Source organism: Citrus sinensis, chromosome 8 (assembly GCF_022201045.2).
Source record: "Citrus sinensis cultivar Valencia sweet orange chromosome 8, DVS_A1.0, whole genome shotgun sequence".
In the NCBI taxonomy this organism is placed as follows: Eukaryota; Viridiplantae; Streptophyta; class Magnoliopsida; order Sapindales; family Rutaceae; genus Citrus; species Citrus sinensis.
The window spans coordinates 25,593,977-25,666,065 of NC_068563.1; the positions used below are offsets into that span (position 1 = coordinate 25,593,977).

Below are 72,089 nucleotides of genomic sequence, written 5' to 3' on the forward strand. Positions count from 1 at the left end.
CTCTAGTTTTACTTAAGGATATACTAATAATCTAAAGGCCAAAAAAATTGTGCCAAGTTAAAGGGCCATATGTCTGTCCCAATTACTAAATAGAACAAAAATATTAATAGTAACATTCTAAATGTACACAAAATAAGAAAATAACTGTATGTAATTTTTCTAAAAACTTCAATGGGCGATAGAGCTCATACCTACCCGCCTCTCTTCAAATTCAAACTTTTAATATTAAGAGCAGGCCGAACCGAACATGTTTAAAAAAGTCTAGGCCGGTTCAATTTTTTTTTTTCTTTTTGTTTCAGTTCGGTTTTAAATTTTCAGAAAAATCGATAAATATTAACTGAGAATCAAACAGAATTTCAGATTTCGTTCTGGGTCAAATTTCTAGAATTGGTACTGAACTGGCCGGTAAACAGAATTTCCATGGAAAAAAAATTGATATCATTTATTGTAATAAATAATACCACATAGCATGATATAAGAAGACATTAAAAATAATTTTATGTCATAAAATTATTAGATTATGTAAGAAAATAAAAATATACTTATATTTGAAAAACCAATAAACTAATTCGGTTCAATTCATACTCTACTTTGGTTTTTTTCAATTTACTTCAATTCTCTATTGAACCAAATTCAACTGATGCCAACCCTCTGTGTGTGTGTGGAAAATTTAATTCCTTTACTAGAAGCTATGTGTGTGTGTGTATTATATCCAAAATTAAAATTCAAGATAGATTTACGGTGTCATAAATCAATTTACAAAATTATAGAAGTCAAATTACGACGCGTAAATCTGGCGGGACTTTAATTCTCGATCGAAATCTTTTTCGATGTGTATAATATCGATGTATTATTTTGAAAGACTTTGATATGGTGGGCAGGTCTCTCTTTTTATTAAAAACAATGGCCCGCGTGTCAAGCTCTCATAAAGAGAGCTGTGAAATAATGTTTGATCGTTGTATTTTGTTGAAATAACCTTTCGTGGGGTAAGTGGAAATAGATCTCCTAAAGGAGGAATTCTTTTTGGTCAAAACCAAATTTAAAATAAAATCGTTGAGGAAAAATGCTATTATTTCTCAACAAATGTTACTAATTTGATTAAAATCGTCTACTAAGTTTTTAAAAATATTGTGCCATGTACACTGGTTTGTAAAATTTACAACCTAATATTATTTAATAATTCCCACCATTAGGAATTGTCCCTTTCTAATATAAATGATTAGTCAATCATATAATATATAAGAATTCTAAAATACGTCGGATGTAATATAACTAAGTAAAGCATGTATGGCATTTGTGATTTACATGGTAATTTTTTAAAATAAATGCACACATGTCATCACATCATTGCTTATTGTATAACTAACATGATATCTCTAATATATTTAATAATATATTATAAATACTCAATGGATGAGTTTTAAAATAAATGAGTCATTTTCCTACAATATTATTCCCTCCGGGTTGGGTTGGATTTTTCAATTTTGTATCACTTAATTATTTAGCAACGAACTGAATTCCTCCTAAACAAGTCAATGAGTCACATGTCATGTTTCATTTTCATCTTTATTTTTTTGTAATAATTTTTGCGCGGAATCAAATTTGTAACAGTACTGCACCAATTAATATCCCATCAAATGTTCTGGACTCTCTCCATGGTCGCGTATAAATATAACCATGAAGGATTAGAGTCCCATGTAACATAAGCCTCATATATAGAATCCTTGAAATTATATTCTAAGTCATGGCTCTTAATCTGCTATCTTCACTACCTGCGGCATGCAATTTCACCAGATTATCATTACCATTATCAAGCAAAGTTAATGGCTTTGTTCCTCCTATTACTCGAGTCCAATATCCCATGGCTGCATCCACTACTACTATTAAGCCTGTCGATCAAACCATTATTAGGCGATCTGCCGATTACGGGCCAACCATTTGGAGTTTTGATTATATTCAATCACTTGACAGTAAATATAAAGTACATAATTAATGAACTAGTTTAATTTGTCTGCAGTTAGTTTAAATATATATGTGACTAATTAAGTAACATTATTTGATTTGATTTACCATGCAGGGAGAATCGTATGCCAGACAATTGGAAAAGCTGAAGGAACAAGTAAGCGCGATGCTACAGCAGGATAATAAAGTGGTGGATTTAGATCCTTTACATCAACTTGAGCTCATCGATAATCTGCACAGACTTGGAGTATCTTATCACTTTGAGGATGAAATAAAAAGAACTTTGGATAGGATACACAACAAGAATACTAATAAAAGTTTATATGCCAGAGCACTCAAATTTAGAATCCTAAGGCAATATGGTTACGAAAACCCTGTAAAAGGTACGCATTCACGCAATTTCGTGCAATGATACTTAGACAAAAAAATAATGCCGGTTTACTTAATTGAAAAACAAAAGTAAATAGCTGGCATCGATTTATCACTGTTTCCGAATGTGCTTACGTCTCCTTAGCATTTTTCTAAAAATTTACATTCTTTATTCATCGATCTTGAAAGACATTCATTTTAGTTCTTTGAGCTCGATTATTTACTAATTTATACGAATGATTGAAATGCATGCATGCACATGTATGTACATGTACTTGTAGAAACTTTTTCACGTTTCATGGATGAGAAGGAGAGCTTTAAGTTATCAAGCCACAGTGACGAATGCAAAGGAATGTTAGCTCTGCATGAAGCTGCATACCTCCTGGTAGAAGAAGAAAGCAGTATCTTTCGTGACGCTATAAGGTTCACCACCGCATATCTCAAAGAATGGGTGGCCAAGCATGATATTGACAAAAATGATGATGAATATCTTTGTACATTAGTGAAACATGCTTTGGAACTTCCACTACATTGGAGGATGCGAAGATTGGCGGCAAGGTGGTTCATCGATGTATACGAAAGTGGACCAGACATGAACCCTATCTTGCTCGAGCTTGCTAAAGTTGACTATAATATTGTGCAAGCAATACACCAAGAGGATCTCAAATATGTGTCAAGGTAAGAATTAAGATATATAATCTCATTGGATTCCTTCTCATAAAGTACGGACTCGCCTTCTATAATATTATAAAAAGCATTTATATCGTTGAAAAGTTCATTTACAGTCTCTTGACAGTGTTGTAAAAAAGCAGACAACCACACTTAACAAAGATTAAGTCTAACTGAGCATGCATATATGTACGCTAATATATTTTATTCTAATTATAATGTGTGGTCAGGTGGTGGAAGAAAACAGGACTTGGGGAGAAGTTGAATTTTGCAAGAGACAGAGTAGTGGAGAATTTCTTCTGGACAGTGGGGGATATATTCGAACCTCAGTTTGGATATTGTAGAAGGATGTCTGCAATGGTTAATTGTCTTTTAACATCAATCGATGATGTTTATGATGTCTATGGGACCTTGGACGAACTTGAGCTATTCACTGATGCAGTTGAGAGGTTTACTTTTATTATTTTTTTATACCTTATGAATTTATGGAACATGAGATGGTGTTGCTTTCCATTATAAGTTGAATACGTCGCCATGAATTTATATATTATAAACATGATCACAAACAATAATTAATATTTTCTATATTGATTGCAATAATGAATATATTAGATGGGACGCCACTGCAACAGAGCAACTTCCGTACTATATGAAGCTGTGCTTTCATGCTCTCTATAATTCCGTAAATGAAATGGGTTTTATTGCTCTTAGAGATCAAGAAGTTGGCATGATCATTCCGTATCTTAAGAAAGCGGTAACAAAAAATTAAACATTTTATTCTTATTAACTTAGTTTATACTTTTTTATTTGATATTATCTTATATCATATTTAATTAATTCGTTATATAAATATATAAAATCAGTGGGCAGATCAATGCAAATCATATTTAGTGGAGGCAAAGTGGTACAACAGCGGCTACATACCAACTCTTCAAGAATATATGGAAAACGCTTGGATTTCAGTAACAGCACCTGTAATGCTAATCCATGCGTATGCTTTTACAGCAAATCCAATAACAAAGGAGGCCTTGGAATTCTTGCAGGATTCTCCCGATATAATTCGTATTTCATCAATGATTGTACGACTTGAAGACGATTTGGGAACATCATCGGTACAATTAATTAATTTTTAATATTAATTGTGTTATGGAAAATATCTCATATCCGCTGAGAACACAATTATATTCTTATTATTAGTCCGGGACCTGTTCTTAGCAATATAGGAAATTCTCCATAACAAATCGTAATACTCACGATCTGATTATTAGATAATTGATTAATTGTTAATGTTGTTTATAATAGTTGCTAATTTAATTAATTATTAGGATGAGCTGAAGAGGGGAGATGTTCCCAAATCAATTCAATGTTACATGCATGAAACTAGAGTTTCAGAGGATGAGGCTCGTGAACATATACGAGATTTGATTGCCGAGACATGGATGAAGATGAACAGTGCTCGATTCGGAAACCCACCTTACTTGCCCGATGTTTTTATTGGGATTGCAATGAATTTGGTGAGGATGTCTCAATGCATGTACCTATATGGAGATGGACACGGTGTACAAGAAAATACCAAGGATCGTGTATTGTCTTTATTTATTGATCCCATTCCTTAATTACGTAAATTTCTCATAATAAGGATTTACAGTCGTGTACTAGATCTCCCAAATAAACATGCAGTTGCGTACTATAAGACTCATGACTGTGGTCACCAAATCGTTCCTCCTCATAATAAATAAATAAATAAATATTATTTGGGTCTCTTATCTCGTTGTCATTTTTGTCAGTAATATTTTGTTATTATAATTATTAATCTTTAATTAAATTAACATAATATATGTATGATACAATACCCATGTGAATTATCATACTGTTAAATTCATGTTATTTACGTATACAGTATTGAAAATTATTAGATTTATGTTAGATTATAATTTAATAAAATTGAATACTTAAACTATTAGATATAAGAAAGAACATATATATATTTATTGGGAAAATTTACTCATTTTATATTATAAAGGTAAAATAGTCATATAAAACTTAGGTTAAAATAACTTGAATAGTTAAAGATGGTCAAAGAAACCCGAGTAAGAAAAAAGATATTAGAAAGATTTTATTTATTAATCGTCAAATTTGTATTGTTAATTTATATTTATAAAAAAATAGGGAAATTGTCCACCGACCACTTATTCTTTCAATTTTTTTTTCAAAAATACACATATCTTTTTTTTTTGTTGATTTCCACTAAAAGTTATATTTTCTTGCACTTTTCCACTTATGTTTACATTCCGTTATAACCTTGTTGATGTCATAGAGGTAAAATTGTCATTTTAGCTGCATAACAAAAATCAACGTCATTTAAACGCGGTAGAACAAGGGAAAAAAAGGTAAAAATATTCCAAATTATTTTGTTTAACTTATTATCTAATGTCTAAATAGCAAAGAAAAATTGAAGTAATTTATATTTTTTCATTTAATTAGGGTGAAATAGTAATTTTACATTAAGGAGGGGTAAAATAGTTATTTTATTAATATTCTTGTAACTTCTCTCATGAAGTTTAGATGGCAGTGGATAAATAATACATTTCGTAACTTTGGGTGAAAATCAATTAAAAAAAGAAAGATATGCGCATTTTTTAAAAAGTCTAAAAAAATAGGTGGTCGGTGGATAATTGCCCAAAAAAATCATGCATATATATAAGATTGCTGTAATTTTACACAAATAGTGAGGTAGAATTATCCCCACCCAACTCATGGTCATAAAATATGAGTAATATTTGTAATTATAATAGCACGTACGTAAAAATGATGTCCACGTTCGAATCATCTAATCAAGCAGTATTTTGTTGGGCCATCATTGTTAATTGACAATCGCTATCCGCTCTTGATTTCTTTCACAAATGCTTTTGATCACTTCTTATCTAGGAATAAGTAAACAATATGGTAATTTGAAAGAATCATTTTTCCTCTAATTGTTGCGGTCCGTTTAATGATCAATTCACGAAGAGTTTTGCTATTTGTTATTGAAATATTGACTAATGACATAGGAGATTGCCCGCATTCTCTCATAATATCTATAATCAGTAATTTATTGACTTTCTCTCCAATGAAATGACATCACTGTTTTCATTATTCAATGTTTCAATCTCATACTCTTTAATTGATATTTCACATTACTTTTGATTAGTCGTTGGTTATTTTTCCCTAAAATTATGTTATAATCTACTAACAAGTTATAATTATGAGTTTACCGTAATTTATATAATATAATTATGGAATTGTGTGAAAATTTATCATGCAGGCAGCTGCTAATAGGGTTGGCAAAAAAGCCGCTCGAGCAGGCTCGTGGCCTTAAAGCCCGACTCGCATGGATTGGGCCTGGATATAGGCTTGAAGAATGTAAAGCCCACATAGATGGGGCTTGGATAATGGTCTAGGAAAAAATTCAATCTTTTTAATTTTAAAAAAAAATTAAGTAAAAAATCAAAATACTAAATTAATATATTTCTTATATTAGTATTTGTGATTTATTATATTGTGTTACTAATATTTTGTATATTGGACTATTATTCTATTATGTATTAGATAATTATCTTTAATTTAAATATTTTTTTCTTTATAAAAATTATTTTATAATTAATTAAAAAGCCTAGGCCCGGCCTAAGCTCAGCTTGTCCAAATTTTCAGGGGCTTTTGAAAGGTGTAGGCTTCGTTTCAATAATATGGGCTTAGAAAAGCCCAACTCAAGCTTACAAATTGCCAACCCTAGCTAGTAAGTTACATATAATATAACTTAAAACAACCTAAAAGACTCATGATTAAGAAATGACAGCATATAAAACAAGTAAAAGATCATGAATAACTATTTTTGAATTTGTTGTAAGTTATATGTGATATAACTTAACAAGACCCTATCATGCATAGCTTGAATATTTATGCTTAATATGCACATAAGAGATATCTATACCATGCTCCAAAATCAATATTTTATCATTATTATTTAGTTTAACAATAACTTAATTTTCTTTTCTTCATTATGTGAGTAGGGTTCAAATCTGTGATCTGTTATTTTAAAAGTAATTTTTTTTAAAAGAAAAATGAGAACTTATTGATATGATGTTGTTTTTAGAAAAATGAAATTGTTTTGCTTCATGTGGACGTGGGACTTTGGGGTCTAGTCACAACTTTTATACTTCAATTCCTTAATTTGTTTTTTAATTACCGGACGTTAATATTGTTATATAAGAAACTCAATTTTTGTGAACTTTTACTATTATATTGTTGTTGTCAGTGTTGATGTTCTGTTTGTTAAAAACACTATCATTTATCATTCAATTTAAAATTATAACATTGGAGATGTAACGGATAATTGAAGCAAAAATACGAAAGGAAGTAATAAAAATAAGAAACATTAACGACCTTAGAATCATTCTCCTGCTTATTATTATTTTGTAAAAGCAATTCATATATTGATAAGGAATTTGGGGGGGGGGGGGGGGGGAGTAATTTATTATCTAATTCAATGTAACACGAAATACTAAAAAAATTAAAAATTTGATGAGTAGGTGGCAAATCGACCTCCTAAAATAGGAACTTTTATTGAAAAAAAAAACTAACCTTAACCTTAACTTTACATTTCCATCCGATAATAATTGATGAAAAAAAAGCCATTAACACTTCATTAGATGTTTATTTTCAAACCTTTTTTTGGGTATAATTCGAAAATTTTATTAGAAAAGATAGAAGATTACAAATAGAAGAGTTGCATCACCAGTTAAGAATAAATTATCCTAATTAATTATACACCTCAAATGGTTGCACCGATAAACATAAATAGACCAAAGAAGTTTAAAAGAGGAACTCTAAAAAAAAACAATAATCATTATAATTGTTAGGTACCCCCTATCAAATACATGATTGGACTTGGATAAAATATGTTCACGCAGTGATTTCATCATTATTAATAAAAAGAAATTATTATTGATGATAATATTGAATTTAATATATACCATAAAAATTACATTCGTATAACTTAAAAATGTTTTATTTAGTAGTTTATAGTATTCGATTGAAATTAATCAGAACATTTATTTTTAAACTAAAAAACTCACTTTTTTAATTTACCAAACTGAATGACCGACTAATGTACATAAAAATAAGGGAAATTATCTACCGTCCATTCGTTTTTTCACCGTTCTAAAAAAAACACAATTCTTTTTTTTTTTTTTTGGCAACGCTCCACCTAAAATTAACATTTCTTTTCATTAATCCACTCTCGTTATAACACCGTTAGAACTTTACTGACATCATAAGGATAAAATTATCATTTCACAACGATACAGTTGTGGACAAGTGCAAAATAATATAACTTCAAGTAGAGTTTAGAAAAAAAAAACTTAAGAATTTTGTATTTTTGAAACAATACAAAAAATAGGTGGTCGGTGGATAATTTATCTTTTATATTTGAGAGTAAAAAGTCATTTATACAATATTCATTTAGTTTTCTTAACGGTATCCAGATGAAAGTGGACAAGTGAAAAGAAATGTAACTTTAAATAAATTTCAACAAAAAAAAATATGTATTTTTAAAAAGTTAAAAAAAAAATGATAGACGGTGAATAATTTCCGTTCTTATAAAATGAAATCAATGAATTGGATAATGATTTTAAATGAATCATAACTGGGCTTGAGGCCTAGGTTCTTAGAGCTTGATTCTTCGAGTCCAATGTACAAAAACGGGCCGGGTTATTAATACAACAAGCCGGCCGTTTTACCCCAACCCATTTATTTTGGTGGCTATGCAAAATTATTAGTGAGTGAGGTTTTCATTCCTATCCAAAACTTTTATTTTACTTTAAAAAAATATACAATTTTAAAATATTCAAATAAAAATATATGACACTACAACTATATTATATTATTATTTAATGATAAATTTATAGATTTTCATTGATCACCATTGTCCCTACTAAGGTTCGTGTAAGAAGAAGAATAAGAAAAGGAAGAAAAAAAAAATAGAGAAACTTTTATATTTTTATTGTTCCATCATTTTTAATTATTATCTAGTTTTGTTAAATTTCTTTTGTGTACATTTATCTGTGGCTAATTCATGTTTGTAGGATTATAATATCTAATGAATAATAAATTTTTTAATTTTTCTTTAATGAGGATTAAATTTCAAACTCTTTAAAGTAGACTTATTTAAAATTACTCTTCATTTTTTTTTTCAAAACCAACTGGAGACCATGCCCTAATTAGTCCAATACTTGACTCCACCAGTGATTGTCATTATTCTTCCCACTGGGCATAATAATACTACCAACCCATTTATTTAAAAAAAAAAATTCTATGGTTGCAACTTGCAAAGATAGGAGTTTTCTGGAAACAAATAGAGGAAATATATTATCACAACGAAATAAATTATTACGAAATTCAAATCAACTGGGTTTGGCCTGAGGCCAAATGTAAAACCAATTATTATTATTATTTTTTCCTGTAAGACAACGAACTATAGGGATTTGCTGCATTTTTTAACTTGAAAAGCATGGCTCGCAAAGGATAAAAAAAAGAAAAAAAAATCATTGATGTAGGGGTAATGTGTTGATATGTTTATATATTTAAGATATAAAGTTTGTATTAGAAATAATGTATCATCAATTAATAATTGTCATATATTTGAAAACAATTGAATTTTTATACCTTTATTAGTGAGATAATTTAACAGTACCAATTTATAGATGACATGTCAGATACCACTTCATTACAAATTTGGTATCTAAATTCCAACCCTTGAAAATAAATTACATAGACAACAATCCATTAGCCACGTGGCTTCCGAGAGTGAAATTGTTTTATATTGTGCGCAAAATGGCCATTTGTTTTTATCTATTGCCACCTACTCGCAATTACGGAATCAGTATGCACCAAATAGTTCACAAAGATAAACACACACAAATTTAACGTGGTTCAATAATAATGCATATGTCTACGAAGATAAGAGAAAATAATAATTTTATTAATAATTAATAGAGTATAAATTTAAATAATAAAAATCTAATTTCTTAAATATTCAAGTACATCCAATACTCTTAAGTACTATTAAAGAAAATAATCGGGTAAAAGTTTATTTAGTCCTTATATTTTAAGATTAGCCTCCGTTTAATTCTTTTATTTTTAAAAATGTCTTGAAACATCACTGCCGTTAAAGTATTGATATCCCTACCGTTACTTTTTATTTCTTTTTGGCTTACTTTTATAATATTACCCTTCTATAATAATTTTTTTGTTTGGACATTAATAAAAAGAAAATAATTAAATTACTAATTTAACCCTAGAAAATAAAAAAATTATATTAACTTTTTTGCAAGCACCATTTGCACACTTGGTAGTTTGCATACAATTTTTGGCAATTAAAAATTTAATATAATTTTTATTTTTGGGGTTAAATTGGTAATTTAATTATTTTCTTTTGATTAATGTCCAAACAAAAACATTATTATAAAAGGGTAATATTGTAAAGGTAAGCCAAAAGAAATAAAAAGTAACAATTTAATTTTTGACAATTAAAAATTAATATAATGTTTTTAAATTTTTTAAGATTAAATTGGTAATTTAATTATTTTCTTTTTATTAATGTCCAAACAAAAAAATTATTATAAAAGGGTTATATTGTAAAAATAAGCCAAAAGAAATAAAAAGTAATGGTAAGAGTATCAATACTTTAACGGCAGAGATATTTCAAGATATTTTTAAAAATATAGAGACTAAATGAATAATAATCTTAAAATACAAGAATTAAATAAGTTTTTACCCAAAATAATCTTCCAAAGACAAATTCTCTCACATCTATCAAATGTACATACTGAGCACCCTTTCACAAGCATTTTTAAGCGGTCATTCGCATCGCACGTCCTACAACTCTCTTTGCATTTTCTTAGAGAACTTATCACATAAGCTCTCGCACTCCACATTTTGGGCTGGTCTCAAATGGCAAATTACTTTTCTAGCCAAAGCTTACCATCCATGCAATGGCAAAAAGTCCTTAAAAATGGTTCAATGACTTTCAAATTCTTCAAATTTAATAGCGTTGGTGCCAAAATTCAAAAGTTGCATGCTAGCCGCGTTGCTATGCATTGCTCAATATTTTGCTTTTTCTGCACTTGGGAATCTACATCAGAAAACTTTTTTTTTTCGTTTCCATAAATAATTGTTATGAGGAATTTGGAAAAATAAAGCAGCGAAAATTTTATTATCAAATTCTATTTTAACGCGAAATACTAAAATCATTATTTTTTGTTATTATCTTTTCCACTCAGCATGATGATACCACCAACCCATTTATTTGAAAAAACAACAATGCTATATTAAGCAAGCATTGTATTACACTTAGGAAACTTTGGGTTGCAAACAGAGTTTTAATAGGAGTTTTCTTCAAGCAAAAAGAGGAAAATCACAGATTTATTCATGAATTGATCACAAACGCATTGCTCAACATTTTGCTTTTTGTGGACTTAGAAATCTACATCACAGACTTTCTTTTTTTTTGGATTGGTTTGCATAAATAATTGTTGTACAATGAGGAATTTGGAAAATAAATTAGTGGAAAAAAATTATTATCAAATTCTTATTTAACATGAAATACTAAAAATATTACTTTTTGTTAATATTATCTTTTCCACTAAGCCTAATGACACCACCAACCCATTTATTTAAAAAAAAATTCTATATATATTAAGTAAGCATTTTATCACTATTTGAAAAAACAATAATGCTATTTGAGTAAGCATTGTATCACTACTTTAGGGTTGCAAACAGAGTTTTAACAGGAGTTTTCTTGAAGGAAAACGACAGATTCATTTATGAGTTGATCAAAAAGCCATATCAATTGCATTTTTGTTTGAGGCTAAATGTAAAAGAAATATTAAGAGAGCCCAAGATTTTGTATAAATAGCCATGACATAATTGAGGACTTGAAGAATCTCATGTAATAGTTCCATTTTCCTAATAATTTGAGCAATTAATATAGATCTCATGTATACACTCCTTGAAAAATTCTTAATTATGGCCCTTATCTGCTTTCTTCACTACCGGCGACATGCTATTTCACAAGATTATCAATATCATTACCAAGCAACAGTAATGTCTTTGTTCCTCCTGAATTGTTACTCGAGTCCAGTACCGCATGGCTGCATCCACCACTATTAAGTTTGCTGCTGATCAAACGATTATTAGGCGATCTGCCAATTACTAGCCATCTATTTGGGGTTCTGATTATAATTTGTCACTTGAGAGTAAATATAAGGCGTCAAGGATCCACCAAAAAGGGCAAAAAAAAAAAAAAAAAAGAAGACAAAAGAGGAAGAAGAAAAAAGGAAAGACAATGAAGAAAAATGGGTGCCGACATTGACATTTTGATTTGGTGATGACAAAATGAAATGGAGGTGGTTGAGTTAAGTGGTTGTCAAACCTAACTTGTGGAATTTGTTAGCCAACAATTGGCTATATAAAGGGAGCCATGCAAATGAGTTTTGCATCCCATTTTGAGTGCATCCGAGAGCTTATAAAAGAGAGAAAAATAAGTTTCTCTTTATAAATATTTGTTTTCAATATTTATATATGAGAGTGTGGGTGTAATAAATTGGGTTTTGAGTAGTGAGGAATTTATCTCAAATTACTTGTAATTCTTCCTATATAGTGAAAAATTATCCTTTTGTCTTCTCCCGTGGATGTAAGCTAAAAACCGAACCACATAATTTTCTTGTGTCCTCTTTGTGCTTGTTCTTTATTTTCTTTCAATTTCACTTTAGCTGCGTGTCTGCTTCACTCATTAATTTCCTAACAGTGGTATCAGAGCTATTGGTTGTATTTTTAGAGTTGGGTACTATTCATGTATACGACATTGTTCACATATACGGTATTGTTCACGAGAAACGATGGAAGCGATCCAAGAATTTTACAGTTCAAAGCAGGGAATAGTGGTGTGAAAAAAGCAACTGTGCGGTTTTGTACATGTCTAGGAAAGTTCTGTCACAAAGGCGATAAGAGCTTAAGGAGTCTGAGTTTTAAGTGAGACCATTGTGACCCCTCCAGTCTTTCCTGAGAACTTTCTTGGTGTATATTCTCACACATACTCATAACTATTCAGGGTGGTACACTAGCTTATGTGTGGTATTTATCAACAAAATTGTGGCAAAGTATGAAATTGAGAAGCTCAACGGGAATAATTTTTCGTTGTGGAAAATGAAGATAAAAGTTATATTGAGGAAAAATAATTGCTTGGCAGCAATTAGAGATAGACCTATGGAGATATCTGATGACAAGTGGAATGAGATAGATGGCAATTCTATTTCTGATCTACACTTGGCACTTGCGGATGGAGTATTATCCAGTATGGCGGAGAAAAATACAGTGAAGGAAATATAGGATACTCTCACAAAATTGTACGAGGCCAAGTCACTACATAACAAAATCTTCTTGAAGAGGAAACTTTATACTCTTCGAATGGCAGAATCTACAATAATGACCGACCACATCAACACCTTGAAGACTTTATTTTCACAACTCACAACATTGGGATATAATATAGAGGAAAATGAACGTGCAGAGTTTCTACTTCAAAGTCTACCAGATTCGTATGATCAACTCATTATCAACCTGACGAACAATAATCCAGCGGACAGTTTAGTTTTCGACGATGTTGCAGCCTCCGTATTAAATAAGGAGAGCATGCGGAAAAATAAGAAAAACAGACAAGCAAGTTCGCAGTAAGCGGAGGCGCTATCAGTGACGAGAAGGAGATCAACGGAACGTGGCCCCAGTGGGAGTCAAAATCATGGTAGATCAAAATCCAGAAGTAAGAAGAATGTTAAATGCTATAACTGTGGCAAGAAAGAGCACATCAAGAAAGAGTATTGGAGTAACCATAAGAGAAAAAAAGGGCAAAGAACCTGAGTCATCAAATGCTCAGGGGTGTGTAGCAAGTACCTCAGATGATGGCGAAATTCTCTACAGCGAGGCAACAACTATTTCAGAAGGCAGAAAACAATTGTATGATGTTTTGCTTATAGACTCAGGAGCTACCTAGCATATGACCTCTCGGAGAGAATAGTTCCACACATATGAACTTATCTCAGAAGGATCTGTATATATGGGAGATGATCATGCCTTGGAGATCACTGGTATTGGTACTATCAAAATAAAAATGTTTGATGATATAATTCGCACAATTGGGGAGGTACAACATGTCAATGGCCTGAAAAAAATCTATTGTCTTTAGGACAAATGGATAATCATGGGTATAAAACTCATGTTGAGAATAGAATTATGAACATTGTTAAATGTGCGCTTGTATTGATGAAGGCAGAAAAGATCGGTGCTAATCTATTCATGCTTAAAGGAGAAACACTACATGAGGCTGATGTGTGTGTCGCGTCAAATGGAGCAGAATCAACGATGATGTGGCATCTCAAACTTGGCCACATGTCAGAACAAGGTTTGAAAATTCTCTCTGAGTGAAAATTGCTTCCAGGGCTCAAATCGGTAAGTTTATCATTTTGCGAGCATTGTGTTACAAGTGTTGTGTAAATTTTAATGTACTCGCAAGCGCACGAATCTATTGTAGTATAGATCTATGGTGACGAGTGTCGATCCCATGAGGAGGTTGATTTTAATTGTGTAGAATTAATTTTGTAAATGGATGATTGGATTTACGGTGGAAATGATTTGGAATATGCTAAATCAATATGGTGCTAAGGGCTTATCGTGCCAAATAATAATAACCTTATACTAGAGAGCCGGTGTAACCAAGGCGGTATCTAGACAAGACTATTATTATTTGTCGACGAGAAGTCAAAACATCCACAAAAATTAGAGGGGAAGAGAAAATAAATTTACCAAATTAAGCCCATTACACATGTTGAGACTTCACCTTCAACCCAAGCTTGAAAGAAAATTAGCCACTCATAGTTGAACTAGGGGCAAAATGGAAATTTATTAAAATACGAAGAAAATACAAGATGGAGAGGGAATTACAGAAAATGGATCCCAAAAATGGATTCAGAGCTATCAAATTAAGGGGGAGAGGCCCTCTTTTTATAGATACATGGAGTAAATCATGGCCATCGGATTAAAAACAGTTTGGACGCTCAGGATTGCGCCACGTCATCAGTCAACAGTCCACGGTTTGACCACGCGGATGAACAGTAACACGGTTTGACCCGACTTTGAACAGTAACGCGGTTTGACCCGGATGAACAGTAACGCGGTTTGGTTGAAAATAATCCTGTGTGATACATGCACCGTTCGCGAGATTTTTCGTCCACTGATATGCTGCCACGTCACCATCAACAGTACATAAGAATTTTAGTCCAACAGGATCGTGACACCTCATCAGTCAATGCCACATCATCGGTCAATGCCACGTCATCATCCGTCTATGTGAACAGTGTCGTGAACAGTAACGTATACAGTACCGTACACGTGAATAGTACCGTACATGTGAATAGTGCTATTTTTCCTTTTATGCTCCTCCTAAGGTTTTTGACCGTCCTGAGTTCAAAAGTGATGTCCGTTTTGCCGTCTGATTTCTCCTTTATTGTGAAATGACTATAATACCCCTAAAATACATAAAATACTTAATTAAAATAAAACACATGTAATTAAATCACAAGAAGGTTAAATACATAAAAGTAAGGGTTGTTAGTAAGACTTGAAATGTAAAATGACGGTTTTCTCCTTTATAAATATGCATTTTCTAACACTCAACACACCCCCCAACCAGCTTATTGCTAGTCCCTAGCAAATAAAGCGAAAACAAAATTCAAATTCAAAATGAAATTTTTTTTTTTTTTAGAAACACCCGTGTTTATTCAATCAGATTAATGATAGCAATCAAATAAAAGTATAAGCATTATCTCCAGTCTAAAACAACATCACACCCACATCAACCATCCACATGAATTAGCCCAGTAGACTTTGTTATAGCTACTTTCAAGAATGACATGTCAAACCCCAAAATCTCACTGGAAGTAGTGACATTCTCACAAATAAATTAAACCCAATAAAAATAGTCACTCCAATGAATAGTAATTGAGAGAGAAAATAATAAAGAAGTGATATCACATGCTCTCACCAAGATGAAATAAATATGCCCTCATCTTAGAAATAATACGATCTCAAGTCAAATAAAATGTAAGTCAACCCACTTTATTTATCTTTTTTTTTTAATTATGCATCACTACATCTTTTTAGCCCATATAACTAGCTTCTACTTCAAACTATAGTTCCCTAAAATCAAGAAGGACTTTTATTAGGACGTAACGTAGGCTAGGGACATGGCTAACAAAGAAGGGAAATAAGGAAAACAAAGTGTATGTTTGAGAAAAATGCAGATAATTTTTTTTTTTTGGAAGTTGCAAGGTGGATTTCACCTATTATTTTTATTTTTATTCTTTTGAAACAACAACTTTTGTTTTTTTTTCTCTTTTTTTTTTGTATAACTTCACTGAACAAAATAATTATTTATATTTTTCTCAAACATAAATAGGTGATGGAACTTATAAGACATCGGGTAATACTCCAAATCGGAGTGGGTCAAGATGATAAGTTGACAAAGGAAAGGTTTTTTTTTTTTTTTTTTTAAAAGGCTCAAAAGGGGTAACTATGGATATTTAATAAAAGGGATGGCTAGAAAGACTCAAACGGATAAAAGATGGCCTTTCCATCGTCTTTTAGGGCTCTAAATAATTATCCATGTCTACTAGTTAGATGGGCCTCCTAATGTAGCAACACATTTTTTTTTCTCTTTTTTTTATTTTATAATTTTTTTTTTAGGGTTAACTCAAAAGAAATTTAGAGATCGTGTATAAAATAATAAACTGCTAAGCTGTATAGAGAATGGGCAAAAGGGTTACTCTCCAAGAAAGTGATAGGCTCAACAACTCACTTGGCATTTATTTATGACATGTTCATTCCTTCAAGCAACTCATATTTGTCTCCGACATCAACATATAAAGTAGCAAACATAGCGTAACATCACTTAAGACCAAAGATAATACAAATACTAAAATTTGAAATTAATCATGTCATCCAATGTTAAAACAAATCACACAATTTTATTTTTTTAAACAACATTCTATCCCCTAACCTATTCTAAACATGAAAGGAAAATATGTATGCAGAGATATGAAAATGATGCATAAAAACTAATTAGAAAAGTTACACTTAAAATGATAGAAAACGAAAATGGTTTTTTTTTTTTTAACTTAGAAGATGCGTTTCTAGAGGCATTACTCTCCATATTCAGCCATCTTCGACTCAAAAGTTGGAAAATGTATATTTATAGAGGAGAAAATAAAAAGAAGAAGAAAAATGAACATCAAAACTTAATAAAGAAAAAGAATTTTTTTTTTCGAACAATGAAGATGCGTTTTTAGAGTAACTACACTCCATATTCAGCCATCTTCAACACAAAAAGTTAGCAACAGTTAGTTTCTATAACAAAAAATTAGTAAAAACTTAACCAAGATTCCACAATTGTCGACTATTCCCTCCCCTCAACCAGAACGAAACATTGTCCTCAATGTTGTAAAGGAAAGAAGTAGAGTTTAGAAGACATCACCTGGGTGGTGCAACACAGAAGAAAATATTTACAGGCGGAGAGTTAAATCTAATTTGTACTTCTTACTGCGGCTACTGTTACCATCATTATTTGGTCGCTCCAACACAAAGGTCCAGGGGTCTGGCTCCGGTTTATAAGTTTGTAACATATCAAGTAGCTCAGTAGCAGTGTGAGCACAAATAAAGAGTTTTTTCACATTAGAAGGAATGAAATAGTTTTTTATTGCATGGTTAAGAAATGCGATAAAGCCATCATAAAATTTATTGACATTTAACAAACCGATGGGTTTCTAGTGAATGTGTAGATGGACCCAAGATGCTAGTGTCATAAGTGCCTCTAGTGTTGCAAGATCTCCTGGAAGGAAAATAAAAGCATCAGCATGATTAAGCATTTCAGTTATTCTTTCTTGCATACCTGAGACGACTAACTCTTCTCCAGTTGATGAGTCAGACGAACTGCCCAATGGTTTTAAGACTCTTGGGATGATGCCTAACACTTGACTTCCTCTGATAAAAGCTGCTTCTGAGACCATTTTTGATAACCCTCGATTACCTCCTCCATACACCAAGTGTAATTTTCTCGCTGCTATGCTTCGACTAAGATCTATGGCTGCCTCAACGAACTCTTTATGTTTGCCATATGTAAATCCAGAAAGCACACAAATGTTCTTGAATTGTCTATTGGGAGTAGCTGACATTGTGATACTTCTCAAAAATAATTTGTGAGTGCTTGACAAAAAAAAAAGAAATCACATTTAAGAGTCTCGGTGATAATGGGTTATGGTTGTGTATGAGGTAATATGTCAATGTCAAATAACGCGTAAAGCACGTGGCTCGCAAGTCAAAAAGAAAACAGTAAAAAGGAAAAAGCAAACAGTAATAAAATTATTAAAGACAATAATGCAAACAATAAGACAATAGTGAAATAAAATAACAATAAAGTAAAAGGATATTTACAAGTAGTTGCGACTGTGGCTTACATCTTCCTCTGGTTTTACGTCCAGAAACGGCTTGAACGCCCTCTATGGGTCGAGAATAGGCTTCCTATCCAGTTTTCTTATAAACTGGCAAACAGGGTCGTTTATAGTCAGATTCCCGAGACTATATTGTGCATGCTCTTTCTGGAATAATGGCCATAACTGGAGAATCGCTCCTTGCACATATCCACTGGGATGCGTTTCAAGAGACAGAAGGATATCATCCAATGACTCCTTATTCAAGCCATCCCTAATGAATTGAATCTTATCTTCCCTGTTATCAGACACCATTCCTAAAGAACATGGGTTTTTATTGCAACTCATTCTGGCACACTTATGACAAGCAACAGAAATTCTTCGAGCTCGTCGTTTTCTTGCATAATTTCCTTTACCACAACCAGGCATGTATGCAATAAATTTTGGAGGTAACTCACATGCCAATCGTACTTTCACCTCAATTAACCAACGAATATCAGCAAGTATATTATTCCTCATGAGCAATCTCATGCGTTCGGACCGAGCTTTATAGATCGTAAGAAGGGCATTCTGAGGAAGTGAAGGGAATCGCTTGTGAAGCTTCGCTAGAGTCTCGTTTCTGTCCATACTTTCGCCTCAGAATATCAGTTATTATGGGAAACTGAAGTAACCGACTTGATTGTCACGGAGTACCGTTATTCGCCACTTCACCGGGGTAACAAACTAAAGCACACAAACAGAAAAACAAATTAAAACACATAAAGAAAATTAAAATCGTCCTCTTATTGAATTTACCTCAAGCTCCAACTGGATGTCGTAAACACTTCTCTCAATGTCTCTGAGTTGGCGTTCTAAACCCTTAACATAGGCTACTAACTCTGGTGGTTGTAGAGCCCAAATGCGTTGTGTTTTACAAAATTGAATCTGCCTTTTGAGATGAGTTTTGACACGTTGAAGTGGTTTAAGAATGTTCAGGAGGAATGGTCTAAGTATGAGACTCATGATTAAAAATGATAAGAGAAAACTTAATAGTTAAACAAACACACTTATGCAAAAATAATTTCAATTAGCAAAAGAATAAAATAAAGAAAGAAAAAAAAAAAAATCAAATCACTGAAAAAAAAAATCAATTCAAATTTGGTGGGTCACTCAAATTTATTTCGATGTCTTCTCCATGTGGTTGGTATTCTAGATATGGCTTTAATCTTTGACCATTAACTTTAAACGTGACACCGTTCTTTGGGTCCTTAATTTCAATTGCCCCATGTGGAAAAACAGTATGAACAATAAATGGGCCAGACCAATGAGAGCGTAACTTACCTGGGAATAAGTGCAAGCGAGAATTGAATAAAAGCACTTTCTGACCTGGAGTGAACGATTTTCTCATAATTTGCTTATCATGGAAGACTTTCATTCGTTGCTTGTAAATCTTGGCATTTTCGTATGCATCATTGCGAATTTCTCCAAGTTCTGCCAGCTGTAATCTTCTTTCTGAGCTGGCTTGCTGCATGTCAAAATTGAATTTCTTGATGGCCCAATACGCACGATGCTCGAGTTCCACAGATAGGTGGCAAGCTTTTCCATACACTAGCCTGTAGGGTGACATCCCAATCGAGGTCTTGAAAGCCGTTCTATATGCCCATAAGGCATCATCAAGTCTTAATGACCAATCTTTTCTGTCCGGCCTCACCGTCTTTTCTAATATGTGCTTTATTTCTCGATTGGAAATCTCAACTTGGCCACTGGTTTGCGGATGATACGGGGTCGCCACTTTGTGTGTGATTGAATACTTTGTCAAAAGAGCTTTGAATGCTTTGTTACAAAAGTGGGCACCACCATCACTGATTATTGCTCGAGGGAATCCAAAGCGTGAAACAATGTTGCTTTTCAAAAATGCTATCACCACCTTGTGATCATTGGTCCTACATGGAATTGCTTCTACCCATTTCGATACGTAGTCAACAGCAACCAATATGTATTGATGGCCAAAAGACGGGGGAAAGGGTCCCATGAAGTCGATACCCCATACGTCAAAAATCTCAACGACTAAAATTGGATTTAGTGGCATCATGTTCTTTCGTGTAATGCTCCCCATTCGTTGACACCTATCACATGAAGAACAGAAAGTGTAAGCATCTCGAAATATAGTTGGCCAATAGAAACCACATTGTAAAACTTTAGTCGCTGTTTTCTTAGCACTGAAATGACCTCCACAAGCTTGTTCATGGCAGAATGAAAGAATATTTTGAATTTTATTTTCTAGGACACATCGTCTAACAATTTGATCTGCACAATACTTGAACAAATACGGGTCATCCCAAAAGAAATTCTTTATCTCTACAAAGAATTTTGCCTTGTCTTGCTTGGTCCAATGCTCAGGAAGTTTACCTGTAACAAGATAATTAACTATATCAGCATACCAAGGCAATACTTCCACACTCATTAATTGTTCATCTGGAAATGACTCATTCAATATTAATGGCTCTGTAATTGTGTCAAGATGGAGACGAGAGAGGTGGTCCGCCACAACATTTTCTGTCCCTTTTTTATCTTTGAATTCCAAGTCAAATTCCTGCAAAAGTAACACCTAACGAATTAGTCTAGCTTTTGCATCTTTCTTTATGAGAAGATATTTAAGAGCAGCATGATCCGTGAATATAATTATTTTACAACCAATGAGATATGATCGAAATTTTTCCAATGCAAACACTACTGCTAGCATTTCTTTTTCAGTAGTTGAATAGTTCAACTGTGCATCATTCAATGTCATACTAGCATAATAAATAACATGGGGAATTCGATCAACTCTTTGTCCTAATACTGCTCCTACTGCATAATCAGATGCATCACATATGAGCTCAAATGGTAAGCTCCAGTTTGGGGCTTGAATGATGGGTGATGATGTCAACAAATGCTTTAATTTTTCAAAAGCCACAAGACATGAATCATTAAAGATAAAAGGTACATCCTTAGCAAGTAAATTGCATAAGGGTCTAGAAACTTTGCTAAAATCTTTAATGAAACGTCTATAGAAACCAGCATGCCCAAGGAAAGATCTTACTTCTCTGACTGTTTTGGGTGGAGGAAGATTATAAATGAGATCCACCTTGGCTTTGTCAACCTCAATACCTTTGCTCGAAATGATGTGACCGAGAACAATACCTTGTTTTACCATAAAATGACATTTCTCCCAATTTAAGACCAAGTTCTTCTCGATACATCTCTGCAGAACTAGTATTAGATGATGTAAACATTGATCAAATGAATCACCAAAGACAGAAAAGTCATCCATAAAGACTTCAAGGAATCGTTCAACCATATCAGAAAAAATGCTTAACATGCATCGTTGAAATGTAGCAGGTGCATTACATAATCCAAATGGCATTCTCCTATATGCAAATGTGCCAAAAGGGCAAGTGAAAGTAGTTTTCTCCTGATCTTTTGGTGCTATGGGAATCTGATTATATCCTGAGTAGCCATCTAGAAAGCAATAAAATTCATGGCCTGCTAATCTATCAAGCATTTGATCGATAAATGGTCTTTACGTGTGACAGAATTCAATTTTCTATAATCAATGCATACACGCCATCCTGTAGTTACTCTAGTGGGTATCAATTCATTATCAGCATTCGTAACTACTGTGACTCCTGACTTTTTGGGGACAACTTGAACAGGACTGACCCATGAACTATCAGAAATGGGATAAATGATACCTGCGTCTAATAGCTTAAGGATTTCAGTTCTAACAACTTATTTCATGTTAGGATTTAACCGACGTTGCATTTCCCTAGTAGATTTAGCATTTTCATCAAGGTGAATGTAATGCATGCAGTCTACTAGGTTTATACCTTTTATGTCTGCTATGGTCCATCATAATGCCCCTTTGTGCTCTTTCAAAACATCCAACAACTTACCTTTTTGTTCGTCATTTAGGGATGATGAGATGATTACCGGCAGAGTACTTTCTTCTCCCAAAAATGCATATTCCAGAGTATTGGGTAATGGTTTGAGCTCGAGTTTCGGTGGTGATTCTGATGATGGGATGAGTTTCTTCTCTGATGGTGCTAGTTGTTCAACTCTTGACTTCCATTTATTAGTGTCCATGGATGGTGCTGAGTCAAGTAGGGCGTTGACCTCATCAACTGATCTGTCAATATCAAAATCTAAACCAAAGTGAGTAAAACATGTTTGTAAAGGATCACTAAAGTTTGAAAGAAAAGTATTATCAACTATTGTTTCAATTAAATCCAAATCAACAATTCCATCATTTGCACTGTGAGGTTGTTTGGCAATGTTGAAGATGTTCAACTCCATAGTCATGTTGCCGAAGGACAACTGCATATTTCCAGTCCTGCATTGAATGTGAGCATCCGCAGTTGCCAAGAAAGGTCGTCCTAGAATAATGGGGATGTGCTTCCTTGAATCATGTATTGGTTGAGTGTCAATTATAATGAAATCAACAGGAAAATAGAACTTGTCTACCTGGATAAGCACGTCCTCCACAATACCACGAGGTATTTTCGTGGACCGATCTGCAAGCTGTAACACCACTGGAGTTTGGTGTAATTCTCCCAGTCCAAGTTTTACGAATACAGAGTAAGGCAAAAGATTTACACTAGCTCCTAAATCCAACAAAGCATTCTCAATTGTGTGGTTCCCTATACTACATGAGATAGTGGGGGAGCCTGGGTCTTTGCATTTTAAAGGAATTTTATGTTGGAGTATAGAACTAATGTTTTCTGTTAAAAATGCCTTCTTTTGAACATGCATGTTTCTCTTTTTAGTACAAAGGTCTTTAAGAAACTTGGCATAAGATGGAACTTGCTTAATAGCATCAAGTAAAGGGATGTTAACACTTACCTGTTTGAAGATTTCAAGAATCTCACCTGTGGATTTTCCCTTTTTTCCTTTAGCTAACCTCTAAGGAAATGGAGCTTTGGGAACATATTCCCGTGGGTTGGTTTCTTCTTTCTCCTCCGGTGATGATTCCTCAACATTCACAGGTACAATTTGATTTTCTTTTGTCACCAGCATCTCCACTTTGTTGTCGACTTCTTTTCCTTTTCTCAAGGTCATGACTGCTTTGACCTCTCCATGCTGCTGTGGTGAACTGGTACTTGCTTCATGTACTCCTTTAGGATTAGGCACTGGTTGACTTGGAAACTTGCCTTTCTCAACAGTCATTGCCAAGGTCTGAACTGAAGAAGCAAGTTGTCCCACCATCTTCTCGAGGCTTGAAACTGATTGGGCTTGTGAGTTAAAGCCCGCTCTCAATTCATTTCGTAGTCCATCAATGGTGCGGTTCTGTTGCTCGATCGTGGAGTGAGTAACATTCTTGAAATTCTGGAATGCATCCTCCCATGGTCTGGGCTGAGAGTAGTTCTGGTTTTGATTGTATGGTCTGAATGGTGGCTGAGAGGCTTGAGGATTTTGAGGAATTTGTTGCATTGGTGGAGCTGGAGCTGCTGGTCCATTCTGTTGGAGTCCTTGAGACCATGAAAAATTGGGGTGGTCTCTCCATCCAGGGTTATATGTGTTGGAGTATGGGTTGTAATTCGATGGTTTTCTCATTACACCTATGGCATTGGCTTGATCTGAGTATGAGTCATGGTCATGTGGCTCTGTTGATTTAGCAGTCGATAACGATGCTATTTGTCGAGAGAGACCTTCAATTATCGCTTTGACTTCTTTAATTTCTGAACTTGACTCGCCAATGTGAACCTCATTTACTCCCTTAATTCTTCTCGTATTCCTGAGTGATCGACTCCGTTGTTGGGAATTATCCGCTTGTCGCTGGAAGAATTCCTAAATCTCTGATGCACTTTTTGACATTAGCTCTCCTCCACTTGTTGCCATTAGCCATTCTTGCACATTCGGCAATAATCCCTCCAAAAAGTATTGGCATTGGTGCCATTTCTCGTACCCATGATGTGGACACTTCAAGAGTAGCCCATTGAATCACTCCCATGTTTCGAAAAATTGCTCGTCTTCTCTCTGAGTAAACTCTGAGATTTCCCTGCGAATAGCATTGGTTTTATGCACTGGAAAATATTTATTCAAAAATTTTGTTACCATTTGTTCCCATGATGCAATGCTATTGGCAGGCAATGTATTAAGCCATGAACGAGCTCTATCTTTTAAAGAAAATGGGAATAATCTAAGTTTAACATTATCATCTGAAAAATTCTCATATTTAAATGTTTGACAAATAGCATGAAAATCATTCAAATGATTATATGGGTCCTCATTTTCTAGGCCATAAAATGTGGGGAGACAATTTAGCACACTAGGTTTTAGTTCAAAACTCCTAGCAGCTACATTTGGGTATCTTATGCATGATGTGCTCAAATTTGCTAAAGGACTGAAATAATCCTTAAATGGCATCTCTTGTGGTGCTTGTAAATCCATTTTATTTTTAACGTTCTTGTGCGTGCGAAGTGTTTTTTCTAGTTCAAGGTCTATAGGTTCAAGATTAGGTAATAATGACCTACGACCATGCATGCAAAACAAATAAAAAAAAATAAAGATGGGAACAAAACAAATAAAAATAAAGAAGAGGGAGAAATTACGATACTAACCTTATTGCGCTATTACAACCTTTCTATAAAAATACACAAAAATAAATACGTGAAATAAATTAAAAATTAAATTAATAAAATAAACAAAAAAAAATTACAAAGAAAAATAAATTGAAAATTTAATTACAGAATTTTAAAGAAGAGAAAAAGGAAAGAAATACTAACCTTTAAATGTAGATTCACTTTTTTTTTAATAAAAAAAAATACAATAAAACCAATAAAAGAAATTATTCACAAAAAATAATTCTATGAATTAAAATTACTTACCTCCCCGGCAACGGCGCCAAAAACTTGTTGTGCAAATTTTAATGTACTCGCAAGCGCACGAATCTATTATAGTATAGATCTATGGTGACGAGTGTCGATCCCACGAGGAGGTGGATTTTAATTGTGTAGAATTAATTTTGTAAATGGGTGATTGGATTTATGGTGGAAATGATTTGGAATATGCTAAAACTTAAATTAAAATGGCGAGAATAAATTCTAAAATTGGTATTGAAATGGCGAGAATAAATTGACGAGAATTATATTGAAATGACGTACTTGGGTATCTGGATTCGTATCAACATGCATCATGGGCTAAATAATCCGTATTAATGCCAATTAAATCATGAGGGGGGAATCCACACCTCATGAACCACGCTCTAATCAATATGGTGCTAAGGGCTTATCGTGCCAAATAATAATAACCTTATACTAGAGAGCCGGTGTAACCAAGGCGGTATCTAGACAAGACTATTATTATTTGTCGACGAGAAGTCAAAACATCCACAAAAATTAGAGGGGAAGAGAAAATAAATTTACCAAATTAAGCACATGACACATGTTGAGACTTCACCTTCAACCCAAGCTTGAAAGAAAATTAGCCACTCATAGTTGAACTAGGGGCAAAATGGAAATTTATTAAAATATGAAGAAAATACAAGATGGAGAGGGAATTACAGAAAATGGATCCCCAAAATGAATTCAGAGCTATCAAATTAGGGGGGAGAGGCCCTCTTTTTATAGATACATGGAGTAAATCATGGCCATCGGATTAAAAACAGTTTGGACGCTCAGGATTGCGCCACGTCATCAGTCAATAGTCCACGGTTTGACCACGCGGATGAACAGTAACACGGTTTGACCCGACTTTGAACAGTAACGCGGTTTGACCCGGATGAACAGTAACGCGGTTTGGTTGAAAATAATCCTGTGTGATGCATGCACCGTACGCGAGATTTTTCGTCCACTGATATGCTGCCACGTCACCATCAACAGTACATAAGAATTTTAGTCCAACAGGATCGTGACACCTCATCAGTCAATGCCACATCATCGGTCAATGCCACATCATCATCCGTCTATGTGAACAGTGTCGTGAACAGTAACGTATACAGTACCGTACACGTGAATAGTACCGTACATGTGAATAGTGCTATTTTTTCTTTTATGCTCCTCCTAAGGTTTTTGACCGTCCTGAGTTCAAAAGTGATGTCCGTTTTGCCGTCTGATTTCTCCTTTATTGTGAAATGACTATAATACCCCTAAAATACATAAAATACTTAATTAAAATAAAACACATGTAATTAAATCACAAGAAGGTTAAATACATAAAAGTAAGGGTTGTTAGTAAGACTTGAAATGTAAAATGACGGTTTTCTCCTTTATAAATATGCATTTTCTAACACTCAACAACAAGTAAGCAACATAGACTAAAATTAAGTAGATCTATTGCTAGAAGTAAATGCATTCTAGACTTGATTCATTCTGATGTTTGGGAATCACCGGTTATATCCATGGGAGGTGCAAAGTACATGGTGACTTTCATTGATGATTATTCCAAAAGATGTTCGGTGTATCAAATTAAGAAAAAGTTAGATATATTTCCAGTGTTTGAAGAATACAAAGTGCGGGTGGAACTTGAATCTGGTAAAAAGATCAAGTGCTTGAGGACAGATAATGGTGGAGAGTATATAGACGGCGAGTTTCTTGCTTTTTGTAAGTAAGAAGGTATTCAGAGGTAATTCACAATGGCATACACTCCTCAACAAAATAGAGTGACGGAGCAGATGAATAGAACTCTTACAGAACGGATAAGAGTTATGTTGAGGACTGCTGGTCTACCCAATTCATTCTAGGCAGAAGCAGCCAAAACTGCCTGCTATATAGTAAATCGATCGCCATCTGCAGCTATTGGGCTAAAGACAGCGATGGAGATGTGGACTGGAAAGCCAACTGATTATTCCTACCTACATGCATTTGGATGTCCTGTGTACGTGATGTACAATACCCAAGAAAGAACAAAGTTGAATCTAAAATCTAGAAGATGTATCTTCTGAGGTATGCTGATAGAGTAAATGGGTATCGTCTATGGGACTCCACTGCCCACAAGATCGTCATCAACAGAGATGTTATCTTTATAGAAGATCAACTGCAAAGGAGAGATGATGATGATAGTATTGTAAAAGAAAAGTTAGAGACTATACCGGTATATGGAAAATAATCCAGAAGATTCAGATTCTTCTGAAGCAGCACCAGAGCACGAGGAACAAGAACCAGTCAAGTCCGAGGCTCCAGAAGTTCGTCGGTTAACTCGTGAGAGACGATCGCCAACGTGGCACTCGGAGTATGTCACAAAGATCAACGTTGCATACTATCTTCTAACAGAGGTTGGAGAGCCTTCAACTTTCCATGAAACTTTAAACAGGTTAGATGTTACTTTGTGGATGACAGTAATGTAGGAAGAAATTGAGGCTCTACACAAGAACAAGACATTGGAACTTGTATCACTACCACGTAGAAGAAAAGTCATTGGTAACAAATGGGTCTATAAGATCAAATGTGATGACAATGACCAAGTGAAGCGGTATCGTGCAAGACTGGTGGTGAAATGATATGCTCAGAAAGAATGTATTGACTTTAATGAGATATTTTCTCCGGTAGTTCGACTCACAACAGTTAGAGTAGTCTTGGCGATGTATGCTACATTTGACTTACATTTAGAGCAGTTAGATGTGAAAACTGCATTTCTTCATGGAGAACTGAAGAAGAAATATATATGCTCCAACCAGAAGGTTTTGCAGAAACAGGAAATGAGAACTTAGTTTGCAGGTTGAACAAATCTTTATACGGTCTCAAACAGGCGCCAATGTGTTGGTATAAGAGATTTGATTCCTTCATCATGAGCCTTGGATACAACAGACTCAACTCAGACCATTGTGCATATTACAAGAGGTTTGAAGATAATGATTTCATCATTTGCTGTTGTACGTGGATGACATGTTGGTAGCAGGCCCCAACAAAGATCGAGTCCAAGAATTGAAGGCACAGTTGGCTAGGGAGTTTGAAATGAAGGACTTGGGACCAGCAAACAAGATTCTAGGGATGCAAATTCACCGATACAGAAATAACAGGAAGATTTGGCTTTCATAGAAGAATTACTTGAAGAAAATCTTGCGGCGCTTCAACATGCAAGATTGTAAGTCAATTTCTACCCCACTTCCTGTTAATTTTAAATTATCCTCAAGTATGTGTCCTAACAATGAAGCAGAGAGAAGTGAGATGTCTCAAGTACCGTATGCATCAGTAGTGGGAAGTTTGATGTTCGCTATGATATGTACAATACCAGGCATTGCACAAGCAGTGGAAGTAGTCAGTCGATACATGGCGAATCCTGGTGGAGAGCATTGGATAACTGTGAAGAGGATTATGAGATACATCAGAGGAACCTTAGATGTTGCATTATGTTATGGAGAATCAGAGTTTACTGTCAGGGGTTATATGGATTCAGATTTTGCAGGAGACCTTGATAAAAGGAAATCTACTACTGGTTATGTGTTTACACTTGTAAAAGGAGCTGTAAGCTGGGTTTCGAAACTGCAGACTATTGTGGCTTTATCTACAACAGAAGCAGAATACATGACAGTTACACAAGCTTGCAAGGAAGCTATTTGGATACAAATGTTATTAAAGGAGCTCGGGCACAAACAAGAGAAAATTTCTGTGTTTTGTGATAGTCAGAGTGCCTTGCACATTGCAAGGAATCCAACCTTTCATTCCAGGACAAAGCACATATGATTTCAGTATCACTTCGTTCGTGAAGTAGTGGAAGATGAAAGTGTAGATTTGCAGAAAATCCATACCAAAGAGAACCTAGCAGATGTTTTGACCAAGCCGATCAATGCTGACAAGTTTATCTAGAGTAGATCCTCTAGTGGCCTAGCAGAAACGTAGGCAACATAATAATGGCGAAGCAGAAATGATGATGTGGAGATTGATTAGTCTCCAATCTAATCTCCAAGTGGGAGAATGTCAAGGATCTACCAAAAAGGGCAAAAAAAAAATTGAAATAAGACAAAAGAGAAAGAAGAAAAAAGGAAAGAAATGAAGAAAAATGGGTGCCGACATTGATATTCTGATTTGATGATTACCGACGATGGACAAAATGAAATGGAGGTGGTTGAGTTAGGTGGTTGTCAAACCTAACTTGTGGAATTTGTTAGCCAACAATTGGCTATATAAAGGGAGCCATGCAAATGAGTTTTCCATCCCATTTTGAGTGCATCCGAGAGCTTATAAAAGAGAGAAAAATAAGTTTCTCTTTATAAGTATTTGTTTTCAATATTTATAGATGAGAGTGCGGGTGTAATAAATTGGGTTTTGGATACTGAGGAATTTATCTCAAATTACTTGTAATTCTTCCTATATAGTGAAAAATTATCCTTTTGTCTTTGCCCGTGAATGTAAGCTAAAAGCCGAACCACGTAATGTTCTTGTGTCCTCTTTGTGCTTGTTCTTTATTTTCTTCCAATTTCACTTTAGTTGCGTGTCTGCTTCACCCATCAATTTCCTAACATAAGGTACATAATTACTTAATTTACTTAATCTGTTTGCAATTAGTTCGTTTAAATATACACATGTATCTAATAAAATAATAAATGATTTGGTTTAATTATATCACCCTGGGAGAATCTTATGTCAAAAGAGAGGAAAATATTAGGAAAGAAGTGAGGGCGATGCTACAGCAGGATGATCATAAAGTGGTGGTGGATTTTGATCCTCTACACCTACTTGAGCTCATTGATACTCTGCAAAGACTTGGATTATCTTATCACTTTGAGGATGAAAACAAAAGAACTCTGGTTAGGATATACAATAAGAATACTAATAATCACAACAATTATAAACAAAAACAAGAAAGTTTATATGTTGTAGCCCTCAAATTCAGACTCCTAAGGCATCATGTTTATGATATACCTGCGAAAGGTACGCATGGATGCATGCAACTTTTGTCTAATCATATCTATACAGAAAAATTTGACAGAAACAGTGATAAGCCAATGTTGGTTTACTCAATTGAAGAACAATGTAAGTGGCTGGCACTGATTTATCACTGTTTTTTACTATGCTCGGTTACTTTAGCATTTGTCCACAACTTTTCCTTCTGTCTTAGTGGATCTTAAAAGAATTCATTCTGATTCTTGGTTCTAGATTATCTAATTAATAATATGAGACACATGCATGTGTGCGCAAGTAATTGTAGAAACGTTTTCCTGTTTCAAGGATGAGAAGAGGAGCTTTAAGTTATCATGCCTCGGTGATGATTGCAAAGGAATTTTAGCTCTGTCTGAAGCTGCGTATCTCTTGGTAGAAGGAGAAAGCAATATCTTTCTTGATGCTATAAATTCCACCACTACATACGTTAAAGAATACGTAGTCAAGCATAATAATAATGAAAATAATGATGGATATCTCTGTACATTAGTGACTCATGCCCTGGAACTTCCACTACATTGGAGGATGCAAAGATTGGAGACAAGGTCGTTCACTGATGTATGCAAGAGCAAACCAAACACGAAATCTTTCTTGCTCGAGCTTGCTAAACTTGACTTTAATATTGTGCAAGCTGCACGCCAAGAGGGTCTCAAATATGTGTCCAAGGTAAGAATCTAGATAAATAATCTTATTAGAGTCCTTCTCATAAAGTGCAGACTCACCATTCTACAACCTTGTAAAAAAATTTTGTGCCGTAACAGAGCTCATGTAGAGCCTCTTTATATGATTTGTAAACATATGGACATCCGCACAAAAAAATGATCAAGTCTAACTGAGCACTATATATGTAACTTATTTAATTTCATGCTAATTGATTATGTGTCAGGTGGTGGAAGAAAACAAGACTTGTGGAGAAGTTGAATTTTGCAAGAGATAGATTAATGGAGAATTTTTTCTGGACCGTGGGGGTGATATTCGAACTTGAGTTTGGATATTGTAAATATATGTCTACAAGGGTCAATGCCTTAATAACAACAATCGATGATGTTTATGATGTCTATGGGACCTTGGATGAACTTGAGCTATTCATTGATGCAGTTGAAGGATACTTTTATCTATTATAGTTATTTTTATCATCCGTATGATTATTTGTGGAACATGATTTAGTGAGCAATAATGCTCATCCGATAATAAGTACTTGAACACATAATATAATTTTATGATTCCTAATGAATACTAAAGTTGTGGATTAATTAGATAAAATCATGTACAATATCGCCTAACACAAGGTGAGCAAGTCGTCTACTAAATCATTACTTGTGAATTTATATATTTGTACATCTATCTTATTCTAATTTAGCTATATTACATTCTTAGCAACTTAGCATGGACTCGCAGATTCAATAAATTAATATTTCTGATATTAATTGCAATAATGAATGTATTAGATGGGACGCCACTACAATAGATCAATTTCCATAATATATGAATCTGTGCTTTCATGCTCTCCATAATTCCATAAATGGAATGGCTTTTGATGCTCTTAGAGATGAAGGAGTTGGCATGATTATTTCTTATCTTAAGTAAGCAGTACTAGTAAACTAAACCTTTTATTTTAATTAAGGGAGATTATTCTCCAATCACCTCAAGAATATCAAAAGTGCAAATAGCTGCTTTGAGTTTCTAACATTAGCTCCACAAGATCCCAAGTTTTAATTTTATAAAATAATATTTTGGCCCCCAAATTTTACCATATGTTTTTCATTTTTAGCATAAATTAGTTTGCTACCTTAGATTATTTAATGGTGGCTATTGAGTTAGTGGTGCAAAGTTATTATTAGAAACTTATTGGCAGGCAAGCATAATAATTACAGAGCACATGCAAAAATACAATGATGACATGCAATGATGATTTTTGAAATAGACATAATAATTGCCACTAACCCACCTAACAACTATTATCCTCCTTCATTTATTTTCCTCACACCGGACAACTACTACCCTTCTTCATTTATTTTCGTCGGACTTTCTCTTGTAATTGTTACAATAACTTGTATATTTATATCATTGTAAAATAGATGATAAATAAAAATCATTTCATTTCCTTTGGCTTTTTAATAAAACTTGTGGTGGTTCATTATACTTTTAATACTCTTGAAGTGGTTAGGATTATTTTCCCTTTAATTAATTTAATTTATGCCTTTTGTATTTGATATTATCTCATATTATATTAATTAATTCGATATATAAAAATAAAACTTTCACTGTGCAGATATATGCAAAGCATATTTAGTGGATGCAAAGTGGTACAATAGCGACTACATGCCAACTCTCCAAGAATGCTTGGAAAATGCTTTTATTTCAATATCAGCACTTGTAATTCTAATCCATGCATATGTTTTTTCAGCAAATCCAATAACAAAAGAGGCCTTGGAATACTTGCAAGATTATCCCAATATAATTTGTTTTTCATCAATTATTCTATGACTTGCAGGCGATTTGGGAACATCATCGGTACAATTAATTAATTTTTAATATTACTTGTGTTATGGAAAATATCTCATATTCGCTGAGAACACAATTATATTCTTATTACTAGTCTAGGAACTGTCATCAGCTATATAGGATATTCTCTATAACAAATTGTAGTACCCACGATCTGATTTTTAGATGATCGATTAATTGTTAAATTAGTTTGTAATAGATGCTGATTTAATTAATTATTAGGATGAGCTAAAGAGAGGAGATGTTCCTAAATCAATTCAATGTCACATGCACGAAGTTTGGAGTTTTAGAGGGTAGGCTCGTGAAGATATACTAGATTTGATTGCTGAGACATGGATGCAGATGAACAGTGATCGATTTGGAAACGTGCATTGCTTTTCTGACGTTTTTGTTGGGATTAAATTGAATTTGGCGAGGATAGCTCTATGCGTGTACCAATTTGGAGATGGACACGGTGTTCAAGAAAATACTGAGGATTGTGTATTATCTTTACTGATTGATCCCATTCCATAATTATGTCAACGTAGCATTACTCATAATAAGGATTTTGTTTTAAGTGTGTGCAGTCGCATTCTAGATTTCCTAAATCTTGACATCCCAGCAGTTGCACAAGGTACATCATCGCGGTCACCAAATCATTCCTTATAATAAAAAAATAAATGTTGTTTGGGTTTCCAACCTCATTATTGTTTTCGTAGTATTATATAAAATTATTTTAAGGATGTTGTGTGTAAATTGAGCAATGATATATGTCACGAGATACTGTCTACATATTGTATTTTTGTCATTTGATATAAATGCCCATACATACATATATGCGTACATACGAACATATTTCTACATTAATAATGAGGTTGTTGAGAATGCTTAGATTTAAGTGTTTTAATCTCTACCATTCATTTAATATAATGGACAAAAATTAATTAATTAAAGGATAACAGGTAAACTTCAATTTGCACGTAAATGCAGATTTTTTTAATTTTTAATTAATCAATGACAGAAAAATTCTATTATGTTGGGATAAGAATCCCACGATCAATAATGGGATCATTGGATTTAAATATTAGAAACTTCACTCTTATTTTAATTTTAATGGATAAGTAATTATGTAACTAGTAATTTACATGTTGTAGTATTTCATCACATTGTAAATTAACTTTTTATCTAATCAATTCATAATTACTTTTAAGTCACTAAAAAAAAAGAAAAAAGACAAATAATTTTGAAATTAAAATTATTATGTACTACCTATAATAGCATTAAAATAAATGTAATTAACAAGTAATGTTATTTTAATAATACTTTATACAAAGATATTTCATAAGGTCTTAATAATAATTTATTGTATGAATTTAATTATAAAACCATTAATATTTAAACAATAATGATCATAGAAGGCATTATAATAAATTATTTGATCTATGTTTTATTAATGATATTATAGGATACTACATGAGTCACAACAAATGGGAAATATTTTATTCAACAACCATAATTGAAAAATACATACGTGTATATAATTACATGATGGCTTGGATATGTACTTTTAGAGTTAGGTTATTTTAATTTAAATTTTTAACACAAAATATAAACTATTAATTTCATGCAATTCAATGGTGAATGATATAATATCCTAAAATGTTGTTTTGTCTTTCAATATCAACCTTTAGATTATGAAAGATTAATTGCTTGAATTTTGTATCAAAATATTAAGTTTGAATATCCTAAACCGTGTTTTTATAATAAAAATATGAAATTATAACAAAAAAAATCATTATATCCTATGTAAATATTATTGAAGGTAATATTTTATGTATCATTACCATTAATTATTATAATAATTGTAATGATTCTTAATAACGTAAAATTTATAATTGCAATAAAAGGATATAAGTAAAATAATCTTAGGTGATTCATAAATTAAAACTAATTAGGAATATATGTAAGATTTAGCTTTTATGAAATTAACCAAGTGAAATTTGAAAATAAAATGAAAATATATAAGCTTGTGAAACTTAGAATTTATAAGGTTTGGATAATTTTCTACCATGCAAGAATATTAATTGTAAGTTTGCAACATAAACCATAATTTTATGGAATAGATATGCTAAATATGTGTTAAAAATAATATATATTTTGTTATCAATTATACAATGTTCGTTAATTGTATATAAAATAACGGGTATTTTCATATGTGTTATCAAATTTTATTAAAACATGAGTAGTCAAGTACTTTTTAGGTTCTCACCCATGAGTTCATTGATACAATTTATGACTTTCACTTAAATATATGTATTTAGTTCTATCTTTTATTGGCATTACACCATATATAAAATTTATAATTGCAATTTATTTACTTGATTTTTGTTAGATAATCTGTTAGCTATTATATCTTATATATTTAATAGTAATAGATTTTGAAACATTTATGTTAAAAAAATTTATCACATTACAAATTAAGAGGAGGGTGAAATGTGATTTTTTAAATAAAACACACTATTTAAGTAAAATTGTTTCAAACTATAAGGGTGATCACAATTATTTTAAAACATTTCTCTACTCCCTTAAATCCTTAGCGAGCCTGTTACAATTATCTTTAAATTATTTATATTATTTATGCAAATATTGTGTACTATTGATTAAATATAATGGTACGCAATTGAAACATTATTGATGCTTTAATATAATTTGTATTATTTTATTTTTTACTTTATTCCTAACTTTAATATAGTCCGGAATAGTTTATTGGAATAACTCTCTCTCTCTCTCTCTCTCTCTATATATATATATTTATTAAAGACCAATATACTCTAAATCTTAAATTCCTCTTTGTCCTTCAAAATTCTTCCTGAACAATCGTATTGAGACTGCCTTGGTGTCTAAATACCGAAACCTATGCCGCAAGACCTAATCCTATCGTTTCTTCTATCATTCGAATTTGTTGAGAAGGGAAAAGGCATAAGCTTAACTCAGTCTGTTTGATGATAACTCGATCAATCATCATTCTTAAATCTCTAAATATTTATTCCTTCGTCAAATTTTTTCTTAATCTTTCTTTGCTGATTTGATTGTCATTTGCTAAATACCTCACGTACCTTAATTTTCTTTCAACTCATGTTCTCAAGTAAAAGTTAAGACCACAACCAAATTAGTAGTTTAATTTTTTCTGCGTACACGTGATTAATTTTGCTGGTAGCTAGAAGTCTATCTAGGCAGCTTCCAAAAGCTTAATTTTAATCAAAGAAGTCAAAGTTGGATTGCTTCAGTTATTTAAATTATGCCACATTATTTTTCTCACTTTCCTTCTCTTGTATATCATCAATTTTTTTTTTTACTTTTTGATAAATCCTTCTCTACCTGTTCGTTTCACATTATCTCTTTCGTCCAATATTCCATCATGTTTCTCTGGTTACGAAATACAGCAATCAAATGTTGTTTAAAGATAGGAGAAGAATTGTGAGATCGAAAGTCTGCTCTTTTCATGAGAGCTTGACACGTGGGAGAGCAAACTCCCACCAAATGCAATATAGTATAGAGGAATTTTATAATATATCAAAAATAATACAACCAACTAACGTGTGTATGATTTGTGTAATTAAATTTAATATAATCACTATTTACATGATTTTTTAAAAAAAATATATACATGTCATCGCATCATTTGATTGTTGTAAAGTTGACATGATAACTCTAATGTATCCTATAATATATTATAGATACTGAACTTATGAGTTTGAAAATAAATGAATCACTTGTCTACAATATTACTCCCTACGGGGTGGATTGGATTTTTCAATTTTGTATGACTTAATTATTTAGCAACAAAGTGAATTCCTCAAAAACACACTACAACATAAAAGACTTTTAATGGCCTTTAGAATATGCCATTATATGGTTAAGATGGCATAAACTAGTACGCCGTTGATTCATAAGCCGTAGAAAGTAATATACTTTCAATGGCATAATTTTATTGTCGTTGATGTTGCCATTAAGAACGATATAAGGAAAGAAAAACATGTCGTTATTAATTACGTTAACAACATTTATATCTTTCCGTTATACTAAACTTTACAATTACTTTGGAAATGTAGTGTGAAACTGACTTTTCTTTTTTTTTTTTCATGAAGCGATATATTCTCAATTAATTATTTTTTTCCTTACCTTCACATATATATAATTATAAAGTACATACGTTTACACAACACATAATCTCATTCATCATCATTTAGTTTGATAAAAAAAAAACAAAAAAGAATTATACAATGAATTCTTAATAAACAATTTCGCAATACTTTTTATTTTAACTTGTTTGAGTCAATACAGGAAAAAAGATATTAATGAAGTTATTACATTTAAAAATAATATTTACAAAAACTTGAAGTTCGCTATCCTAGAAATATATATTATTGTTCCTCTTTCTTTGAAAAAAGATTAATTCTTTTCTTTCCAAAGACTCGCAACAACATTAAATAAAACCTTTACATACTAAAAATAATAATTTGACTAATACATGATAATAATATAACCTTCAACTAAATTTTTTTGTAAAAACTTGTACCAATTCTAAGTACATATTGCAAAATGGTACCTTTTTCGAGATTTCATTTCATCAATTAATTCATAGTTGACACTTGACGACACCAGTCACTCAACTATTCTTCTTGTTGATTGTTCTTTAGCCATATATGTACTATATAATAATAGAAAACAAAAAAAAAATTGTAAAGCTAAAATGCTGAAAAAACCAATTAGACATAATATTCTTAATGGTAAAATAATAAAAATATAGGGTTTAACCCAAAAAAAAGGTTAAATTGATTGATTTACCCTCTGCGCTCTTCGTCAAATGAAATTAAAATAAGGGAAATTATCATTGCACCACCTTTATTTTACCTTATGTTTATCCAACCACTACAAAATTTTAACATGTATTTTGCACCACATTTCCTTTCACATTTGTATCAACTAGCCACTTTTACATTAACATTGTTAAATAATTTTAATAAAATAACAATTTTACCCCCAAAATAAATTAAAAGACTATTTTATCTTATAAAAACTTTTAAAATTAAAAATTATAATCATAAAAATATCCCTAAATTTAATAAAAAATAAATCCCAAATATAGATGCTCAACTGATTTTTACTAAATTTAGATTTTACAAAATTTTAATAATTATTTTTATTAAAAATTATAATTTTACAAAATTTTAATAAAAATAAATGAATTTATTTATTAAAAATTTATAATTTTGTAAAATTTTATTAAAATAACTGAATTTATTTCTTAAAAGAATAAATCCTAAAATTTTAATAATTTAGGGGATTTTTATTAAATCCCAAAATTTTGCAATTATTTTTATAATTATAATTTTATATTAAAATAATTTTTATTAAAAATAAAAATTCTAATTTTGGGATTTATTTTTATTAAATTTAGGGATATTTTTATCATTATAGTTTTTATTTTTTAAAGTTTTTATAAAATAAAATGGTCTTTTAATTTATTTGGGGGTAAAATTGTCATTTTATTAAAATTATTTAATAGTGTTAATGCAAAAGTGGCTAATTGATACAAATGTGAAAAGAAAGGTGGTGCAAAGTACATGTTAGAATTTTGTAGTGGTTGGATGAACATAAGTCAAAATAAAGGTGGTGCAATAATAATTTCCTTAAAATAAATTAACTGTCTATTGTGGTTCTCAAAGTAAAGGATTTTGGAGGAATAATACCACGAGGATTTGATAAATAAATTTAAAGCAAATTGATGATTGATTAAACAAAAGTATGTTATTGATTGAAGTAGATAGCATATTAGGGTAGAGAGAAAGAAGCCCGAGTTTGACAAAGGAACCCATAAGAATTGAAGAGGAAAGACGAGATTTTTTAGGAATGAGTGAAATAGAAAAGCAACGAATTTTCTATCGTTAGAGATTAACTTGCAAAGAGAGTGATATCATCTAATTGAGAGTAAACACAGAAAATTATTAAATTCAATAGTTTTTAGGATTTTGATTTAATGGAATATGAAATATGCCATATAAAATCTATTATTAATGGCATAGAATCAAGAACTCGCAAAAGTAACTTCATTACTTTGTAATTTTGATTCCGGAAGTGGATATCTCTTCTGATTTGAAGATTATGGAAACTAGCTGCGCAGGTAATAACAGTACACTACTACAAAATTGGTCTTTTATGACGGTTTTAAACGACATAAGATGACGGTTTTAAAACCGTCATCTTTGTTGTAGAACACTATATTTGATGACGGTTCTTTTGAAATAACCGTCATCTTTATTATTTATTATTAAAAAAATAAATTTGGCAAATTTCAGGCTATTTCACGCCCCTATTTTAATTCTAATTTCATATTAAATTCTTTACAATTATTTTTCACAAATGTTTCATATACAAAATGATGCAAATGTTTCATATACAAAGAGATAGCTCTACAAAAGTCTCCAACAATCATTAAACTTCTACAAAAATCTCCAACACTAGCAACCAACAAGATTGGCATTTGTGAGTACATCTAATTTCTCATCAAGTCTTCAATTGCAAATGAATCTCACCAGCTTCAGCAATCTACATCATTCTTACAAAGAATAAAGAGGAATTAAGATATATTCATATATTATAAATCATAAATATTAAATCATTTTAGTGACTTAAGTTGTAAAACAAGACTTTAAAGTACCATATCACTATTAATTAATAGACTTACCTCAAGTAAGTTAATCAACCATGTGTTCAGATAATAAATGACAACACATTCGCCAAAATAGAGACAATAAAAAACCATTAACTACATCATCCATAAGAGATCCAGTACCTACCTATTATACACTTGGAAATAAAAAAATTAAGGCCTGAGGTTTAGAATACTACGTCTCAAAATTTCAGCGAAATAGCACCCAAAATTTCTAAGTGCAATTTTAAATACAAAACAACAGTAAAGCAGCCCTTGAATGCTTCCAGGTGCTTTGTTTCTGCATAAAATGCGGTAAAAACAGCACTTGGAAGTTTCCAGGTGCTGTTTTTGCTGCATAATAGTAGCTAAACATAACCTAGGAACAGTTTTAGGTGCTGTGTTTCTGCGTAAACAACAGTAAAAATAGCACCTAGAAACTTTCAGGTGTTGTTTTTACTGTATAACAGCAGCGAAACATTACCTGGATGCTTCCTAGTGCTGTGTTTTTACAGAAACAGCAATAAAACAACCTCTTGTGCTGTTGCACAGTAGCAAAATACTGCAATTTAAACTGAAAAAATATAAGTGATAAAGGGTTAAGCAGCCAAAAGTAAATCCATCTACATATGCGCACAAACAAAATGAACAATTCACTTCCAAAAGCTTCAATAATTTTTTTACCTTAAATGGAGGAAAGTTAAAGTGCATAAAAATAATTTCTTTGCTTTACTGACTTGAACTTGTGAAATCAACCCACTGATAAAATTTTTGCCCTTCTTCCTTAGAACCATAAACATATATAATTGAATTAATTTTATGGGAACTTCATCAAACATCATATGTAAATGAATGCATTATTCCACTTCCAAATATAATCGAACTCTAAATCCTTGAGATAAAGTCCAAAACCAAAATATCTTATCAATCACACAATTATCATGACATAAACTTGGGGTCTAGAAATATGGCCAAAAAAAAGGTTGAATACTAAAGTCTAACATCTTTTCTCTTCATTAGAATTGTGTCCAGTATCCTAAATGGTTTCTATTTTAGATTAAACCTACAAGATACTAGATAGTAGATCTAAAATGGGAAAAAAAATACATTTTACAGGTTTTTGCTTGTCTAGCAAGAGCAAATCCAAAATGCATCACATAGAACAGCCATGATCCAATATAAATTTCGTGATGATTCCAACAAAGAGTTTGACAGTACATACCTTCTCCCAGATGTTTCCCCTGATGTTATTCTAACCTTCTTCCTCATAATGACTGCCATTATAAACCCAAATGTGAATGTCATGCAGGCATTGTACATTTGCCAACTGAATTTGTAAATGAAATAGGTAATCAATCCATAGGCATAATCAGAAAAATTGAGAGCAAGACTTTATGGCATTAATAGGGCTAAACACTTTATCAAGGGGAACTTTTGTATGGTCACTGGTTAAGGGGACACAACTCAAAACAAACATTCCAACGCCAAGTTAAAAGATTGTTTTATGTGTAAGCACATTCGACTAATTGTCATACTAATAAAAAAGAAAAAAAATTGAACATTAACAGGACAAAATAAATGATAGTTCAAGTTGTTAGATATGAAAACACCTTCAAGATGTTTTTGATCCGTAGCAAAAATTACAAATCCGACAGATAAATCAACTCCCAAATTCACTGTTAGAGATGAAAATATGAAATTAAGAGTAAGTAACTAACTAATTAATCACAGAGAACTAACCAATCGAAGCAATGGAATCAAAGCAATTGTCTAAAAGCTTCGGCCAACAAAGAGTGCAGATATATTATCAAACAACAGAGACTCACCTAATAGAGTGCTTTCTTTAGCGAGTCAAACGAAGAGTGATAGTAAAGCTAGGGTTTATTTGGTTCGATGGTGATTGACGGTGGAGGCTTTAATTTCATGCCATTAAGGATTGGGTTTTCTTCGACGGCGAGGGTTTGGATATGGGTTAGAGTTTTCTTGAGTACGTAAGAGGGCTATAGTGTTGACTTTGTCATAGTAGAGAGTGAGCATGAGAAAGAGGGGCTGTTGGTGTTGGCTTGCTGTTGTGTGTGCGTGAGAGAGAGAGTGACTGCTGGTGGCCTGTTGCTACTGTGCTTGGCTACTGCTGCATGGGCTAAGTGCGCCGGCGGCGTGCGTGCTGTTGACAGAAAGGGGCAACGTGTGTGCGGAATTGCTTTTAATGTTTACAAATTATTTGTAATTTTAGGGATTTGGTGTTTAGTATAAGGCCAATTTTTTTTTTATAACTATATCAATATATACGATGACGGTTGTTTTATGCAACTGTCATTAAAAATGTCAATTTTTAATGACGGTTCTTAAAGAACCGTCATTAAAATTAAAAGTATTTTAATTATATATATAATGACCGTAATATATTATAACGGTCATTAAAAATTATGATTTTCAATGACGGTTTTGTTAAGAACCGTCATTAAAAATAATTTATTTTTAATGACGGTTTTTTAAAAACCGTCATTAAAGATAGTACTATTTTAATTACACATATAATGACCGTTCCATGTAAAAATTGTCATTAAAAATTATTATTTTTAATGACGGTTATTAAAAAACCGTCATTAAAAGTAATATTATTTTTAACTACACATATAATGACCGTTGTATATAAGAACCGTCATTAAAAATAGTGACTTTTAATGACGGTTTTTATAAATGAACCGTCATTAAAATTAAGTGTAAATTTTATTTGATATTTAATGACGGATTTATTACATAACCGTCATTATAAGTGGTATATATTATGACTGTTCATATGATAACCGTCATTAAATATTTTTAATGACGGTTCTTCTAAACAACCGTCATAACATATGGGTCATTGTTTTACATTTTTGTAGTAGTGGTAGGTCGAAGGGGATCGTCCTACTATTTCCTCTTGTCAGTATTGCTAACGATGACAATGTGAATGACAATCTTGATCTTCTTATTATCCCTGAAGATTCTGATAAGCTGATAACAGAAGCTTTACAGAATACTCCCCCAAGGATCTTGGAATAGAATCAACAAGATGCCTCACAAAGACAACCAGAAAGCTAATGAATTAATGATCAATTAACTAAGACTAAGATTGAGTGTAGAAACAAACAAAGAAACGAACTGAAAACAAGAAATCACAGAACACAGCTAGCTAACGTGGTTCAGTCAATCTGCATTGACTTACATCCATGGGGGAACAAACTTATCAGCTTTATTGATATGGCTCAAGTCTTGATTACAGAGATTAACAAGCACTCAATAAAGAACAAGAAAACCCCTGGTTCTTCAAGCTTTCTTTCTCTTGTTACAATGCTCTCAGTCTCTCAACACTCTCTCTGTTTTCAGCTGCGTATGTCAGCTTATAAACCACTCAAGAGGCTTTTCCAGAAACACACGTGAGGACCATGTGCAATAACGGTTCTTTAACAACCTTTAGATCGCACGTGCTCAGCTTGTGCTTCATTAACTCCAAAACGGTAGGGCTTCATGTCGTTGCAATAAGTAATTCATTTACTTATCTAAACGCAGTTTTGTGCGTCGTTTAGCTGAGGTGACTGAGCTTCACAAAACGCAAGTTAGCACTGCCGTTTCATCCTTTTGATTTGATTCACTGAATACACAACAATCCCTAAATACAGGAGAAACCCTAACCATACTGTTTAATTACGATGTTATATATCTTTTTGTGTTATGCTTGATTGAATAAAGTGAGGTATTATTACCTGTCAATTATGTTACTGTCGGTTTGGTTCAATTCAACTGATAGGATCTCTTGAGATATACAAGAGATTTTATTTGTTTATTTATATGTATCGTATTTTTCTGGAAAAGGAAATAAATAAATAAATAAATATTGTTGCAAAAAAAAAAATCTAATATTAATGGCATGTAAATCATGCTTTCAAAAAGTGTTATAACAGCATTTCAAAATTATATTATCTAACAATAAACTAAAGTTATCTATCACATGTTTTTAGTATATGCCATGTTACTATCTCTCATCCTGATGATAACAATGTTTATAATAGAGATGCCGTTTTTGACCACTTACAACAGCAATTAATTAAATTATACCGTAGATGATGTGCCACGGAAAGCCAATTTTGTTGTAGTGACAGGTATGTGAGTCACGTCATGTTTCATTTTCATCTATATTTTCTTTTGGAATAATTTTGCAGGGAATCAAATTTGTAACAGTACTACACAAATTAATATCCCATCAAACACAGTGTTCTGGATTCTCTCCCTGGTCGTGTATAAATATAGCCATGAAGGACTAGAATCCCATGTAATATAAGTGTCATATATACAAATCCTTGAAATTATATTCTAAATTATGGCTCTTAATCTGCTCTCTCCACTACCTGCAACATGCAATTTCACCAGATTATCCTTTAGATTATCAAGCAACGTTAATGGCCCTGTTCCTCTTATTACTCGAGTCCAATATCGCATGGCTGCATCCACCACTACTATTAAGCCTGCCGATCAAAGCTTTATTAGGCGATCTGCCGATTACGGGCCAACCATTTGGAGTTTTGATTATATTCAATCACTTGACAGTAAATATAACGTAAGTAATTAATTAACTAGTTTAATTGTCTCTAGTTAGCTTCAATATATACGTGGTTAATTAAGTAACATGTTACTTGAAGTTAGAATTTCTAACTACTTTAAATTTAGATGACAGATGCAAGAGGAATCATTGATTGAACACAGCACACCTACTTCAGTCATTTTCTTTTCTGTATATATGCATTAGTGCATAGCTTGAGTAGCAAGATTATGTTGTTCTAGTTACAGCTGTCATTTAATCTAATGGCTATAAGCCAATTGATCTAACGGCTACTGCTATTGTACTATACATATATCACATAATCATTGTCTTCTTCCTCTGCTTTTTTTTTTTATATTATTATATGAGATTAATGTTCAGATTATAAATTATATTATATAAAATTACAACTGATATTTATAATCAGACAATTACTGGGACTAGTTTACATTAATTATTAGGGAGAATATTGCGTTCACTTAATTAAATACTATAATTAAAGAAGGAAATAAGCTCGACGCATCAAATACCATAATTAAGGAAGGAAATAAGCTCGTACATGCGTTGCGGAAGTTCGAACTGCTGCACCCACACTGTGAGGGCAAGGTTCTGGCCACTCGACCTTTTCTTCCTTTGCTTTTACTTTCTCCCTAACTAACTCTTGGATTGTTCTTGAGACAATGCTGATTCATGCTCCATGTCAGCTTGATAACTCCAGCTCACTGCCACTTTATCTCCAGCTCATTATGCTTGCCAGTGCTGCAAGCTTCTCTAAGACATTTTAACAAACACATTGCATCCTTATCAAGCACTCACTTCAACATTTGATTTGATTTGCCATGTAGGGAGAATCGTATGCCAGACAATTGGAAAAGCTGAAGGAGCAAGTAAGGGCGATGCTACAGGGGGGTGATAAAGTGGTGGATTTGGATCCTTTACATCAACTTGAGCTCATTGATAATCTGCACAGACTTGGAGTTTCTTATCACTTTGAGGATGAAATAAAAAGAACTTTAGAAAGGATATGCAACAAGAATACCGAAAAAAGCTTATACACCGTAGCACTCAAATTTAGAATCCTAAGGCAATATGGTTATGATACGCCCGTAAAAGGTACGCACTCGTGCATTTTTTTGCAATGATATTTAGACAAAAAGAGAAAAAAAATGATAGAAACACCGATAAACTAATTATATGAATGATTGAAACGCATGCATGCACATGCACATGTACTTGTAGAAACTTTTTCATGTTTCATGGATGAGAAGGGGAGCTTTAAGTCATCAAGCCACGGTGATGATTGCAAAGGAATGTTAGCTCTGTATGAAGCTGCATATCTCCTGGTAGAAGGAGAAAGCAGTATCTTTCGTGACACTATAAGTTTCACCACCGCATATCTCAAAGAATGGGCAGCCAAGCATGATAATAATAAACACCACAATGAATATCTTTGTACATTAGTGAATCATGCTTTGGAACTTCCACTACATTGGAGGACGCGAAGATTGGAGGCAAGGTGGTTCATCGATGTATACCAAAGTGGACCAAACACGAACCCTATCTTGCTCGATCTTGCTAAACTTGACTTTAATATTGTACAAGCAGTACACCAAGAGGATATCAAATATGCGTCAAGGTAAGAATTTAGATATATAATCTCATTAGAGTTCTTCTCAGCCTCTTTATAGCATTTGTGGAAATGTGGAGATCCGCACACAAGAATGATTAAGTCTAACTGAGCATACATTTATGTAACTTAATTAATTTCATGCTAATTAATTATGTGGTCAGGTGGTGGAAGAAAACAGGACTTGGGGAGAGGTTGAATTTTGCAAGAGACAGAATAATGGAGAATTTCTTCTGGACCGTGGGGGTGATATTCGAACCTAATTTTGGATATTGTAGACGGATGTCTACAATGGTCAATGCCTTAATAACAACAATCGATGATGTTTATGATGTCTATGGGACATTGGACGAACTTGAACTTTTCACGGATGCAGTTGAGAGGTTACTTTTATTTATTGTCATTTATATCCGTATGATTGTATATGAAACATGATCTAGTGAGGACTACTGCTCCTCATATGATAAACACTTGGACATATGATATGATTTTGTGATTCTAATGAAGATTGTTAAAATTATGAAGTAGTTAGATAAAATTATGTGATAGTATTGCCCAGCATACAGCGAACACATTATCCACTAGATCATTACTCATGAATTTATAAATTTATACATCTCTCTTATTTTAATTTAGCTATATTACATTGTTAGGTGGGACGCTACTACAATAGAGCAACTTCCAGACTATATGAAGTTGTGCTTTCATGCTCTCCATAATTCCATAAATGAAATGGCTTTTGATGCTCTTCGGGATCAAGGAGTTGGCATGGTCATTTCTTATCTTAAGAAAGCGGTACTAGTGAATTAAACCTTTCATTTTGATTAAGGAAGATTATTCTCCAATCACCTTGAGAATATCAAAAAGCTTAAATAACTATCATGATTAATAGTATTATCTCTACATCATTTCAAGTTCTAATTTTATGTAAACAAATCATTTTTCTCTTATCTCCGTTAGTCACTATTAAAATAATCTAAGATAAAAGATTATTTTGCTCTACCAATTTACCATGTGTTTTTCATTTTAGGGTAAATTAGTCTTTTATCTTAAATTATTAATGATAGCTAACAAAGTTAATAGAAAAGTGTCTGGTTGATATAAAATTAAAATTTGAGGTAGTGTCAAGATATTATTAGAAATTTATGGTGGCTAATTATATTTTTAATATTCTTGAGGTGCTTGGAAATTATTTCGCTGGAAATTTTTTCCCTTTAATTAATTTAATTTATGCTTTTGTATTTGATATTATTTTGTATTATATTAATTAATTCGATATATAAAAATAAAACTTTCAGTGGGCAGATATATGCAAAACATATTTAGTGGAGGCCAAGTGGTACAACAACGGCTACATACCGACGCTCCAAGAATACATGGAAAATGCTTGGATTTCGATATCAGCACCTGTAATTCTAGTCCATGCATACACTTATACTGCAAATCCAATAACAAAGGAGGGCTTGGAATTCGTGAAAGATTATCCCAACATAATTCGTTGGTCATCAATAATTCTACGACTTGCAGACGATTTGGGAACATCATCGGTACGATTAATTCATTTTTAATATTAAATTTGTTATGGAAGATGTCTCATATCCACTGACAACTCAATTATATTCTTATTATTAGTTGAGGAATTATTCTCAGCAATATAGGATATTCTCCATAACAAATTGTAGTACTCACAATCTGATTATTAGATAATTAGTTAATTGTTAATGTCGTTTATAATAAGTTTGATTGAATTAATTATTAGGATGAGCTGAAGAGGGGAGATGTTTATAAATCAATTCAATGTTACATGCATGAAGCTGGAGTTTCAGAGAGAGAGGCTCGTGAACATATACATGATTTGATTGCTCAGACATGGATGAAGATGAACCGTGATCGATTTGGAAACCCACATTTCGTGTCCGACGTTTTTGTTGGGATTGCTATGAATTTGGCGAGGATGTCTCAATGCATGTACCAATTTGGAGACGGTCACGGACACGGTGTTCAAGAAATTACTAAAGCTCGTGTTTTGTCTTTAATTGTTGATCCCATTGTTTAATTAATTATATATAACTAAGCCCTGAATAAAAGAAAAACAGGATGATGCTCCAGCTAATGATCATTCAATAAAATGATATGTATGGTTATATAGTGAGATCCTTTTGTTTGCAAATTTTTTATTTTTAAAAATAAATGTTGTTTCAATTTCCTATCTCATTGTCATCTTTGTAGTATTTTGTAGAAAATTGTTTCAGCATTTTTCATTTAGATATTTGGATTAAAAAAGTGACAAATCACTAATAAAATGAACTATAACATCGTCAATTAACGAACACTATAACACTACAAGGCATTATTTATCAGCATTTTATCAACCTTTAGTCCCTTTAGCAATTTTCATTAAATTATATATCTCAGGGCACACTGTCTGCATACCGAATTTGTCATTTGATAGAAATATCTAAATATAATTTTTTTAGGACCAATAAGCTCTTAAATCTTAAATCCTCTAATTCTTTTTCTTCAAAATTCTTCCTAAATCGTTTCTTCCAGCATTCAAATTTTTGAGATGTAAGAGACAAAAGCTTAGTTCAATCTGCTGGACGATATATATATAACTCGATAACGATCAATCATCATTATTTATTCCTTGGGTGAATTTTCTCCGAATCTTTCTTTATTGATTGGGTGGTCATCATTCTAAATACTAAACGTGCTAATTTTCTTTCAACTCATGTTCCCTAATTAAGAAGTAAAAACTTAGACCAAGATCAAATTAGTAGATTAATTTATCCTCGTAAACATGACAAAGGTTTGATTATTAATTTTGCTGGTAGCTCTAAATCTAGCTAGCCGTCTCCCAAGCTTAATTGCAATCAAAGAAGTCAGAGTTGGAATGCCCCAGTTATTTAAATAACAAAAGATGTTGGTATGTTGCACCAGGTTATATAGATAATGTCCCATTATAACTCGATCATCCGAATTTTTTGAGAAAGGAAAAGGCATGAGCTTACTTCAGTCTGCTTGACGGTAACATGATCAATCATCATTCTTAAATCTCCAAATCTTTCTTCCTTAGTCGAATTTTCTCCAAATCTTTCTTCCTGATTGGTGGTTGTTTTTCTAAATACCACACGTGCCTTCAATTTATTTCAACTCATGTTCTCTAAGTAAAAGTTAAGACTAAGACCAAATTAGTAGTTTAATTTATCTGCATACACGTGGTTCGTTTGGCTGGTAGCTAGAAATCTATTTAGCTACCTCTCACATGTCAGAGTTGGAATGGCCAGTTGTTTAAATAACAAAGGATGTTGATATGGTGCGCCAGTGAATATATATAGAAGCCCTCATACTTTTTTAATACATACATTCTCTTAAATTATGCTGTAAACCCCATGGTTTAAAACGTGTCTGAATGAAAAAAATGAGGGCGCTCGCACTAGAAAAAAAAAAAAAAATTATCCTTAGATGTGGATGCCTGCATTTTTTAAATGCGGATTTGCCGTATGCACCGAAATCAGTATTTTAGAAGATGCGAGCATCCCCACTAGAAAATAATTTGTTATGTGCGGATGCTAGATATTTTAAAATGCAGATTTATTGTATACTACATATATTGCATGTATGCAGCGATTCTGTATTTTAAAAGATATAGACGCTACATTAGAGAAGGAATTATTGTGTGTGTGTAGAGAGAGAGAGAGATTTTTAGGTGTGGGTGTCCTCATTTTTTTAAATGCGGATATATTATTAAACCATATGATTTAATAGTATGTCTACACTAATTTTTATTAAGACTACAAGAAAATAAGGATAAGACAACAACACTTTTACAACGTGCGTAATTAGACGTTGTTAAACACAAAAACCACTACGTTCAACAAAGGCAAGTTGTTAAATATCTACATTTTATTACATTTTGCAACGTGCAAGATTGCACGTTGTTGAAATATATATAACCACAACGTTCAACAAAGGCAAGTTGTTAAATATCTACATTTTATTACATTTTGCAACGTGCAAGATTGCACGTTGTTGAAACATATATAACCACAACGTTCAACAAAAGCAAGTTGTTAAATATCTACATTTTATTACATTTTGCAAACCTGCAAGATTGCATGTTGTTGAAACATATATAACAACAATTTTCTACTTCTTGTCAATTTTTAGAATGTTTTCGCAACATGCGTGCATAGACCGTTGTTAAATGAAGTAATTTTTGACAACGTACAAACATACATGTTGCTGAAAAGGTTTTAACAACGTTCTTTAACTGTCGTTAATTGTAGAAATTTTTTTGCAGTTCAATAAAAAATTAGTTAATTATTATTATCCTACAATTTCTTATTATTTCCCATTTTATGAAGGCACTACGACACCGTTTTCTCTTAAGATGAAAATGAGGAAACCGCCTACAAAATTTTCATCTTCCCGCTCTCATCCAAAATTTTCCCTCTCATCTCTTAAATCCCTGACTATAATGATCTCTCATTCACCCTAACTCGTTTCATCTCCCAAATCCCTTAAGCCGAAAGATTGTATCTTAAAGCATTTCAAAGTTATGGCTTGAATCTCGAAGAACCATTCGAAGTGGAGTTTGGTTAATTTTTAACTCCTCTATCAAAGACAAGCAAACCCAAGTATTAGAGAATCGACAAATTTATGGCTATATCACATTCTATGGTAGGCTTTTAATTATATTTTATTTTGGTGAACAATTTTTCTTTCTTAATTTCTTTAAATCTTTTTTGGGTTTACTTATGTTTGGTGAAATTGGATGTGGGTTTTTACTTTTTTTCTTCTTCTGAGGAATTGTCACCAGCTTTAGTTTTGCTAAGTAGGTGGTGGTAATCGAACTACCGATTTTCGAGAACACAATTATATTCTTGTTATTAGTCTAGGAACTATTCTCAACAATATGGAAAATTTCCATAGCAAATTGTAATATTCACAATCTGATTATTAGATAATTAATTAATTGTTAATGTTGGTTATAATATATGCTAATTTAACTAATTATTAAGATGAGCTGAAGAGGGGAGATATTCCTAAATCAATTCAATGTTACATGCATGAAACTGGAATTTCATAAGGTAAGGCTCTTGAACATATACGAGATTTGATTGCTGAGAATTGGATGAAGATGAACAGTGTTTGATTTGGAAACCCATATTTTTTTTTTTGAAAAACACGAATAATTCATAAACAATGGCAAAGAGAGTACATAAATGGCTACATGTGCAACATGGCTCTTAAATGAGCCAGGATAAGATACAGAAACTAGAGGCAGGTGCAAAGGTTCAAATCAACTGTACCCAAAGAATTTGAAATGAAATTTGCAGGTTCAAGCCTAAAATTTCCAGCATGAATCAGCACATACGCCAACAAGATTACAGATGTAAAACAGCCAATGATTTAGTCATGCATGAAGTAGCATCCAGTTCATAATCCATGTGATTTCTTGAGATATGGCTCCAGTTCATCCACTTTTCCGACACGTCACATACAGTCAAGAAGTCCAGCACCTGACCAAATATCTTAAACATTTCGACACCAAATATATGGTTTCTGTCTGCAACAAATGCAGCACTCCAGTCCATTGGAGCATCAGGATGTACAGAGACCTTAGTCCAGCACTCCAGCTGAGGTACATGAGATCTAGCCCCTATAATTTTCTCACTGCCTTGTTTCTACAGCCTATTTGACCATCCCCTTCACACCAGGAGACAGAAAGCATGAATAGACGACCAATACAGGACACAAGTTTTGGGTAGTACTCAATAACACAGGGAGGAAATGGAGAGGTTTGGATTCCAATCCAGAAGCCTCTTTCTATGTAATATCCTGCCAGTTTGTCAGTCTCAGAATAGACATAAAATATCCCATTGCAAACAACTCCAGAAGAAACAACCCCAAAATCTACTGGCAACCTCTGGATTTCCATCCATTTATTGGATACAGAATCATATATTTCTCCAGAATCCAAGGGCTCATCCCAAGATCCAAGGCCTCCTACAGCAATCAAAACAAACCTTTTACTGGCTTTTGCGATTGACTGATCACTTTTTTGTCTAATAAACTTATATGACTTTCTGTTGGGCAACAACGAACCCTCAAATCCATCGAAAGAATTTCTGTATTGACGCCTTAGTGAAAGCCTATGAGGATCCTCATAAACATCTGACACCCCACCAAGTCGTGACCTGGGGGAACACCTATCTTGATGACTCTGATGACATGGGATGATAGAGAACTCCGGACTCACCTCAGATATTCCTAAAATAGGCATTGATCTGGCATATCTCATAGATGCAACTTTCCACCAAGATTTAGTTAAGGGACTAAATACCAATACCCCTTTGTGCATCTTAAATGAACTCCCATCCACCCTTTCAAAGCTGGTCAAGCTTGAACAACCCCCAACAACATAGACATCATCCATGATGCTGACAACAGAGTATGAAATAATAGAGAACAAAAGAGACAAATAATTTTTGGAAAATCGGTTCTCCCATTTGTTGAGACATACCAGTTCTTATAGTTGTAAAATAATTCTGTACAAGGTAAGTAGAATAATCAATCCCAATAATTTGGGTATTTTACAATAAGTATACAGCTAACCCCAAGATTACGCTAGTAATCAAGTGCTTGATTTATGCAATCAAGTTATTTATTGGAGATAGTATAATGTTGACAGCCTTCTTCAAATTGATGCTGGTGAATCAACAAGCTTCAATTTGCCAACCAAGAACTGATGCCGTATCTTGCTCAGGGACTTTGTAAATATATCTGCAATTTGAAATGTTGTGGACACATGAGGTAATTGAATGGTACCATCAGCATAAGCATCTCGAATATAGTGGCAGTCAACCTCAATATGTTCAGTTCTTTCATGAAACACAGGATTTTCAGCAATTTGTATGGCACTCTTGTTATCAGCATGCAATAGCGTTGGAGACGCTTGAGGAAAACCCAATTCAGATACAAGTCGTCGTAGCCATACGATTTCAGAACAAGCACCCGACATAGCTCTATACTCTGCTTCAGTAGAGGATTTAGACACACTCTCTTGTTTTTTGCATTTCCAAGAGACAAGATTGTCCCCAAGATACATACACCAACCTGTAGTTGATCGACGAGAGTCTGAACACCCAGCCCAATCAGCATCACTATAAGCTTTGAGAACAAGAGGGGAGCCAGCCTTGTAAAGTAGTCCACGATTAAGAGTCCCAAGCAAATAACAGATTATTCTTTTAACTGCTGAAAGATGTAAATGTCGAGGCTCATGCATAAATTGGCTCATTAAGTTCACTGCATAAGAGATGTCTGGTCGGGTAATCATCAAATAAATTAAACTCCCGACTAGTTTCCGATATAGTGTAGGATCAGAAAGCAAGTCGCCATCATCTTTCGAATATTTCACATTGATCTCAAGTGGAGTGTTTATGACCGTTGAATCTTCAAGTCTTGCCAAAGCAATTAAATCTTTTGTGTATTTATGCTGATGGACGTAGATGCTTTCACTTGAATGATATACCTCAAGGCCAAGAAAATAAGTGAGATTGCCAAGATCTTTCATTTGAAAATATGAATGCAAAGACTCCTTAAATTGTTGGATACCAGATGTGTCAGTCCCCGTAATAATTATATCATCTACATAAACAAGAAGAATAATGATACCAGCAGCTGAACGTCGAATAAACATAGAAGGATCATTAGAGCTCTGGTGAAAACCCAACTGATGCAGTATTTGACCAAACTTTGTAAACCATGAATGTGGTGCTTGTTTAAGCCCATAAAGAGAACGTCGTAGACGACATACTTGAGCTTTTGAATTAGAGCTTACTCCAGGCGGAAGCTTCATGTAGACTTCTTCTTGTAGATCTCCATGCAAGAATGCATTTTTTACATCCATTTGAAAAGGAGGCCATGCTTGTGAACCCGCAATCGCTAACAAAATGCGAACTGTGGTATTTTGGCCACTGGAGCAAAGGTCTCATGATAGTTTATACCATATTCTTGCCAATTCCCAAGAGCAACCAAACGAGCTTTATAACGATCCAAAGAACCATCAGCTTTTTGTTTGATAGAGTAAACCCATTTGCACCCAATTGGTGTACAACCAGCGGGACAAGAGACAATATCCCATGTATGATTTCTTTTTAATGCTTCTAGCTCTTCATCCATTGCAACCTGCCAATGTGAATATTGTTTGGCTTGGGAATAAGAGTTTGGAATACTCATAGGTGACAATGTGGCCATAAGAGACAAGCGGTCAGGTGGTTTGATTTGTCTACTAGATCTTCGTAATGGAGGTGCAATGGACATTGTGTTTGACTCATGTGTTTAAAGACTTGGATCATGTGTTTCAGGGCTTGGATCAAGAGATAAGGAAGATTCTCGCTGAGGACCCTTTGTTTCTTGACTGTTAGTTTTGTCTCGTTGCTCACTTTCTGTCCCAAGATTAAACCTTGCCTTGTTAAGAATATCACTATCAAAGTCATGAAGATTAGAACATGGAGATAAAGAAGTAGTGACATGGGTATTTTGAAAAAAATAAATATTTTCAACAAAAATAACATTCCGAGATATACGAGTACGACGAGCTTTGGGATCATAACAAAGGAAACCTTTGCGATCAGATGCATACCCAAGAAATGCACATCTTGCAGATTGTACAGTCAATTTATTTCTATCTGATGCAGGAAGATGACAATAACAAAGACAGCCAAAAACACGTAATTGAGTGTAATCAGGATGTTTATTATGCAAACGGAAATATGGAGACTCATTATAAAGGTTAAATGATGGCATACAATTAATCAAGTGTACAGCTGTAGACAAGGCTTCCACCCAAAAATGAGAAGGTATAGATGCATCAAGAAGCAAAGCACGAGTAACATCCAAGAGATGTCGATTTTTTCTTTCAGCTATTCCATTTTGCTGAGGAGTGTCTGGGCAAGTTTTTTGAGATATTATTCCTTCATTTTGAAGAAAATTTTGAAAATCATTAGACATGTATTCCCCTCCAGAATCAGATCTTAAGATTTTGATAGAAGTGGAAAATTGATTTTTTGTATATGCAAGAAAACGTTTAAAGGCATCAAATACATCAGATTTATTATGTAAAAAATAAATCCATGTGTGACGGCTATAGTCATCAATGAAGGAAACAAAATATTTCTTACGAGAATGAGAAGGAAAAGGAGATGGTCTCCAAACATCTGTATGAATCAAATCAAAACAATTTTTTACATTATTTTGATGTACTGGAAAAGGTAGTGTTTTACTTTTACCAAGTTTACAGCTATCACAATTAAATACCACATCTGAAGAATTAACAAAATCTTTATTAGAAATCAATCGACTCTTTATCAACGATAACAAAGTTTTGGTATTTGGATGACCCAAACGTTTATGCCACAATTGAAAAAGAGAATTGAAAGTAGAATCATGTGAAGAGAACAAGGCTTTATTCTTGAGATAGCCAGGCAAGCTTAGAGTAAACAATCTTCCACATTTAGGTCCCTTCCCGATCACTTTCCCCGTTTCTTGATCCTGTACAATACAACCAGATTTTGAAAAAAAGATTGTACAATTATCTTCAACCAATTGCCCAACAGAAATAAGACTCGAAGTTAAACAAGGCACATGAAATACATTAGTTAAAGGCAAAGTATGTGGAATATCACCAATTGATTTAACAGGAACACTTTCTCCATTTGCTGTTTGAATTTCTAAATTTCCCAAGGATGGTTTCACATTGACAAGAGATGTGGACGAAGGTGTCATATGGTTGGAAGCACCAGAATCAATGTAACAATGAGATGAAGAAGCATTTTTACCTGAAACACCAAGAGCTGATAATGCTGAAAAAATCATCTGTTGTACCACTTCAGGAGTAAGGCTTGTGGAACTAGGTTCTGAATGTGAATTTGAGCTAGTAGTTTGTAAGGCTTGAGGACTTTTATTTTGAGGCCATCGTCGACATTCATCAATCACATGTCCAGGTTTTTTGCAATAGTTACAAAATTTCTTTTTGCATTGCTTGGCTATATGTCCAAATTCTTTGCAACTATAGCATTGCACTTTGCTCATGTCCCTTGCATGTGCTTGCGATGCAAATGCCACCTCCATTGGATTAGATACCTGATTATTCTTTACTTCAAGGACAGATTGAGTTATACATCGTTGTTCTTCACGAAGAAGTTCAGCAAGACATATATCCAAAGATGGAGAAGGAATTCTGGACATTAGATTGGCACGAATAGGTTCAAAATCACGCCTTAATTTCATAAGAAACTGATCTCGTTTAGACACTTCATGCACTTGTTGCAGAGTAGACAGCCCCTCTTGTGAAACAGTAGCATAAACCAATTCTTGGTATTCAGCCCATAGATTTAAAAAACCAGAATAATAATCTTGTATTGACAAGTTCCCTTGACTATATTCAGATAACTCTAATTCAAGTTGAAAACGTCTAGCAGAGTTTTCTTGATTGTAAATTTTTTTTAAATAATTCCACATATCCTTAGAACAACGAAAAGGCCTCAAACTAAGAACAATACGAGCATCAACAGAACTCAAGATCCAACTAATTATTTTAGCATCATTTGAATCCCATTCCTTTATTTTCACACTATCAGTTCCTTCTTGGGGCCTAGAATCAGATCCATCAACATAACCCCACAAGTCTTTTCCTTTCACAAACATGCGAAATTGAAATTCCCAAGAGAAATAGTTTTTCCCATCTAATTTGATAGCCAAGGTTTCTGATTGTGACATTTTAAACACTAGAATAAAGAAAATGTTCACTTACCTAAGATGTCCCACCGACACGATTGAAACTCTCAATCAAGATTGCAACAATAAGATCTCAATTTCCACGAATGAACGTTGATATCTCTATCCGCGAACAACACAACAATTTGCTATGATGTTATAAGAAATTTCAAGATTTTCTCTTATACGTGCATGGCTCTGATACCATATCAAATAATAGAGAACAAAAGAGACAAATAATTTTTGGAAAACCGGTTCTCCCATTTGTTGAGACATACCAGTTCTTATAGTTGTAAAATAATTCTGTACAAGGTAAGTAGAATAATCAATCCCAATAATTTGGGTATTTTACAATAAGTATACAGCTAACCCCAAGATTACGCTAGTAATCAAGTGCTTGATTTATGCAATCAAGTTATTTATTGGAGATAGTATAATGTTGACACAGAGAACATGAATCTTACTTTGAGAATACTGGCATCAATCCTATGCCACTGGTCTTGAGAAACATCCAGCGCATGAATCTCCCCAGAGCAATAGCCATCCTTAACAGCACCAAACAGAAACAACCAAGGATTTTGATGCAAACCTTCCCGTCTCATCTGCAGAAACCGAGGAGTGGTAGTCAAGTGTCTCCATTTCTTGCACACAAGGCGATCATTCATAAGACTCGTCGATGGGAATCTCACCAAGCACATCTCCAGAATGTCATCTGGAAGAAAAATGTGCATCCTGCTATTTCTCACCGAATCTTCGAGTTCCAAGTTTTTGCTGTTACTTTTCTTCCAAAACTTCTCTTTCACCCCATATGAGAAAAAATCCACTCCCACTCCTGTTTCCTCAGAACCACAAAATGGTTTGTATCCCTTTCCTTCTTCACTAGCACTTGACCTCCTCCTACTACTCGGATCCCCACATTCCTCTCCAGTTTCAGCACCTACTTTGCAACCCACGCCTCTTCCATATAATGTGAGACATTTTAAAGACACCCCTTTCACATCATCTTCGTCATCCCCATCATAGTTTCTTAGATTCTTATTCCTCAATTTTCGGCTAACACTTTTAACAAGCCGTTTTGACACACTCAAAGATTTAAAATCCTAACGAAGAGAATCCTCCTCGCCAGTCGGACACTCACAAATCATTCTTCTCTTTTCCTTACCAAAACCTGAACCATATTCTCATTTCTATCTTCATACAACCTCTTCATCCAATAAACCCACATGATGTAGAAATGTGAAAGCAAAATCGGTTTCTGCGAAGTGGTTGAATGTGAAAAAGCAAACAATGTAAAGACGAGATTCCAGATGTTGGCTCTGTCCGAGCAAACCCACATTACTCGTCCAAAATTTTTATTAGGATTGCAATGAATTTGGCGAGAATGACTCACTGCATGTACCAATTTAGAGATGAAGACGATGTTCAAGAAAATACTAACGATTGTGTACTCTCTTTATTTATTGATGCCATTCCTTAATTATGTAAATGTAGCATTGCTTACAACAAGGTCTTTGTTTAGATGTGTGCAGTCGTGTGCTAGATCTCATAAATAAATGTGCATTTGCGTACTATGAGGAGCATGACTGTGCTCATCAAATGGTTCCTCTTCATAATAAACAAATAAATGTTGTTTCAGTTTACAATCTCATTGTCGTTTTTGTAGTATTATACAAAGATATTTTAAGCGTGTTAAGTGTAAATTAAAAAATGATATATCTCCCAAGACATTCTCTACATAGGTATTTTTGTCAATTGATAGAAATGCCCAGATACAATTTTTTTGTAAGACCACTACGATGCTCTTAGATCTTAAAACCTATTTGTTCTTCTTTAAAATTCTTCCTAAATCATGTTAAGACTGATTTGGTGTGCATAAATACTGAACCCAACGGGCCAAAATGTAATCTTATCTTTTGTTCCATCATCCAAATTTTTTGAGAAAGTAAAAGGCAAAAGCTTACTTCAGTCTGCTTGCTGATCACTCGATCAATCATCATTCTTAAATCTCCAAATCTTTCTTTCAACTCATGTTCTCTTAGAATTAAAAGTAAAGACCATGACCAAATTAGTAGTTCAACTTTTCTGTATACACGTGATTAATTTTGCTAGTAGATAGAAATCTAGCCAGCTAGGTCCCAAAGCTTAATTTAAACAAGTCAGAGTTGGAATGCCCCATTTATTTAAATAACACAAAATGCTGGTATGTTGCACCGGTGACCACAAGCCAGTTGAATAGATAATGTCCCAATGTGCGCTGATTCCTCAAGTCTAATGTGCAAAGAAAAAAAAAAGGGTCGGGCGAACAAAACAAGCTGACCGTAATACAATAACCCATTTATTAGAAACATAGGAGTAGCACAATTGGCACCCCTTAATAATCGTATTTAAACCCCGGTTTTAGTTCAATTCTAACCATACCTGAAATTACATTAAACGATAGATAAAAAACTAATGAAGATGGGTAATATGTTTTAAAGATAAAAATTAGAGATAACATTCTAAGAGGATTGGATAATCTTCCAAGTAAACTAAAGATCTAGAACTCTTAAGAGCAAATTTAGCTAATACATCAGCAGGATTACAACCTCTTGGAATACGCCGAAGTCTAAAGTTCTATCATATTAAAATTAGCCTCTATACCTCTTAAATAATCCAAAATAACTCTATGCATATATGACATTTACCTAAAACAAATTGAATAATCCACAGTGAATCCGACTCCACCACCAACGGAGACAAACTAGTCTCACTAGTGAGTTTTACACTAAAGCAAATCGCTTCAGCCTTTACTATATCCAAATCATCTGAAAAAACTCCCTGATCAACCCCACAACCATAACCTTTCCAACAATATTACGAATCACTGCTCCATAACCTACCCTGCCATTCACTTTATCCACAGCTGCATTCACATTTTATTTATACTAATATAATGGAGGCTTTTCCCATTTCTGAACAGATAAAACACCACTACGTTGCACACAACTTCCATTGACAAATTGCACATTACCAAAAGATTGAACATATATCTATTTCGACTTATATATGATGGCACCACTTGAATCCTCTCATACAAATATCTATTTCGAGCTTCCCAAATGCTCCAAGTAAGCATCGCAAGTAAAGGCAATACAGCAAGCATAAGCACAGATCTTGCATACTAAAAAACCCCGTAAATCATATCTATTATTCTGCAAAACTAACACCTCAAACTTAGTTAATTTTCACACCTCCTGGGCCTCATTACATCCCATTAAAACATGCATCAATGTCCCCTCTAAATGGCCACATACGACATATCGAATCTGGTACAACTCTCTTTGATTTTAATTTTTCTATTGTTGGCAAAATATCTAATGAAGCTCACTAAAGAAAAATAGGTACCTTTGGAGGAACATGTTGATGCGGGATTCCGGTTCTCCTCATTCTACGACCAGGATCTCTGCTCGATCAACGTCATCACGACCAGGGGGTCTCCTCGCAAGGCTTCTTCTCCAGAGGTTCCTGCCCACACAGACAAGTCAGAGTACGCCGGTTGTTTTCCCGGCGCAAACCCTCCGACGCTCAAGTCAGATATGAAGGTTCGGGGAACGCTTGCCACAGATCTTATGGCTTTTTCGTGGTTTTCTCTTCTTTAGAATTTTCTTTTCTAATCTGAAAAATGCTAACCCATTTACCTTCGTTGGCTACCTTTTTATAGGCTTCCTCTGAATCCCAGTTTTCTGCTTTTTTCGAGACGGTATGGGACTCTGACTGCCGCGTTATGGGCAAACGTGGGATCTTGCGTGTTACGCCACGGTTCTGGGGAAAGCGTGGCTGTCGTGGTTTCGTGAGATCTTGTTTCTGCTTTTTTGGGGGACGGTATGGGACTCCGACTGCTGCGTTATGCTGCGTTATGGGCAAACGTGGGATCTTGCGTGTTATGTCACGGTTCTGGGGAAAGCGTGGCTGTCGTGCCTAGATTCTCGGGCTGGAGAGCAGGTCTTGCCAACTGCCGTCGACCGGGTCTCCTCGCCTCTCGACCTCTAGCCGGAATGGCCTTATGCCTCTTACAGGAAATTTGCCTCGCGGATGACGTGCTCGTGGACGAGCAGGATATTTCTGCTCCTGTTCCCCCGCGCACCAGGCTTTTACGGAACACACCGGTTCGTAGAACTCTGCCATAGGATATCTGCTCACCATGCCTGGTCTCGTCGACGTATTTCTCCCAAACACCGGTCCCCCAGTTTCTGGTGTTGGGTAATGTAGTGGACCAGCAGTAGAAACTCGATAGTACTCGCTCGCGTGGGATTGGAAAAGGCTGCCAAGAATCACGTCGCATTTAATTACGGACGAGGTGACGTGGCAGAAATCCCCCCCTCCATTTGAATTTCAAACCGACGGTTATGAGACCCTCGGGATTCGGCGCTGTTAAATGCTGGCAACCCAAGAGTCCGTCCTCATTAGGAAAACCAAATCCTCTCTGTTAATTATTAACAAATTAATAAAAATGTTTTTTGATTACTTTCTTGTGTTGTAATTATGAATTAATTTTTGTTTAAGAATCTGCTTGTCTTTGTCTAGACGACCAGGTTCCGGCTTTGCGCATGGTTTTGCCACACGCCTTTGAAGATTCTTCAATGCCTGGGATTCGGCTCGCCTTCGCGCGGTCGAGCAGATCCTGGCACGCTTGGCATCTGTCTCGCCATAAAACAGGCTTTGAGACTTGGTGAGCCTTTGCATGCCTCAGGAATTCCTTCGAATGCTTTGGAGTCTGCTCGCCTTCTCGTTGTCGAGCAGATCCTGGCATGCTTGGCTTCTGTCTCGCCATAAGACAGGCTTTGAGACTTTGTCGAGCCTTTGCATGCCTTGGGAATTTCTTCGAATGCTTTGGAGTCTGCTCGCCTTCTCGTGGTCGAGCAGATCCTGGCATGCTTGGCTTCTGTCTCGCCATAAGACAGACTTTGAGACTTTGTCGAGCCTTTGCATGCCTTGGATTCTTCCAGGATTGGGATTCTGCTCGCCTTCTCGTGGCCGAGCAGATCCTGGCATGCTTGGCTTCTGTCTCGCCATAAGACAGGCTTTGAGACTTTGACGAGCCTTTGCATGCCTTTGATTCTTCGAGGATTGGGATTCTGCTCGCCTTCTCGTGGCCGCGCAGATCCTGGCATGCTTGGCTTCTGTCTCGCCATAAGACAGGCTTTGAGACTTTGTGAGCCTTTGCATGCCTCAGGAATTTCTTCGAATGCTTTGGAGTCTGCTCGCCTTCTCGTGGTTGCGCAGATCCTGGCATGCTTGGCTTCTGTCTCGCCATAAGACAGGCTTTGAGACTTTGTGGAGCCTTTGCATGCCTTGGATTCTTCGAGGATTGGGATTCTGCTCGCCTTCTCGTGGCCGAGCAGATCCTGGCATGCTTGGCTTCTGTCTCGCCATAAGACAGGCTTTGAGACTTTGTCGAGCCTTTGCATGCCTTTGATTCTTCGAGGATTGGGATTCTGCTCGCCTTCTCGTGGCCGAGCAGATCCTGGTATGCTTGGCTTCTTTCTCGCCATAAGACAGGCTTTGAGACTTTGTGAGCCTTTGCATGCCTCAGGAATTTCTTCGAATGCTTTGGAGTCTGCTCGTCTTCTCGTGGTCGAGCAGATCCTGGCATGCTTGGCTTCTGTCTCGCCATAAGACAGGTTTTGAGACTTTGTTGAGCCTTTGCATGCCTCAGGAATTTCTTCAAATGCTTTGGAGTCTGCTCGCCTTCTCGTGGTCGAGCAGATCCTGGCATGCTTGGCTTCTATCTCGCCATAAGACAGGCTTTGAGACTTTGTTGAGCCTTTGCATGCCTTTGATTCTTCGAGGATTGGGATTCTGCTCGCCTTCTCGTGGCCGAGCAGATCCTGGCATGCTTGGCTTCTGTCTCGCCATAAGACAGGCTTTGAGAGTTTGTCGAGCCTTTGCATGCCTTTGATTCTTCGAGGATTGGGATTCTGCTCGCCTTCTCGTGGACGAGCAGATCCTGGCATGCTTGGCTTCTGTCTCGCCATAAGACAGGCTTTGAGTCTTTGTGAGCCTTTGCATGCCTCAGGAATTTCTTCGAATGCTTTGGAGTCTGCTCGTCTTCTCGTGGTCGAGCAGATCCTGGCAAGCTTCGCTTCTGTCTCGCCATAAGACAGGCTTTGAGACTTTGTTGAGCCTTTGCATGCCCTTGATTCTTCGAGGATTGGGATTTTGCTCGCCTTCTCGTGGCCGAGCAGATCCTGGCATGCTTGGCTTCTGTCTCACCATAAGACAGGCTTTGAGACTTTGTTGAGCCTTTGCATGCCTCAGGAATTTCTTCGAATGCTTTGGAGTCTGCTCGCCTTCTCGTGGTCGAGCAGATCCTGGCATGCTTGGCTTCTGTCTCGCCATAAGACAGGCTTTAAGAGTTTGTCGAGCCTTTGCATGCCTTGGATTCTTCGAGGATTGGGATTCTGCTCGCCTTCTCGTGGCCGAGCAGATCCTGGCATGCTTGGCTTCTGTCTCGCCATAAGACAGGCTTTGAGGCTTTGTTGAGCCTTTGCATGCCTCAGGAATTTCTTCGAATGCTTTGGAGTCTGCTCGCCTTCTCGTGGTCGAGCAGATCCTGGCATGCTTGGCTTCTGTCTCGCCATAAGACAGGCTTTGAGACTTTGTCGAGCCTTTGCATGCCTTGGATTCTTCGAGGATTGGGATTCTGCTCGCCTTCTCGTGGCCGAGCAGATCCTAGCATGCTTGGCTTCTGTCTCGCCATAAGATAGGCTTTGAGACTTTGTTGATCCTTTGCATGCCTTTGATTCTTCGAGGATTGGGATTCTGCTCGCCTTCTCGTGGCTGAGCAGATCCTGGCATGCTTGGTTTCTGTCTCGCCATAAGACTGGCTTTGAGACTTTGTTAAGCCTTTGCATGCCTTTGATTCTTCGAGGATTGGGATTCTGCTCGCCTTCTCGTGGCCGAGCAGATCCTGGTATGCTTGGCTTCTGTCTCGCCATAAGACAGGCTTTGAGACTTTGTCGAGCCTTTGCATGCCTTGGATTCTTCGAGGATTGGGATTCTGCTCGCCTTCTCGTGGCCGAGCAGATCCTAGCATGCTTGGCTTCTGTCTCGCCATAAGATAGGCTTTGAGACTTTGTTGAGCCTTTGCATGCCTCAGGAATTTCTTCGAATGCTTTGGAGTCTGTTCGCCTTCTCGTGGTCGAGCAGATCCTGGCATGCTTGGCTTCTGTCTCGCTATAAGACGGGCTTTGAGACTTTGTTGAGCCTTTGCATGCCTTTGATTCTTCGAGGATTGGGATTTTGCTCGCCTTCTCGCGGCCGAGCAGATCCTGGCATGCTTGGCTTCTGTCTCGCCATAAGACAGGCTTTGAGACTTGATGAGCCTTTGCATGCCTTTGATGATTTCTTCAAAGCTTGGGATTCTGCTAGCCTTCTCGTGGCCGAGCAGATCCTGGCATGCTTGGCTTCTGTCTCGCCATAAAACAGGCTTTGAGACTTGACGAGCCTTTGCATGCCTTAGCGAATTCTTCGATGCTTGAGGATTCTGCTCGCCTTCTCGTGGCCGAGCAGATCCTGGCATGCTTGGCTTCTGTCTCGCAATAAAACAGGCTTTGAGACTTAGTGAGCCTTTGCATGCCTTAGAAGTAAACTTTGATTGGCTTCTCAACGTTAGTCTAGCTCTCATTCTTAAATCATTCTCATATTGAGTAACTTTCAAGAAATCAAGTTCACTAAGTTATACTGTCAGCCCTCATATGAGCACAATCAATTTAATGAATATAAGGTATTCTCATTTCACATAGTAGGATTTAGAGAAATAATTAAATTTTTATGAAAGAAATTGCTTGTAAATAAAAATTTAACTTCTGACCTGTTCTGATTTCTACAAACGTGTGCCTTCGATGTGCTCTCATTTAAGGTTTTTGTTTCCTTGTTTAAGCAAGCTCATCCATTTATGCACTGTAACTTTCTGATTTGCTTCGACTTAATGAAAATTGATAGAGACGAAAAATTGGCTTCTCGTACCGGTCCCCACAGACGGCGCCAAAATGTTGATGCGGGATTCCGGTTCTCCTCGTTCTACGACCAGGATCTCTGCTCGATCAACGTCATCACGACCAGGGGATCTCCTCGCAAGGCTTCTTCTCCAGAGGTTCCTGCGCACACAGACAAGTCAGAGTACGCCGGTTGTTTTCCCGGCGCAAACCCTCCGACGCTTAAGTCAGATATGAAGGTTCGGGGAACGCTTGCCACAGATCTTATGGCTTTTTCGTGGTTTTCTCTTCTTTAGAATTTTCTTTTCTAATCTCAAAAATGCTAACCCATTTACCTTCGTTGGCTACCTTTTTATAGGCTTCCTCTGAATCCCAGTTTTCTGCTTTTTTCGAGACGGTATGGGACTCTGACTGCCGCGTTATGGGCAAACGTGGGATCTTGCGTGTTACGCCACGGTTCTGGGGAAAGCGTGGCTGTCGTGGTTTCGTGAGATCTTGTTTCTGCTTTTTTGGGGGACGGTATGGGACTCCGACTGCTGCGTTATGCTGCGTTATGGGCAAACGTGGGATCTTGCGTGTTATGTCACGGTTCTGGGGAAAGCGTGGCTGTCGTGCCTAGATTCTCGGGCTGGAGAGCAGGTCTTGCCAACTGCCGTCGACCGGGTCTCCTCGCCTCTCGACCTCTAGCCGGAATGGCCTTATGCCTCTTACAGGAAATTTGCCTCGCGGATGACGTGCTCGTGGACGAGCAGGATATTTCTGCTCCTGTTCCCCCGCGCACCAGGCTTTTACGGAACACACCGGTTCGCAGAACTCTGCCATAGGATATCTGCTCACCATGCCTGGTCTCGTCGACGTATTTCTCCCAAACAAAACATATAACTTCCAAACAGCTTGCCACCTATATGATCATCACCTGAAGACAGCACATAGTGAGTCACGTATCTACACAGCCAAATGATATCCTGACTTCGCTGAATACTCCTCTTGTTTAACATAATGCCATAGAATTTGTCCTCGCAATGCTAATATGAAGTTTAATCTTTAAAATCTGCTGAACATTCATTGGAAGAAAATGTTGTCGAAGTGTAAGTACATTCCAACAATTCCCAACTAAAATCAGATCTGCAAGTACCGAATCATGAGGTAAAGTTGCACGGAAATAAGCCTGAAAGTACTAGGACATAGCAGCCAGTTACTACTATAGACACCAACATCCCTCCCACATCCCACTCTCCACCGAAGCTCCTTCATTAACAATTCTCTACCCCATATAATATCATGCCAAATATACAATGGATTACTCCCCAGATCCATTTAAAAAAGGAGTAGTTGCGAAAATAATGAGCCTTTGATACGCATGTCACTAAAGAGTCATCATAAAGCAGCAACTGCCACATTTGCTTAGCCAACATCACTTGGTTAAAACACCCCAAATCCGTAAAACTAAGACCACCTAATTTTTTTGGGCGACTCATACAATCCCAGCCCAACCAATGAATCATCCGTTGCTGCTCCTTCGTTCCCCACCAAAAAGCCCTAAATGTTCTTTTTAACTCATCACAAAGCCCCACCGGCAAACAAAAAACCCTCCATTGTATAAGCAAGTATCGTTTCGATCACAGCTTTAATCAGCACCTCTTCACCCCTCTTCAAATATACTGTGAAGACCACCCACTCAATCATCACACGATGCTGGAGCTCATGATCAAACTCCTTCTTTCATCCCACCATAGTCGGCAACTCTAAATATCTCTCATAGGTAGACACCACAGCAAAGCCGAGAATATTAGTCACCTCTCTATGGACAGCACAAACAGTTGGACTAAAAAGCATTGAAGACTTTTCAAAATTAAAACATTGTCCAGACGCAGCAGAATAAATACCAAAAATCTCCTTTTAATTTTGACAATAACTAGTAGTAGCTCTACAAAAAAAATAACATTGTCAATTTGTCATCTGCAAAAAAAATAAATGAGACACTAACAATTCCTTTGTAAAAAGTATTTCTCAAATAAGATGCTCAGTCTGAGTAGCATTAATATCACTACAAAAAAAATTAGTATATTTGACATTTATTAATTGACAGTTTTTATACATTCACAATTACAATATTTGTCACTTTATTAAATATTAGGCATGCCTCAAATATAAATGGCACCTAATGGATATATATATATATATATATATATACAGAAATGTTTCAATCCGGAATTTTAAAGTGCAGAAATGTCTGGAAAAACGCATAAACTGTGCGGTTCAAGCGCTTTAAGTTTTAAGCCTTTAAAACCTCGCGGTTTTAAAGTTTTCCTAGACGTTTCCCGCACTTTATGATCCCGGACCAGAAAACTACTATATATATATATATATATATATATATATATATATATATATATATATATATATATATATATATATATGTTTCACTTTTTTTCACTAAGCATAAAGTGTTAGGTATTAAAAAAATGATAAAAGAAAGAGAAGACGTGTTTTGATTATTAGGTGAAATTCCACTGGACACAGCAAAACGCAAACTCTTCTTCAATAAATGACGATTCAATAAGCTTGATGCCGCCATTTTTCATCTCCGATCAAAGCTTCTCCACATCCAAAATTAAAATACCGAGCCTTTATCTCCTGAGTCAGACGCTCTCCAATAGAATTAGGACCTGCCTCCATTGTTCATTCTCACTTCTCGATCGTGCGAAGAAGAACTAAGGTAATTATTTCACTGTCGCTTTCTTTCACACGATTGTTCTCTGTTGTGCAAATTTTATTATTGTAGAATAGATTAATAGTGACGAGTGTCGATTCCACGAGGAGTGGATTTTAATTATGTGTAGAATTAATTTTCTATGAGGGTGGTTGGATTTGTGGTTAAAATGATTTGGTAAATTCTAAAATTTAAATTAGAATGGCAGGAATAAATTAAAACGAATTTTATTGAAATGAAGTACTTGGGTATCCGGATCTGCATCAACATGCACCATGGGCTAAATATTTCTTATTAATGTCAATTAAATCATGAGGGAGATTTCCACTCCTCATGAACCACACTTTAATCAATATGGTGCTAAGGGCTTATCGTGCCAAATAATAATAACCTTGTACTAGGGAGCCGGTGAAACTAGGGCGGTATCTAGACAAGATTATTACTATTTTTCGACGAAAAGTCAAAACATCCACAATAATTAGAGGGGAAGAGAAAGTAAATTTATCAAATAAAGCCCATGGAACATGTTGAGACTTCACGTTCAACCCACACTTGAAAGAAAATTAGCTACTCATAATTAAACTAGGGGCAAAATGAAAATTTATTAAAATACATAGAAAATACAAGATTGAGAAGGAATTACAAAAAATTGAACTCAAAAATGAATTCAGTGATGCCAAATTAGGGGGGAGAGCCTCCTTTTTATAGATACACTGAGTAAATCATGGCCATCGAATTAAAAACATTTTAAACGCTCAAGATTGTGCCACGTCATCAGTCAACAGTACGCAGTTTGACCACGTGGTTTGAACAGTCAGGCAGCTTGAATAGTGATGCCATTTGGTTGTAAATAATTCCGTGTATATAGATGTACCGTACACATGATTTTTGATCCACTAATATGTTGTCACGTCATCGATCAACAGTACATAAAAATTTTAGTCCAATAAAATTGTGACACCTCATCAGTCAATGCCACATCATCGTCCTGTATATGTGAACAGTGTCGTTAACAGTAACATAGACAGTACCGTACATGTAAATAGTACCGTACATGTGAACAGTGCTATTTTTTTTTATGCTCCTCCAAAGGTTTCGATTGTCCTGAGTTTAAAAGTGATGTTTTTTTTGCTATCTGATCTCTCGTTTATTGTGAAATAACCATGATACCCCTAAAATACATAAAATACTTAATTAAAATAAAACACACATAATTAAATTACAAAATACTTAAATACATAAAAGAAATGGTGTTAGTAAGAATTAAAATATAAAATGACGATTTTTTTCTTTATAAATATACACTTTCTAACACTCAACACTCTCTATTCAATGCCCTAATTTTGATTTCTTTACTTGAAATGCCTTTAATTAATGAGATTTTTATTTATTGAGACTGTAAACTCACTCTAGGGTTTCAATTTCAGATAACAATTAGTATGGGTGATTTCACTATTTTGTCAAATTGATTTAATATCGGTCATAGAAAGTCACAATTTTTGGTTTGAGAAATGTCAATTCCTAAGCTTAGCTCTTGATTTCGGCTTCCATCTAGAACCTAGAAACAAATTCCTAAATCATTTAAGGTCTCATTTAAATTTTGCGTTTCACGATTTCACTTTGTATTCTCATTTAATTTTATGCACGTTGATGATTATTTTACTGAGATCTGATTTTTTTCCTAAATTTTATCAATCGTAGCGATTTTGATTTACTTTGTTAAAATCATAGGCTCATTTCCTGTAACTGAAACTAAAACCAGAAAGCTTTAAAATTGATACATACAGACCTGTAACTACCTTCCCATGTTCTGTCCATGAATGGATATTGGCACTAGTATATCAGTTTTGTTGATGATTAAGCTAGGTATAATTTTGGCTCTTTCGAAAGAGATAACTTTTAGTTGTCATATAGAAATTCAATTTTATTTTTTCTTATTTCTATGTGTTGATACAAATCATGTCGGATTATGAATTTCATTTTGAAAGTATATATCTCGTTGAGTTGAATTGAAGAAATTCATATGGATTTGCATGGATTTTATTTGAATGTTATTAATTTGATGTTCTTTGTAACTTATCACGATTAGTAAGTGTTGCTTTTCAATTAAGTAGTGATTCATTTATCATTGGGATAAAAAAAAAGTAGATGTGAAGGAAGAACATGTTCAAGAGGTTAAGGACAACATGCTAGACTAATTATAGATTATTTCAGAGTTATGATTTGGCTTAAGCTACTCATGTCACCATTGTTATTTCGAAATCTGAATGGGTTTTCATCTCTCTTTCTCTTAGTTTTTGTGTGATTGTAGGAATGAATTTGTGGCATTATTATTTACAAATAAATATTTAGATCATGTGAAGAGAGAATGGACTTACAAGATCTCACTCATGCTTCTCTCTCTTACCTTGCTCACATGAACTTAATTAAACTATTAACCTCTTCTGTAACTTGTGTTTTTATCAACCAAAATCACATTTATGTATTTTGTTGAGATTTTAGAATCACCTGAATTTTATGATTAATTAACTAGTACAATTAGATGTAAAGCAAGAGAGCTGGGGAAGGTAATAGCGACATAACAGCGACAAAAATAGCGGTAGGATTATACGGTGTAATATATTAATTGAAAAATGATGCTAATTTTTTATTTAACACTATAATACCATATGATTTTATAGTTATTTTGTGGCTCTTGTATCAGATTCTTCAGTTATAATATAAGCACTTGTTTTTGTTGTTTAGTTAATGGTTTCAACAGTCGATTTCACTGTTGAAGTTTCACCATACTGTATATGTTGTTTTGCCACATGTGAAATTTGCATACTTAATTTAATACTTCATTTATGGATTGTTCAAATTATTTCAGTAGCTAGTTAGTTTATTGTCTTGGACTAAATTTTATTTGATTAATTTTTTTCTTCTTCAGCAGAAATCAAAAGACAAGTCTTGCTTCTGCTCTTCTCTATTTCTAGTCATGATTCAATCTCTTAAGCTATTTCTAACTCCATGATTCTCAGGACAAAAAGCGAAAGGTATTTCTATTTTTTGTCTGTTTTTTATTTTTAGAAAATTATATTATTTGCTCTTTTCTTAAGATTAATCTGAAATGGAATGATGTTAGGGTGCTCATGCAGATTGGTAATGCTGAATGCGGCTACTCTATCATGAGATTCACGAAGGAGATTATTGCAAATTAAAGTAAACTTTGTGAAAAGGCTAGATCATTAACTTAGCTTAAGCTAATTGCTGATTCTACTAGCAAATGTGGTTAAAATGATGTCCATGAACCGAATGAGTGATAAATAAATATAGTTTTTTGTTTTTTGAAGTCGGCTTAATGTAAAAGATACTTATATTGAAGATGAGACCAATGAAAATTGCTCTGAGCGGACCACTATATTAGTGACTTGATTTGAAAGAAAAAGTTCAAAAGAGAAATAATGCAGGTAAAGAGCAGATGATTTAATTGAAGTACATTAGTTTATTGTGACTTTAACTATGACTTTCCAAGAATGATTTTGTTTAATCATTAGCCTAGCATACTAGTAAAGCAACATTCAATTTGATTATCATTCCCTATATAGAAAGTAAATTGAAGCACCCTTGTAATTTGGTCAATTTGTGGCTGATTTAAATTGCAGGATATACTATAAAACTAGGGTAAATTTGCATGGCATATGGCTAAGCACCTTTTCAATATTATAATTTATATCATGTGAAGTTTACAAAAGAGATTCTATTATTGTAATTTTATCTGTAAAAAGATGTAAAATTTGATTTTTTAACACGTCATGTGTAATTGATATATTTTTTAGTCATAAATATATGAGTATCACACCCATATGACAATTTTATATTGTTACTAATATTTTGATGGTTGAAAGGTGTAAGAAAGATTTGATAATTTTTAAATGACAAATATAATTGATGATTTTGATAAATATCAAATAAGAATATTTGACACAGGCATACTTGACATTTTTTAACTGTCAAATACATCCTTATTTTGACAGTTTTTAATCATCAATTATTCTATTTTTATAGTGAATGTTTGTGGACAAAAAAAAGTAAGACGTTCATTAATGGAAAGCTACGCCACCATCCATCTCTAGTTTTACTTTAGGATATACTAATAATCTAAGGGCCAAAAAAATTGTGCCAAGTTAAAGGGCCATATGTCTGTCCCAATTACTAAATAGAACAAAAATATTAATAGTAACATTCTAAATGTACACAAAATACGAAAATAACTGTAAGTAATTTTTCTAAAAACTTCAATGGGCGATAGAGCTCATACCTACCCGCCTCTCTTCAAATTCAAACTTTTAATATTAAGAGCAGGCCGAACCGAACATGTTTAAAAAAGTCTAGTCCGGTTCAATTTTTTTTTTTCCGTTCGGTTTTAAATTTTGAGAAAAATCGATAAACATTAACTGAGAATCAAACAGAATTTCAGATTTCGTTCTCGGTTCAAATTTCTAGATTTGGTACTGAACTGGAAAAAAATTTGATATTATTTTTTGTAATACCACGTAGCATGATATAAGAAGACATTAAAAGTAATTTTATGTTATAAAATTTTTAGATTATGTAAGAAAATAAAAATATACTTATATTTGAAAAATAGAATAATTGATGCCAACCCTCTGTGTGTGTGTGGAAAATTTAATTCCTTTACTAGAAGCTGTGTTTGTGTGTGTGTATTACATCCAGAATTAAAATTCAAGAAGATTTACGGTGTCATAAATCAATTTACAAAATTATAGAAGTCAAATTACGACGTCGTAAATCTAGCGGGACTTTAATT

The 72,089-nt window shown here is 34.3% G+C and overlaps 1 protein-coding gene, 1 non-coding gene and 3 pseudogenes across 2 annotated transcripts; 4 read left to right on the plus strand and 1 right to left on the minus strand.

The window, feature by feature from the left end:
- The first annotated feature begins 1,724 nt into the window (after window positions 1-1,724).
- Window positions 1,725-4,720, plus strand: LOC102620613 (gamma-terpinene synthase, chloroplastic). Its single transcript, XM_015528175.3, has 7 exons — window positions 1,725-1,981; window positions 2,078-2,345; window positions 2,613-3,009; window positions 3,231-3,449; window positions 3,613-3,754; window positions 3,864-4,112; window positions 4,326-4,720. The coding sequence occupies exons 1-7, from the start codon at window positions 1,745-1,747 to the stop codon at window positions 4,614-4,616; spliced, it is 1,803 nt and encodes a 600-aa protein (XP_015383661.2). The 5' UTR covers window positions 1,725-1,744; the 3' UTR covers window positions 4,617-4,720.
- Window positions 4,721-12,062: 7,342 nt separating this feature from the next.
- On the plus strand, window positions 12,063-33,424 carry LOC127899415 (gamma-terpinene synthase, chloroplastic-like; annotated as a pseudogene).
- LOC127899533 (small nucleolar RNA R71) lies at window positions 24,493-24,596 on the plus strand. Its single transcript, XR_008051410.1, has one exon. It is a non-coding gene; the product is annotated as a small nucleolar RNA R71 (small nucleolar RNA).
- A 10,428-nt stretch (window positions 33,425-43,852) lies between the features above and the next one.
- Window positions 43,853-47,714, plus strand: LOC102624299 (gamma-terpinene synthase, chloroplastic-like; annotated as a pseudogene).
- Window positions 47,715-51,024: 3,310 nt separating this feature from the next.
- LOC107176125 (F-box/kelch-repeat protein At5g42350-like) lies at window positions 51,025-57,892 on the minus strand (annotated as a pseudogene).
- Window positions 57,893-72,089: the final 14,197 nt, after the last annotated feature.

What these genes read in the sequence shown, in the direction of transcription:
- LOC102620613 (XM_015528175.3), top strand. Translation starts at nt 1,745, where the DNA reads ATGGCTCTTAATCTGCTATCTTCACTACCTGCGGCATGCAATTTCACC. An exon ending in TTACGAAAACCCTGTAAAAG is followed by an intron (nt 2,346 to 2,612) that starts GTACGCATTCAC and finishes ATGTACTTGTAG; the next exon opens with AAACTTTTTCACGTTTCATG. An exon ending in GATCTCAAATATGTGTCAAG is followed by an intron (nt 3,010 to 3,230) that starts GTAAGAATTAAG and finishes ATGTGTGGTCAG; the next exon opens with GTGGTGGAAGAAAACAGGAC.